Source organism: Chenopodium album, chromosome 5 (genome assembly GCF_948465745.1).
Source record: "Chenopodium album chromosome 5, dcCheAlbu1.1, whole genome shotgun sequence".
NCBI classification, from domain to species: domain Eukaryota; kingdom Viridiplantae; phylum Streptophyta; class Magnoliopsida; order Caryophyllales; family Amaranthaceae; genus Chenopodium; species Chenopodium album.
In genome coordinates this window covers 62,198,297-62,270,385 of record NC_137838.1, presented here as the reverse complement: position 1 = coordinate 62,270,385, position 72,089 = coordinate 62,198,297, and the positions used below count along the sequence as shown (strand labels likewise).

The window sequence follows — 72,089 nt, the reverse complement described above, 5'->3', positions numbered from 1 at the left end:
AGTGTGGAAAGGTCTAGTGTTGCGGAAAGTTTTATTTCTTTTCTTTTCTCTTCTCTCTGTTTTTGAAAACTTTATTTTTAAGAAAACAGCCAATCCAGTTTTGGTTGGTCCATGATATGGTTCCAATAGTGGCATAGTTGGATGGGGTTGGCAAAGACCTTTCTAACGATATATTATAAGCCCAATTCCGATGAATATTGAGGAAGTTATGGCCAATTTACTAAACTGGGCCTGGTTTGAGCTTTATGTACGGCCCAATGATCTAGGGGAGGGCCTAATATGATTTATCATTCCTAATGCAATTAGGAATGGTTTTAGTCTTCTAGAACATTCTAGAAGGTTCTTATCATTCTTAATTCAATTAGGATTCTTCAGAGTTTTAACCAGATCAAATAGCATTTTCTACTGAAATTATATTATTTTATCTTCCAGTACGGGAAAATTATCAGAATTTCAAAAACGCGTTGAAATCCAATTTGGCGTCCAACCTCAGGCCTTGGCGCCTGGAACCAGGATTGGCGCCAGACGCCAGTATTGGCGCTTGGCGCTAGCCACTGGTCCTGGCGACAATGAGCCAGGGCTGGCGCCAATGTGTTTTTGTGGTCTTCAGACTCTGTTTTGATAAATTATCTTTTTTGGATGATTTTCTCTATAAATATCGTATCAAAAACTCCGTTTTCATTCATCAACAATCACCAATTACCATTCATTAATTCTCTTCATTCATCATCTACATTATTCATCAATTTTCAATAACATTAATTCTTTAGCATTCTTCCTTTCTTGCTTTTTCATACAAAATTCCGCATTCGCAAGATCTAGAAACATCTAGCCATATTCGAAGTTGCCTTCGCCCTAGACGTGAAAGGTTTAATTTCTGAGGGTTTGGTCCCAAATCTCTCTTTCAATTATTTAATTTGATTGTTTTGATTATTATTTTCCTTGAAGTTACTAATGTGTGTATTTTGTAATTAGAAAGAGGTACGAGGCATCCAAGTAAGTACTTTAATGGTTTAATTGATATTATGATGTAGAAATCATGCTTAGATTGTTATTTTGATTTCTAGTATCATGTTAGGATGTTTTCCTTAATTTGATGTTTAGGGTGACAACAATAAATTCCTAGTATCATGTCTAGGGTAACTTTAATATTAAGTATGATTAAAAGTATGATGTCTTTTATTTTCTTCCTAATATTTATGATTGTTAGTATCATGTTAGGGTTAAAGGTTTGATTTTTATTGCTTAGTGACATGCTAGGGTTTGTTATTAATCTTGTTAGTATCATGCCTAGGATCTTGCTATGCTTTAACATGATTATGATGATGATTATTATTATTATTCACGATGTTGATTATTTATTATGTTTCTTGATGATTTATTTATTTATTGCTTGATCACCTTTATTGCATGTTAAAGGGAATTGGTACTTGCAATCACGCTTAATAAGATAATTAATAATCTTGTTAGGGTTAATTGTGATTATAATTCAAGTGATCGCCAATAATAGTTTATTTGTGCATTAATATTCAACCAACATAGATTAAACAGGTTTAGGGTTAATCCTATTGATTGTATGTTAATCAGAAAGCGCACATGAATACGAGCAGAATAAAGTAGAGGCCTATTATTAGGGCAGGTTCAATCTCTTTTAGGTTGGATTTGTACCATCATCCCCGAACCCTTATTTGGTTCATGACCTTATGGAGTTGACGATCTCTTGGATCGTTAAGGGGTGTAACCTTCACCTCGTGAATGGTTTACAAGTTCCTTAAAAACTTGTTGGCGACTCTTTTGCTTTATCTTCTTCCCTTTTAGACGCCACCGTACTTTAGTGTATGATCATAGTGGGGTTCAAGCTAGTGGGATTTTAAAGGCTTGAAACTATTCCCTACAGTTTTTGGCGACTCCGCTGGGGAGGATTTCTATTTTAATTCCTGAATTTGTTTCGGCAATGATTTAGAATGAGTGGATGAGACTCGAAAAGTTCTAAGTATTTCATGTGCGTAATTTTGATTAACATTGTGTCATATGCATAAAAAGGTTCTCATTGGAAAGACCATCCGTAATGAGTCAAAAACATAGGATTTTACACGTAGGAAATTTGAGAAATGTCTTTCACAACTAGGATTGAAATAACACCGCGCGAAACTGGAAGATTTTATCGAGCACAGAAAGCTGCTGAGGCATGTGGGAAGTAGCGTTAGGGGCCAGAGCTTGGCGCCAAAATTTTAGCCGCAGCACCAGACGCCAGTATTGGCGCCAGGCGCTACAGTTAAAAGTTGGCGCCAATCTCTGTTTGCTGGCGCCAATTTCCCCCATTACCGAGCCAGAAATATGCGTTCTAATTTCGACCGGTTTTTCGTATTGTTTGCTCGATCCTACTTCCTGATTGAATTTTTTCTCACTTTTCTGAAACCCATATGTGTTCTACATATGGACATAACCCTCTAAAAATTCATGCTCTATCTACCTGATTGAACGCTCCTGGCAACAAAGGGTACATCTGAGAGGTTGAATTCACCAAACCATGGAAGTGAGTTTTTTCTAAAAACTCGCGGTGTCCTATCCACACGCGTTAACCCTTCACGGTTAGGCTTCTACGCGGTGCATCTGGACAATTAACCATGGACCCTATTTGACTAAACCATATCCCGAACTTTAGAGAACTAGAGCCATGGTTAGGTTGCGAACTCATTGCATCATGTTGTGCCTACTTGACTAATTGTGCATTATTTGTTGTGCATATATATTCTATGTTTTTCTTAACCGTTTGTTTGACTTGTGTTAAGACTAAATAAACTGATTAATGACTAAAGGACTTTGTTTAATTAATTAATTAATTTGAGCTAATAAATAAACATAAAATCGAGTCATAGTTCCTTTAAGTCAACCCGGAATTTTATTCCCGTATACTGCACAAACGTCAACTTGTTTTGGTCATATCTGGAGTTCTAGAAAGAACTACGAGTCGTAAAACCTATGGATCTGTAGCCCCGAGTTTTATCTTCAATTCGGCGTTGGTTTCATCCCAATCAGAGTCGCAGATAAAAAGTTATGACTAAAATACCACAGTCTGTCCAGTTTAATGCATATACGTGAAGTCTTAACTTAGTCTTTGATTGAGTCTAGTCATATAGTCTAGCCACATGGTCATGACACGAGTCTTAAAGTACCATCTACACTCACTAGTCTTAGCACACACTTTTAGCACATTTCACCATGGCCATGTCTTAGGTTCATGCATGAGTCGGTCTTTTCCGTCATTTGAGTTGGGGGGTACATTCTATTCCTAATTCTTCATATCCCTCCATCTAAATCTTTCTTCACATTCTTCCATTTTTCTTCACCTCCTCCATCCATTGCATGTTGAATAAAGTTTGAGTCAAATAATTAACAATAAGTATCCCCAAATTCCTTTTCCACAGTACTTGGTCGAGGAGAGAAGGGCGATTAATCAAGGACAACTTCTTTATTCAAGTCTCGCTTTTTGATAAACCGATTCGTCAAAAGAGGAAGGCTAAGAAGATAATGGCAACTCAAGAAGAAGTCAATGAGCTTAGGAACCAATTGGTTACCATGACTGAAACACTAAAACTACTCACCCTCAAAGTTGATGATCCCGTGAAGCAACAACGGATGGACCTCATGCAAGAAAGCTTGAGCAAGCTATCTAGTGACTACAAGTTTCAGGGCATGAGTTCGCAAGGGGTCTCGCTGGACAAGGAACTTCTTCCGCATAAGTTCAACGCCACTGACATCCCTAAATTCAAGGCAACAAATAACCCTTACTTCCATCTAAAAGCTTTCGAAACTATAATGACCATTAAGGGTATCGATAAGAAGGTGTTCCCCTCTCTGTTCCCACTATCTCTTGAAACCGTTTGCCAACAATGGTTCTTCTCCCTTGACAAGGAGAAAACCTCTACCTGGGAATCGATAGTAAACGCTTTCGTTGATAGGTACAAGTGCAATATTCAAGTTGAAACCGATCATAGACAACTTGAGATGTTAAGACAAAATGAGAATGAAGGCTTTACTTCTTTCTTTAATAAATGGAAGGAAACTTCCACTAAGATGATTGAAGTCCCCACCAAAAAGGAATCTGTGAGGATGTTTATCAAGAATCTCCAAGAAAAGTATTCGAAGCACCTAAAATATCAACACAATTTGAATACTTTCAAGGTCGTTTATGACATCGGAATTGAAATCGAAGATGACCTCGCAAAGCAAAAAGCTACTAATAATAGCAACCACGGTGGCTGGAAAGGAAAGAAGAACGACAATCCTTCTTCTTCCGAAAACGCCCACTCTAGTAACAATGTTAGTACCTTTGATCTCAGTGAAGTTTTAGCCATAGATAACCAACGATCTAAGAAGAAACTAAGGAAAGACTTCACCCCCATTGGGATGAGCTACGATACTGCCTTCGATCGACTCCATGCCAAAGGAATCATTACTCCCATTGGACCTATTCAAGATCCCGCACCTGAAAAGAGATTGCCTAGTTGGAATCCAGACGAACACTGCAAGTATCATCAAGGTAGGGGTCATACTACTGAGAGCTGTTGGAAGCTAAAGGAGGCTATCCAACATTTGATTGATAATAACAAGCTTCCCATGCCTCCAGTTAACAAGAAGAGCGAGTTATGATAAAGGAAACAACACAGGAAAAGAGGCGAGCTCCAACGAAAAGATTTCATGACCTCTTTTTCTATTTTTCATTTTTTCCTTTCCTCAATAAGTCTAGCATAGGCACCTTTCTTTTCCCTTAGATTAATTTTTGTAGATTCTTTATATATTTTCTTTTAATAAAAATGAGCATTTATTTCCTTGTATATGATCATCACATTGCATTGCAAAAAAAAAAAATAAAAAAAAAAAGAAAAAAATCCATGTCGAATTAAGCACAAGGTATACCAATGATTTGAGGCACCCCTTGTAGCCACATCATATCTCCTTTCACCTTTCAAATTCACAATCCTTTCTTCATAAACCACTTTGAGCCTTGTCTAATGATAGACCTTTCTTTTTTCAACCTACATCTATCTAATCTTGGGATGGGATGGCGTGCAACTTATGCAATTCTAAAGAAAGCTTGAGCAAATTCAAAAGAAAGCAATAGCAAAAAATAAGCAACAATAAAAAACGAAAACAAGTATACAAAAGGGTAAGTGTTCCAATGTCTTTGATATGAAAGTATCTTCGATAAGAACATGTCTCAGATTGCGTCTCTTATCGAGTGCTCGGTACCGTGCCTGAGAAACATGAATGCCAAGTGAGTGATAGACCTCATGATCGGGATTGCTCACACTTATTAAAATAAAATAAATGCTAAAACAAAAGAGCTAAAAAAAGAGTAGAAAACCTCAAGCATAAAAATACAAATATTCAAAAGCAAGGTTGCACACCTTGGGGGCTTATCTAGGGTCTTGAGCCTTTATCCCCTTCTTCTTCTATAACCTTTAGCCTAACCACGTTACAACCCTTAAAAAGACCTTTTTGAGGTATACACACTTGTGCGAGGTTCGGCTAGAGCTACGTTCGGCCTGATTCCTAACGGATACGTAGGCAACCCCACATCGAGGTGCGGCCGTAATAAACATGCATTCATATTCACATTCACACACTTACACCATGATCATATCAAGGGATCTCCAATGCTCATCCCTATTCACTTAGAGCTAGACTTAGGGGCTTGATCCCTACATCATTAGCTTATCTAGACTAAGAGTCACCACCATTTGACTCTTTTCAATAATATATTTTTCCACACACTTAGCTCTTGCGGCCTAACTTTAGTGTCACTATCACACACTACACAGATACATGACCAAATATACTTCCCTTAGGAACCCTTTGTCATGAAATCTTAATACAACGCTGAAGCATGCCTTGTCATATCAAAATCGCTCATCAATCGTAATCATCATTGCATCACGAAGTATGAAGTGCTTAGCCTCCGTGCCTAAGTTACCCAAATACTTTCATCATGGAGTCAACAGTTGAGATAGCCTAGGATGGATTAATCCTTGCACCTTGAGAGATAGTATCAAACAACATTTGACTAAGCTCATTCAACATGCATCTTCAAACTTTTGATTTTCTTTTTCACGTCTTTCCTTTTCGGGAGAAAGTCGGTACCCTCCAAAATTGACGGAAATTTTTTGGTTTTTGCATTTTTCGAGTCGCACGATCACATTACAATGCACACACGAGTCATGTACACATTGAGTCATGTCGTGTCATATCACTTTGATTTGAGTCTAACACATGTCATTTCACTTCGAGTCGAGTCAACCTCGAGTCAGTCAACATATCGAGTCAAGTTTATGCCTTGAGTCGTGTCAAGTCGATGAGTCAAGCAACGTTAAGCCTTAGGTCAACCCTAAGATGATTAAAAAGATTGGCAAAGTTCTATAGTCAAAAATAAACATGGGTGCAGCAGAACAGGGAAGACCCTATCACAGCATTCGGCGACAGAGTCAATTCTTGGCTCCAGAAATATTTCAGCAACGACAGAGCTCGAAGCCTCCCAGAAAGGTGATTTCGACTTTATACAGCAATTTCGGGTTCCTTGGTACGCCAGTTAGCCCGTATAAGCAATTTGACATAATCGTCTTGATTACATAAAGTGATCGACCTGATAAAAAGATCGTCTCACTTAGCTTAAAGCGCCTAAGCATTGGCTCATTAGCAAAAGGCACCGACATATTGGTTTGTTAGCAAAAGGCACCGACATACAGGTTCAAGAGCATAGGGCACCGACATATAGGTTCAAGAGCAAAAGAGCGCCGACGTACAGGCATAGCGAGAGCAAAGTTCAGGCGAACTTTTAAAGATCGACAGGTGTGGATCTTCGGTATTTTCCTTTGGGAAATTATCGCATCAAATGAGGATGACTTCAAGTAAAGTTATTTTCGACAGCGTTCGCTAAGATTGTGGAGGTTGTCACCAAAGATTTGAGAAGATAGCACGAGATGGGCGGTCTTCGACGGCATTCGCTAAGATTGTGGAGGTTGTCACCCAAAGATTTGAGAAGATAGCACGAGATGGGCGGTCTTCGACGGCATTCGCTAAGATTGTGGAGGTTGTCACCCAAGATTTGAGAAGATAGCACGAGATGGGCAGTCTTCGACGACTTTTGCTATGATTGGAAAGGTTGTCACTATGATTCAAGAAAAGGCTCAAGATGTAGCAACATTGATCGACGGCGTTCCCTAGATTGCGGAAGATCGTCAAAACAAACAGCAAGGTGGCGTTCCCTAGATTGTGGAGAGTTGACACAAACAACTGAGGATTGTTTCAAGTGAAGCAATCTTCGATGGTATTCCCTTGGACGTGGAATATTATCAAAGCGGAGGAGGATAGTTTCAGGCGAAGCAATCTTCTAATTTGGAAGCAGTTACGGGCGTAGCGGTTTTCAAGCGGGATGGCATTCTCTAGCTTGCAGAGGTCATCAAAACAGCAGCAACAATCGGTTACTTTCAGAGACGTGTGCTCGACGGTGCAAGATACGCGTTTCTTAACGCTTTTATCTGTTTAACTAATGCTAGTTTTGCAGGTATCGGCGTTATAAGAGTGATTTAGGATCGCAGAACGTTCAGAATCATTCTCCGTCCCTATCGATACTTTGACTTTCGTTTTCGAAACTTGCGTTTCTCCAAACTCAGTCAAAGTGGGGGCTTCTGTAGACACCCATTTGTGTCTCCCCAAAACCAAACCCAGTGATGAGTACCTTTCACGTCGAATCATAATCGAATGAAACGAAAGTGTGGAAAGGTCTAGTGTTGCGGAAAGTTTTATTTCTTTTCTTTTCTCTTCTCTCTGTTTTTGAAAACTTTATTTTTAAGAAAACAGCCAATCCAGTTTTGGTTGGTCCATGATATGGGTCCAATAGTGGTATAGTTGGATGGGGTTGGCAAAGACCTTTCTAACGATATATTATAAGCCCAATTCCGATGAATATTGAGGAAGTTATGGCCAATTTACTAAACTGGGCCTGGTTTGAGCTTTATGTACGGCCCAATGATCTAGGGGAGGGCCTAATATGATTTATCATTCCTAATGCAATTAGGAATGGTTTTAGTCTTCTAGAACATTCTAGAAGGTTCTTATCATTCTTAATTCAATTAGGATTCTTCAGAGTTTTAATCAGATCAAATAGCATTTTCTACTGAAATTATATTATTTTATCTTCCAGTACGGGAAAATTATCAGAATTTCGAAAACGCGTTGAAATCCAATTTGGCGTCCAACCCCAGGCCTTGGCGCCAGACGCCAGCATTGGCGCCTGGCGCTAGCCACTGGTCCTGGCGCCAATGAGCCAGGGCTGGCGCCAATGTGTTTTTGTGGTCTTCAGACTCTGTTTTGATAAATTATCTTTTTTGGATGATTTTCTCTATAAATATCGTATCAAAAACTCCGTTTTCATTCATCAACAATCATCAATTACCATTCATTAATTCTCTTCATTCATCATCTACATTATTCATCAATTTTCAATAACATTAATTCTTTAGCATTCTTCCTTTCTTGCTTTTTCATACAAAATTCCGCATTCGCAAGATCTAGAAACATCTAGCCATATTCGAAGTTGCCTTCGCCCTAGACGTGAAAGGTTTAATTTCTGAGGGTTTGGTCCCAAATCTCTCTTTTAATTATTTAATTTGATTGTTTTGATTATTATTTTCCTTGAAGTTACTAATGTGTGTATTTTGTAATTAGAAAGAGGTACGAGGCATCCAAGTAAGTACTTTAATGGTTTAATGGATATTATGATGTAGAAATCATGCTTAGATTGTTATTTTGATTCCTATTATCATGTTAGGATGTTTTCCTTAATTTGATGTTTAGGGTGACAACAATAAATTCCTAGTATCATGTCTAGGGTAACTTTAATATTAAGTATGATTAAAAGTATGATGTCTTTTATTTTCTTCCTAATATTTATGATTGTTAGTATCATGTTAGGGTTAAAGGTTTGATTTTTATTGCTTAGTGACATGCTAGGGTTTGTTATTAATCTTGTTAGTATCATGCCTAGGATCTTGCTATGCTTTAACATGATTATGATGATGATTATTATTATTATTCACGATGTTGATTATTTATTATGTTTCTTGATGATTTATTTATTTATTGCTTGATCACCTTTATTGCATGTTAAAGGGAATTGGTACTTGCAATCACGCTTAATAAGATAATTAATAATCTTGTTAGGGTTAATTGTGATTATAATTCAAGTGATCGCCAATAATAGTTTATTTGTGCATTAATATTCAACCAACATAGATTAAACAGGTTTAGGGTTAATCCTATTAATTGTATGTTAATCAGAAAGCGCACATGAATACGAGCAGAATAAAGTAGAGGCCTATTATTAGGGCAGGTTCAATCTCTTTTAGGTTGGATTTGTACCATCATCCCCGAACCCTTATTTGGTTCATGACCTTATGGAGTTGACGATCTCTTGGATCGTTAAGGGGTGTAACCTTCACCTCGTGAATGGTTTACAAGTTCCTTAAAAACTTGTTGGCGACTCTTTTGCTCTATCTTCTTCCCTTTTGGACGCCACCGTACTTTAGTGTATGATCACAGTGGGGTTCAAGCTAGTGGGATTTTAAAGGCTTGAAACTATTCCCTACAGATATGAATTGGATTTGTTTATGAAATTGAAATATGGATTTAAGCACTCCAAGATTAAATACTCAACCCGACCAATAATGGCGGTGAAAGGTTGTTCATCATCGGGTTTGGTTTTGGGGAGACATTTTTAGGTGTCTACACATATGTAAAACTTAGCCAAAGAAATATGATTTCATATTGACTAAGAGTTCTAAAATATTTATTTTGGAACATGATGATTATGCAAGTAATAAAGATGATTTGACAAGTGATAACTTTAAGTGGTTTAAAAACCAGGAAATCTGAAATTGATTCTTAGTCTGTAAGCAAGTGTATGACACTTATTAATTTGCCTAATTAGGTGAGACTCAGTATAATCAAAACAGAAAAGAAACAAAAATGTTTTCTAATTAAGCAAAGACTTGTTAAAGGATTCAGATAATTCATAGTATGACTATGACTATGATGAAAACTTTACATTAGTCATGTTGCAAAGATCTATTAAAGATATTTTAGTGAATTCTACCTTATGAGATTTGGTAGATGGATTTCAAAGCGCTTTCTTGAAATGGTTCATGAAAGAATATTTGTATATGATACAATCAAAAGTTTTGAAAATCGAATAATCCTAAGGATTCATAAAAGATCCATTAATGGATTGAAGTAAGCATCATAGAGTTAATGTTCTTAATTTTATGAGTTAATCAAATCGTTTGATGTTCTCGTAAAATGAAGAAAAGATCTTGTGTATACAAGATGTTTAGTGGGAGCTACACAGTCTTCTTGGTCTAGTATAAAGAGCCATTATTCATTGCTTGAAGAGTCAAGTGGTGGGTAATGCATTTTGTATAAAAACCTGGAAGAGGAAGATGAATACAGTTAGGATTCAAGATTTATAGAGATAGGTTTTGAAGTATGTTTGAGCTTGATTAATAAACTTATATTGATTAGATTATTATAAGGTTCAACATTATATTGAAAGGAGTTTCAATCCATGTAACATGATACATTGATTAAAGATTCAATGCTTTAAGAAAGGTTGATGAAATTAATATTTTGAGTGATGATCCTTATGCACTTATTTTGCCAACCTTAGCTAACCTACCACAGTTATGCTGTGGCACAAGAGTCTTGACAGTCAAGGTCCCATTCCCACCTTCAAGTGATGCCCACAAGTACCACTTACAGTCTTTCCCTTTGCACCTAACCCTAATTTTTTTCTGTCATTTTTAGTGTATTGCACATCTCTCCCTATGCTCACACAATAAGAAGTCATAGCTGACCTAAGCACTACAACATCCTCAAATTCCTGACCCAAGTAGAAAGGAGATTGCACTTCTGTGTTGCCTCTTAGTGGTTCATTTAAATTCCACTTAGGTTTCACTATTTTTTTCTTCTTAGGCTCAGGTACAAGAAAGCCACAATCTTCATCATCATCAGACTGTGAGGGTGAATCTAAGTCAGAGTTTGAGTCCTCACCGTCATCACTACTGAGGTATAAGTGAAGTTGACCTGACCTTACTGCAAGCTTATCAAGTGACTCTAGCTCTTGACTGAACTAGAACTCATTCTTTGCATCATCCCTAATTCTTGCCCTTGCATCTTTAACCTCTGCATCATCATCATCACTGCCATCCTCATCCCAATCAATATTATCCTCTAAGTTCAAGTAAGTTTGTTGAATAGGATCACAGAAATCTGACACACTTACACCCTTCCCCTGGTCTCCTAGGTCCATCACATCTTCATCCACAACAATTTCCTTATTCCTACAAATAGGACCCTTACCAGAACCTATATTAAACCCTCTAACATCCTCATCATGCTCAGTAAACACATCAATGATCTTATACTCAAACAACAAACTTTTGAATTTAGTAAAAGTGCAATCATCATAAGATAAGAACCTTACACCATTAACCACATTCTTTAAAGGATCACAATAATGAAGCTTTATTACATTAGAATATCCTAAAGAGTTGATTAATGACTTCAGAAATGTACCATCAAAATCACCTCCCAAATCATTGAACACCTTCACTTGCCCACCAGCATATGTTAGATTTTGTTCCTCATTAATCCACTTTCCACCATGATGTAGTATTATGCATGGTGAAATTTCCATATCCATACCTAACAAAGAGCAAAAAAACAACAACATTCACTACAATGTACATCATGCTTAACAATATCAAGGAAAGTAAAGTAACAAAAAACTAATCAACACAATTTCATTCAAAATAATCCACATTTCCATTCATTACCAAAAAAAAATTCATGGTTACAATCATTCCCTACCACTACATTAGTAGCCTAAACTAAGTTGTCAAAGATTTGACAAAGTGTTACAAAATACAACCTCACAATGTCACCCTATCCTTTGACAACAACATTAGCACTTAATGGTTATAAGCAAAAACTGATACAACCCACAATGTCAGCATTAAATACATCCAAATCAACCCCAAAATATACATACTACCCTACATCTTCACATCCCCAAAAAACAACCGTATCCAACTTACAACTTACTTCTCCCCAAACAACACAGGGAATCCATCACAATAAGCAGACCAATTATTAGTAGTATAAGACCATAAATCCTTCCCATCATTGTCCACAATGTCATCCATCACTCATGTCTCATAGCTGTGTGTTCTGTTGTAATGATGAAAAGGGATAAATGCACACTCTACAATCATCCTTCTCCAATTTTGACACACCACGGATGCTCTTACTGACTCCTTCCAGTTCAGTTTAGAGAACACATGGAGCACCATTATCTCCTCCATGTTCAAAACAGGATGGGTTTCCCGCAGCCCGAACCGTATCATGCCCCTCCATCCCCTACACACATTAGCTGTCGAAAATCTATCTTTGGGACTAAGTCTGGAAAAAAAATTGACACTCATAACATCCCTCAGCATCCTCAAGACCGTCCATTTTCTTCTACAAACACCAAACACATACAATTTTTAGGGTCTTACACTCACACTCTGTTTTTGTGTCAAAACCCTAACCAACAACACCATTTCAAACAAATACACTATAATGAATCAGGTACAAATCAAATAAACATCATCCAGACATAAAAACACACATTAAACAACCACATCCAAACAATCAAACCATAATTCTAAAAAACTAAAAAAAAAAATATCAAACCCTAAAACCTAATTATCATCACTTCAAAATTCAAACAAAATCATCGGAAAAAACAACCACAATGTAAGCTAAAGATAGTTACCTCAGTTTTGTTGAAGAATCGAGTGAGAATTATTCCCTTGATTAACTCAGATTGCAAAGAAAATTCAGGAGAACAAGGGTTTGTTGAAGAAGAACAAAGTAAGAAAAGAAAGGGCGGGAATAAGCTTTCACTCTCTCTCCTGCCTCATAAAAAAGATTCTCACATACGCCTCCAATACCCAGGCAAACACGTGTCCTTATTTGGAAGGCCGCCAATCCAATCGACCTGGCAAATTCTTTTAGGGGTCTAAGTTATTACAGGGGTCTATGTTTTTTAATTTACCAACTTTCTAACTGACTAAGGTCTTAACTAAGGGACTAAGTTATTTAACCCAGCAAAGCTAAAAGTACACCAGAAAGTGCACTTGAGGTCCTAAACGGTGAAAAAAAATAACTTAGGTCCCAAAAGGTGAAAAAATGAAAAACTTAGACCCTACAATTGTGGTGTTATTTTTTTTAATATAAATTATTTTATTATATTAATTAAACATTGTATTATTTTGTCAAAAACTTGTGTTATTTTGTTTAAACTAATTATTTTACATGATGTAGCTAAAAAAATCAATAATAACTATATACTAAAAGACACACCAGTAATGACACGTGTCATCTCCTGGTGTGTCCTTTTTTTTTTTTGAAAAAATTTATTTAAGAATCAAATCCTTTACATATATAAAGTATAATAGAAGATTTGATGCGTCTTTCCAAAAAAAATATTGACAACTATGACTTAAATTAAGCAAAAAATAAATTAAATAATAACTATATACTAAAAGACACACCAACAATGACACGTGTCATCTCCTGGTGTGTCCTTATTTTTTTATAATTTTTTTTTAAAAAAAATTATTTAATAATAAAATCCTTTACATATATAAAGTATAATAGAAGATTTGATGCGTCTTTCCAAACAAAAAATATTGACAACTATGACTTAAATTAAGCAAAAAATAAATTAAAAAATAATATTCTTATCATATTTGTGACATATAGAGTATTTGTTTTAGGAAAGACATACATTATATATGTACGTATTATATATGTATATATTATGTATGTCGTATGTAGTACGCACTAAGTTTATTACAATAAGATTATATATTTTCTTAATAGAAGCTAAGCTACAAGCTTCAGCAATGAAATGCCCATATCAAATCAACTAATGAAACTTTTTCTATTTCCTTGAATTATTTATGACTAGAATATTAATCAATTAATACTATACTATAATTAACTACGGATACTTCAATAAAAGTTTCTAAGATCGACACATGTTGATTATTATAAGACCGACACATGTTGATTATTATTAGTGTGATTTTTTTTTTTTGCCAAATTTTATTGTTCTATTCAATTGATATGAATATAACATATGAAAGTAATTTTTTTTTTTTTTTAATATAGTGTTAATTTTAAAAATAGTTATTGGAAATTACAATATAGTGTTAATTTTAAAAATATTAATTGAAAATTACCGTGCAAGGAACAGGAGCTAACCTAGTAGAAAATATATAAATAGATAAAAGATGAATATATATAGTAAACATAAAATATAATATTATGTAAAAAAAACAAAAATTTATCAAATAACATAGGGTTATATTGTACTAAATATTATAATGCACTAAATAAAATAACATTCGTCCATAATATGATATACATACAATGATCAAATTGAGGTTATAACATTGTTGTATAGTAAAATAACATGACATACATCATTGCATAACATAATACACACTTTGAAATAACATGAAACAATTAAAATTTGTATTTCATGAGTACAAAAGAATGCACATACAGAACAACATATAATTAATTTAAAATAATATATATACAAATTGAAATAATAAGAAGTTTATATCGGAATAACATAAAATGTACACAATATGGAGTACCTTGTGTATGGTACTCCAGGAGTACAAAAGAAGTTGCCTGTATGATATTGCTTTCTTCTATTTTTAACATTGATGGTATTTTTTTTTTTATTCAAATATGATAAATTTTCATTCACCAACTATGTTAAGTTGAAAAATAAATATTCATTTTTTTAATTAATAATTATACATAAAAAAAACTAATTACTAATATAGGAATTTATACAAAAGATATGGTTAGATATTTAAGTTTAAAAATATATTACTCTACGATTTATTTCCCCAAATTTTGGAAGTAAATATTTTGCGTATTTTCTATCAATTTAAAAAAGTTTTATTTTTCTAAAAAATATATATATATAAAGGACACACTAGAAGATGACACATGTCATTGTTGGTGTGTCTTTTAGTATATTGTTATTGATTGATAAATTGAACTTTAGGGGGTCTTCTCTTTATCTGCAATCCCTAACCAGTTAACGAAAGTTAATGAACTACTAAATCAGGTCACTTGAAACGTGTCAAACCCTAATTGGTCTAAAAAAATTTTAAAAACAAAAAAAAAACCAAAAAAAATCAAAATACCCAACCAACCTCCCCTCCCCCACTGTCCCTTACTGTAGACACCCATTTGTGTCTCCCCAAAACCAAACCCGGTGATGAGTACGTTTCACGTCGAATCATAATCGAATGAAGTGAAAGTGTGGAAAGTCTAGTGTTGCGGATAGTTTTAATTTCTTTTCTTTTCTCTTTGTTTTTGAAAACCTATTTTTAGAAAACAGTCAATCCAGTTTGGTTGGTCCATGATATGGGTCCAATAGTGGTGTAGTTGGATAGGGTTTGAAAAGAGCTTTCCAACGATATATTATAAGCCCAATTCCGATGAATATTGAGGAAGTTATGGCCAAATTACTAAACTGGGCCCGGTTTGAACCTTATATGTGGCCCAATGATCTAGGGGAGGACCTAATATGGATTTATCAAGCCTAATGCAATTAGGAATAGTTTTAGTCTTCTAGATTCTTCTAGAAGGTTCTTTTCATTCCTAATTCAATTAGCATTGATAAATTGACTTTTATTGACTTTTTAGAGTTTTAATCAGAATAAAAGAGTGTTTTTGAGGAAAATAAGATTTTATCCTCCGGTACGGTTAATTTCTATCTGATTTTAGAAAACGCGTCAAAAACTAGATTAGCGCCTAACGCCAGCATTAGCGCCTGGCGCTAAGCTTGGTGCTTGGCGCTAATGTCAGCGTCTGGTGCTAATTCCGTTTTTTCACGTTAGAACTCTGGTTCGATTTTCTATCTTTTTGGCTGATTTTCTCTATAAATAGTCTCCTAAAAACTCCATTTCTAATAATCAATTCTCAACAATAATCAATTCTCATCAATTCTTAATCTTTCTTATTCTCTCTAACACCAACTCTCATCAAGAAATTCTTGATTCTCTCTCTCTTTCTAAGGCTAGCTTTTTACAAACACAATTCCTCATACATTAGCACTAGACACACCTAGCCAAGTTCAAAGTTGTCTTCTCCCTAGACATGAAAGGTTTTAATTTCTGAGGGTTTGGTCCCAAATCTCTCTTTCAATTATTTAATTTAATTGTTTTGTTTATTATTTTCCTTGAAGTTACTGACGTGTGTATTTTGTTATTAGAAAGAGATACGAGGCATCCAAGTAAGTTCTTTAATTGTTTGCATTGTTATTATGATATAGAAATCATGTCTAGGTATTATTATAATTCCTAATGTCATGTTAGGGCGTTTTGATCTTCCTAGTATCATGTTTAGGGAAAAGGTTATAATATCAAATATGCTTATTATGATTCCTGCGATGCTTTCTTTTATTGTCTTTCTTAATATCATGTTAGAATCATGTTAGGGTTAAAGCTTTGATTTTTATTGTTTAGTGACATGCTAGGGTTTGTTATTAATCTTGTTAGTATCATGCCTAGGATCTTGCTATTATTATGCTTTAACATGATTATGCTTATAATTATTATTATGAATATTTTAATTATGGTTATTATTTTGATGAATATAATTATGATTATTGATTATTATAATGTTGCTTGGTATTGATATAAATTGTTATTGCTTGATCACGCCTTTTATGCATGTTTAAAGGGAATTGGTATTTGTAATCATGCTTAATAAGATAATTAATAATCTTGTTTATGGTTAATTTGATTATAATTCAAGTGATCGCTAATAATAGATTTATTTGTGCATTAATATTCAACAAACATAGATTAAATAGGTGTAGGGTTAAACCTATTGATTGCATGTTAGTCAGAAAGCGCACATGAATACGATCAGAATAAAGTAGTGCATTATTAGGGCAGGTTCAATCTCTTTTAGGTTGGATTTGTACCTTCATCCCCGAACTACCAGTCATGGTTTCATACCTATTGGAGTTAACGATCTCCTGGATCGTTAAGGGGTGTAACCTTCACCCTGTGAACGGTTTACAAGTTCCTAAAACTTGTTGGCGACTCTTTTGCTCTAGCTTCTTTCTCTTTGGACGCCACCATACTTTAGTGTATGATCACAGTGGGGTTCAAGCTAGGGATAACGCTTGAAATATTCCCTACACTTACCCTTCCCCAACGTTCACCTTTACCTCCACCACTACACCTAGACCGCCATCTCTCCCATCCTCGGACCGCCGCCTATCCACTACCCCTTGCATTGCAGTAACCCACGCAACCACCAAAACCCCAAAATGCAGCCACCGAAACCCCAAAATCGCAGCCACTAATACCCCAAATCGCAAATCAAGGGACTTTCGCAAATTCATGGGTAGGTTAGGTGTTTTCGGGATTAGAGGAGGGAATTCAAGTGAGTTTCGTGACCGGTATGTCGGTCGGCGTTCGTGGTTGGGGGAATTGAGAGGAGGGAGAAAATGAAAAGGGGCGGGGTTACATTTGGCAAGATTTTATGGTTGGGGCCTGATTTCGTGCGTGGTGGCCGGATCTCGTGGTTGGTGGTTAGGTTTCTTGGCTGGTCGGATTTCATGGATGGTGGTTAGCGTCCGTGGTTGGTGGCCGGATTCAAGGGTTTTCTTTTTTTTTTGAAAAAAATAAAATTAAACCAATTAATTTGTAACATGTGTCACCTTCACCCAAAAAAAATCAAAATATTCAACCGGTAATCGATATATGGGATTGAAGAAAATGAAGACCCCATAAAGTGCAGATTATTCTAATATAATCCAAAGTTGGGATTATTCTACCAAAATTAATGAAAGTAAGGATTATTATTTTTAATTTTTCCTATTTTATATTGTACTCCATAGTATAAGTTCATAGTTGTACTAGAATGACAACTAATTGTGGATGGGTAATGGTAATTTTTTTGTAGACAACGAGTTATGGTAAGAAAATTTTGCAAAAAACCACCTTTTATAAGCAATTTATTGCAAGAAACCACCTTATAGATTTTTTTTTTTTTTTTTTTTTTGTAATGACACACTTGTAGACACCCATTTGTGTCTCCCCAAAACCAAACCCAGTGATGAGTACCTTTCGTGTCGAATCATAATCGAATGAAGTGAAAGTGTGGAAAGTCTAGTGTTGCGGATAATTTTAATTTCTTTTCTCTTCTCTCTGTTTTTGAAAACTTATTTTAAGAAAACAGTCAATCTAGTTTGGTTGATCCATGATATGGGTCCAATAGTAGTGTAGTTGGATGAGGCTTGACAAGAGCTTTCCAACGATATATTATAATCCCAATTCCGATGAATATTGAGGAAGTTATGGCCAATTTACAGAATTGGGCCCGGTTTGAGCCTTATATGCGGCCCAATGATCTAAGAGAGGGCCTAATATGGATTTATCATTCCTAATGCAATTAGGAATGGTTTTATTCTTCCAGATTCTTCTAGAAGGTTCTTTTCATTCCTAATTCAATTAGCATTGATAAATTGACTTTTGTTGACTTTTTAGAGTTTTAATTAGAATCAAAGAACTTTTTTTGAGGAAAATACGATTTTATCCTCCTGTACGGCAATTTTTATCTGATTTTAAGAAAACGCGTAGATTTCAGAGTCAGCACCAAACGCTAGTTGTAGCGCCTGACGCTACGATTGGCGCCTGGCGCCAACGTTAGCGTCTGGCGCTAAGGTCAGCGTCTGGCGCCAACTCGGTTTTTTGCGTCAGAACTCTGTTTTGATATTTTATCTTTTTGGCTAATTTTCTTTATAAATAATCTCGTAAAAACTCCGTTTTCATTCATCAATTCTCATCAATTCTTATTCTTACCAATTCTCACCAACTCTCATCAAGTTTTCGTGATTACTCTCTCTCTCTCTCTCTTTTTTCTAAACTAGCCTTTTCTCAAATACAAAATTCCGCATTCATTAGATCTAGATACACCTAGCCATATTCGAAGTTGCCTTCACCCTAGACGTGAAAGGTTTAATTTTTGAGGGTTTGGTCCCAAATCTCTATTTCAATTATTTAATTTAATTTTTTGTTTATTATTTTCCTTGAAGTTACTAACATGTGTATTTTGTTATTAGAAAGAGATACGAGGCATCCAAGTAAGTGGTTTAGGTTGTTATTATGATTCCTAGTATCATGTCTAGGGAAAATGTTATAATATCAAATATGCTTATTATGATTCCTGCGATGCTTCCTATTTTCTTTCCTAATATTCATGTTAGTATCATGTTATGGTTAAAGTTTTGATCTTTATTGCTTAGTGACATGCTAGGGTTTGTTATTAATCTTGTTAGTATCATGCCTAGGATCTTGCTATTATTATGATTTAACATGATTTATGATTATTAATTATGATTATGATTATTTTTATGATTCATGATTATGGTTATGAACATTATTATTATAATTATTATTATTATTATTATTATTATTATTATTATTATTATTATTATTATTATTATTATTATTATTATTATTATTATTATTATTATTATTATTATTATTATTATGTTGCTTGATATGATATTTATTGTTATTGCTTGATCACACCTTTTATGCATGTTTAAAGGGAATTGGTACTTGTAATCACGCTTATATAAGATAATTAATAATCTTATTTAGGGTTAATTTGATTATAATTCAAGTGATCGCCAATAATAGTTTTATTTGTGCATTAATATTCAACCAACATAGATAAACAAGTTTAGGGTAAACCTATTGATTGCATGTTAGTCAGAAAGCGCACATGAATACGATCAGAATAAAGTAGAGGCCTTTTACTAGGGCAGGTTCAATCTCTTTTAGGTTGGATTTGTACCTTCATCCCCGAACCCTATTTGGTTCAAGACCTTATGGAGTTGACGATCTCTTGAATCGTTAAGGGGTTTAACCTTCACCTCGTGAACGGTTTACAAGTTCCTTAAAAAACTTGCTGGCGACTCTTTTGCTCTATCTTCTTTCCCTTTGGACGCCACCGTACTTTAGTGTATGATCACAGTGGGGTTCAAGCTAGGAGTTAACGCTTGAAATATTCCCTACAGTTTTTGGCGACTCTGCTGGGAATGATTTCTATTTTAATTCCTGAATTTGTTTCGGCAATGATTTAGAATGAGTGGATGAGACTCGAAACGTTCTAAGTATTTCATGTGCGTAATTTTGATTAACATTATTGTCATATGAATAGAAAAGATCTCATTGGAAAGACCATCCGTAATGCGTTAAAAACATAGGATTTTACACGTAGGAAATTTGAGAAATATCTTTTACAACTAGGACCGAAATAACACTGCGCGAAACTGGAAAATTTTATCGAGCACAGAAAGCTGCTGAGGCATGTAGGAATTAGCGTCAGCGAACAGAAGCTGGCACCAGACATTTAACTGTAGCGTCAGACGACAGCTCTATCGCCAGGCGCTACAGCTAAATCTTGGCGCCAACCTCTGTTTGCTGGCGCCAAATTCTTCCAATACCGAGCCAGAAATATGCGTTCTAATTTCGACCAGTTTTTCGCATTGTTTGCTCGATCCTACTTCCTGACTGAGTTTTTCTCACTTTTCTGAAACACATATGTGTTCTACATATAGACATAACCCTCTGGGAATTCATGCTCCATCTACCTGATTGAACGCTTTGAGCAACAAAGGGTAAATCCGAGAATGTTGAATTCACCAAACCATGGAAGCGAGTTTTTCTAAAACTCGCGGTGTCCCATCCACTCGCACTAACCCTTCACGGTTAGGCTTCCCCGTGGTGCATCCGGACAATTAACCATGGAGCCTCTATTGACTAAACCATATCCCGAACTTTAGAGAACTACAGCCATGGTTAGGTTGCAAACTCATTGCATCATATTGTGTCTACTTGACTAATTGTGCATTATTTGTTGTGCATACTTTATGTGACTAAGCTAACCGTTTGTTTGACTTGTGTTGAGATTTAATAAATTAATGACTTAAAGAACTTTGCCTAATTAATTAATTGATTGATTAATTTGAGTAAATAAAGTCTAATATTTTAATCAAAATTGACTTAGTACGACTTTAGGCATACCCCTGTTGATTAATAACACCGAAAACAGTCTCAGATTGAAGCTCCAGTAATGGGGCCAAAGTCTGGACTGTAGCGCCACTCTGTGGAGTGTGGCGCCTGGCGACAGCTCTGTCGTCTGGCGCTACACTACAAAGAGAGGCGCCAGTCCTGTCGTTTTGACGACAGTTCGGATTATTGATCGAGTCATCACTTTGTGTCTAATTAACCAGTTACTAATTAATTAGGCTAAATATTACTGTTAATAATACCTTGTTAAGTCATTAATTGAGTCTAGGCACTAAGTCCTATGGTCTTACACAAGAGTCTTAACATGTCACCTATACTCACTAGTCTTAGCACACACTTTGAATACATATCACCGTGACCATGTCTTAGGTTCATGCATGAGTCAGTTTTTTTCCATCATTTAAGTTAGGGGTACATTATATTCCTAATTCTTCATATCCCTCCATCTACATCATTATTCTTCACATTCTATTCCAATCTTTCTTCACTTCCTCCATCCATTGCATGTTGAATAAAATCCGAGTCAAATAATTAACAATGAATATCCCCAAATTCCTTTTCCACAGTACTTGGTCGAGGAGAGAAGGGTGATTAATCAAGGACAACCTCTTTATTCAAGTCTCACTTTTTGATAAACCAATTCGTCAAAAGAGGAAGGCTAAAAAGATAATGGCAAGTCATGAAGAGATCAATGAACTTAGGAATCAATTGAATGACGTGACTGAGGTGTTAAAGGCTTTAACCCTCAAAATTGATGACCCTGTGAAGCAACAACAAATGACCCTCATGCAAGAAAGTTTGAGCAAGCTATCTAGTCACTATAAATTTCAGGGCATTAGTTCACAAGGGGTCTCGCTGGACAAGGAACTTCTTCAGCATAAGTTCAACGCCACTGACATCCCTAAATTCAAGGCAACAGATAACCCTTACTTTCATCTAAGAGCTTTTGAAACCATAATGAGTATTAAGGGTATTAATAAGAAAGTGTTCCCCTCTATATTTTCTCTATCTCTTGAGACCGTTTGTCAACAATGGCTCTTTTCCCTTGACAAAGAGAAAACCTCTTCTTGGGAGTCAATAACAAATGCTTTCATAGATAGATTTAAATGTAACATTCAAGACGAAACAGACCATATACAACTCGAGATGTTAAAACAAAAAGAAAACGAAAGGTTCACTTAGCTTCTTTCTTCAACAAATGGAAGGAAACTTCCGCTAATATGGTCAAGGCTCCTATCGAAAAACAATCTGTGAGGATGTTTATCAAGAACCTCCAAGGGAAGAATTCAAGGCACTTAAAGTATCAACACAACTTGAATACTTTCAAGGCTGTCTATAACATAGGAATTGACATTGAAGATGACCTTCTGAAAGATAATAGTGCGAGAGGAAAGAAGAACGACCTTCCTTCTTCTTCCTCTCCCATTAACGAGGTACATACCACGAACGCCTCTAAATCACGAATCCAAAGGTCAAAAAGGGTGTTCACTCCACTTGGTATGAGTTATGAAACAGCTTTCGAGAAGTTACACCACAAAGGACTAGTCATGCCCATAGGGCCTATCAAAGATTCAGTTCCAGAAGCCAGGACACCCAAGTGGGACCCTAATAAGCACTGCAAATATCACCAAGGAAAGGGTCACAACACTGAGGAGTGTTGGAAACTCAAAGAAGCTATTCAAGATCTGATCGATAACAATGAAACTTCTGAAATTCTAGCCATTGAAGAAGATCAAGCATCCTTAGATCCATCACTTCTTATCACACCTGTAGGAGAGCCCATGATCGAGACAGCTTATATAACCTCTCTCGATGAAGTGGCCATGATTGGGGAGGATGAAAGTCTTTTCTTAGATAATACCAGGGAAGACTCGTCAAGTCTAAAAGAGGATGTTCGAAAATTGTAAGATGTCGTTGCCATACTCTTGAACGTGGTAGAAGGATTAGCAAATCGGGTGATGGTCATCGAACAAAATCCTCGCCAAGGGTTTAATGAAGAACTCAATGCTCCTAAGCCATAAGCAAAACGAACCATTGAAGAATACACACCAATAGGAATGACTTACAATGAAGCTTTCGACTGTCTTCATGATCAAGGTCATATTCACTCCATTGGTCCCAGTCAAGACCCTCCGTCTGAAAAATGTTTTCCCAATTGGGATCCAAATTCCTATTGTCGATACCATAAAGGTCGCGGCCACACTACTGAAAAGTGTCTCGCCCTCAAGGATCGTGTTCAAGACTTCATTGATTCAAATCTCCTTCATGTTTCTCCGCGCGACAAGAAGGCCAAGATCAGTAACAATAACAACAGTGCTTGTAAAGGGAAGAAGAACGACTATCCTTCTTCTTCCGAAAACACCTACTCAAGTAATAGTGTTGGTACTTTCGACCTTATTGAGATCTTAGCCATGGATAATCGAGGATTTAGAAAGAAACAAAAAAAGGATTTTACCCCTATTGGAATTAGCTACGATGACGCTTTCAATCGACTCCATGCCAAGGGACTCATTACTCCTATTGGACCTCTTCAATATCCCCCGCTTGAGAAGAGGTTGCCTAGTTGGAATCCAAATGTGCGTTGCAAGTACCATCAAGGTAGGGGTCATGCTACTAGGGCTGTTGGAAGCTAAAGGAGTCTATCAAACACTTGATTGATAATAACAAGCTTCCCATACCTCCAGTTAACAAGAAGAGCGAGTGATGATAAAGCAAACAACACCAGACAAGAGGCGAGCTTCAACGACGAGATTTCATGACATCTTTTTTCTTTTTCTTTATTTACCCTTTCCCCAATAAGTCTAGCATAGGCACCTTTATTTTCCCTTAGATTAATTTTGTATATTCTTTCTTTTCTCCTTTTTAATCAAATGAGCATTTATTTCCTTGCATATGATCATTTCATTACATTACAAAAAAAAAATAAAAAAAAAATCCATGTCGAATTAAGCACAAGGTATACCAATGATTTGAGGCACCTCTTGTAGCCACATCATATTACCTTTCACCCTTCAAATATGCAATCTTTTTTTGATAAACCACTTTGAGCCTTGTCTAATGACAGACCTTTCATTTTTCAACCCATATCTACCTAATCTTGGGATGGGATGGTGTGCAACTTATGCAATTTTCAATATCATAAAAAGCTTGAATGACTTCAAAAGATTAAAATAGCAAAAAAATAAGCAAAAAAAAAAATAAAAGTGTACAAAAGGGCAAGTGTTCCAATGTCTTTGACATGAACATGTCTTTGATACAAATACGTCTCAGATTGCGTCTCTTATCGAGTGCTCGGTACCGTGCCTAAGAAACATGAATGTCAAGTGAGTGATAGACCGCATGATCGAGATTTCCCACACTTATAAAAATAAGATAAATTCTAAAGAAAAAGAAAAGGCAAAAAAAAAAGAGTAGAAACTCAAGCATAAAAATAAAGATTCAAAAGCAAGGTTGCACACCTTGGGGGCTTATCTAGGGTCTTGAGCCTTTTCTCCCCTTATTCTTCAACCTTTAGCCTAACCACGTTACAACCCTTAAAAAGGCCTTTTTGAGGTATACACACACTTGTGCGAGGTTCGGCTAAAGCTACGTTCGACCTGATTCCTAACGGATACGTAGGCAACCTCACATCGAGGTGCGGCCATAATAAAAATGCATTCACACATCATGGTCATATCAAAGGATTTCCAATGCTCATCCCTATTTACTTAGAGCTAGACTTGGGGGCTTGATCCCTACATCATTAGCTTACCTAGCTTAAGAGTCACAACCATTTGACTCTTTTCAATATATTTTCCTACACACTTAGCCCTTGCGGCCTAACTTTAGTATCACTTTCACACACTGCACAGATACATGACCAAATATACTTCCCTTAGGAACCCTTTGTCATGAAATCTTAACATAACACTGAAGCATGTCTTGTCATGTCAAAATGCCCAACATCACTCATAATCATCATTGCATATCGAAGTATGAAGTGCTTAGCCTCCGTGCCTAAGTTACCTAAATACTTTCATTATCGAGTCAACTAGGATAGTCTAAGATGTTACAATCCTTGTACTGTGAGAAACAACATTTGACTAAGCTCATTCAACATGCACCTTCAAAACCTTCGATTCTTTTTTCGCGTCTTTCTTTTTTGGGAGAAGGTCGGTACCCTCCAAAAAAATGACGGAAAGTTTTTGTTTTTTTTTGCATTTTCGTGTCGCACAATCATAATACAATGCACACACGGGTCATGAGTCACACGTGTCATTTCACTTCGAGTCGAGTCAACCTCGAGTCAATCACAGAGAGTCAAGTTTAGACCTTGAGTCGTGTCAAGTCAATGAGTCAAGCGACGTTAAACCTTAGGTCAACCCTAAGATAATTAAAGAGATTAGCAAAGTTCTATAGTCAAAAATAAATACAGGTGCAACAGAATAGGGAAGACCCTACTCCAGCGCCAGATGACAACATCTAGCATCTGGCAGCAGGTTTTAGCGCCTGCCGCTAGATCCCAACGTCTGGCGACAGAGCCAATTCTTGGCACCAGAGATGTTTCAGCAGCGACAGAGCTCGAAGCCTCTCAGAAAGGTAATTTCGACCTCATACAACAATTTCGGGTTCCTTGGTACGCCAGTTAGCCCCTATGAGCAATTTGGCATGATTAAGTAGTCGATTTGATTACAATCTCAATAAGTGATCGACCTGACGAAAGATCGTCTCACTTAGCTTAAAGCGCCTAAGCGTTGGCTCATCACGGAGACACCGACATAATGGTTCGCAAGCAGCAAATCGCCGACGTACTGGCATAACGGAAGCAAAGTTCAAGCAGGCTTTAGAGATCGGCAAGCGTTGGTCTTCAAAATTTTTTCTTCGGAATATTATCGCAACAAACGTTCAAGCATCGAAGCTCTTTGTTCAGAGACGCGTGGATATTTTCATCAAAGCTCTTTTTTTCAGAGACGTATGGACATATCATTCAAAGATCTTTTGTTCAGAGACGCGTGGACATATCATCAAAGCTCTTTTGTTCAGAGACGCGTGGACATATAATTCAAGAGCTCTTTTGTTCAGAGATGCGTGGGCATATCATCAAAGCTCTTTTGTTCAGTGACGCGTGGACATTTCTTTCAAGCTCTTTTGCTCAGAGACGCGTGGGCATCCTATTATCGAGCTCTTTTGTTCAGAGACGCGTGGACAATCCTTTCAAGCTCTATTGTTCAGAGGCGCGTGAACATATCCAAAAAAAAAGAAGCTCTTTGTTCAGAGGCGCGTGAATATATCCCAAAAAAAGAAGCTCTTTGTTCAGAGACGAGTGAACATCGAAACAGCAAGATGGCGTTCCCTAGATTGTGGAGAGTTGTCACAAACAACTGAAGGTGATTTCAAGCGAAGTTTTCTTCGATCATGTTCCCTTAGACGTGGAGGATGGTCACAGAGCGGAAGAGGATGGTTTCAAGCGAAGCAATCTTCGATAGTGTTCCCTTAGACGTGGAATATTATCAAGGCGGAAGAGGATCGTTTCAAGCGAAGCAATCTTCAAAACTGGAAGCAGTTACAAGCGTAGCGGTTTTCAAGCGGGATGGCATTCTTTTGGCAGGAGGTCATCAAAACAACAAAAGCAGCAGCAAATCGGTTGCTTTCAGAGACGTGTGCTCGACGGTGCAAGATACGCGTTTCTTAAATCTTTTATCTGTTTAACTAACGCTAGTTTATAGGTATCGGCGTTACAAGATTGATTTAGGATCGCATAAATTTCTGAATCATTCTTCGTCCCTATCGATACTTTGACTTTTGTTTTCGAAACTTGCGTTTCTCCAAACTCAGTCAAAGTGAGGGCTTCAGTAGACACCCATTTGTGTCTCCCCAAAACCAAACCCAGTGATGAGTACCTTTCGCGTAGAATCATAATCAAATGAAGTGAAAGTGTGGAAAGTCTAGTGTTGCGGATAGTTTTAATTTCTTTTCTCTTCTCTCTGTTTTTGAAAACTTATTTTAAGAAAAAAGCCAATCTAGTTTGGTTGGTCCATGATATGGGTCCAATAGTAGTGTAGTTGGATGGGGCTTGACAAAAGCTTTCCAACGATATATTATAAGCCCAATTCCGATGAATATTGAGGAAGTTATGGCCAATTTACAAAATTGGGTCCGGTTTGAGCCTTATATGCGGCCCAATGATCTAGGGGAGGGCCTAATATGGATTTATCATTCCTAATGCAATTAGGAATGGTTTTAGTCTTCTAGGTTCTTCTAGAAGGTTCTTTTCATTCCTAATTCAATTAGCATTGATAAATTGACTTCTGTTGACTTTTTAGAGTTTTAATTAGAATCAAAGAACATTTTTTGAGGAAAATACGATTTTATCCTCCTGTACGGTAATTTTTATCTGATTTTAAGAAAACGCGTGGATTTCTGAGTCAGCGCCAAACGCCAACTGTAGCGCCTGACGCTAGGATTGGCGCCTGACGCCAACCTTAGCGTCTGGCGCTAAGGTCAGCGTCTGGCGCCAACTCGGTTTTTTGCGTCAAAACTCTGTTTTGATATTTTATCTTTTTGGCTGATTTTCTTTATAAATAATCTCGTAAAAACTCCATTTTCATTCATCAATTCTCATCAATTCTTATTCTTACCAATTCTCACCAACTCTCATCAAGTTTTCTTGATTACTCTCTCTATCTCTTTTTTTTAAACTAGCCTTTTCTCAAATACAAAATTTCGCATTCATTAGATCTAGATACACCTATCCATATTCGAAGTTGCCTTCGCCCTAGACGTGAAAGGTTTAATTTCTGAGGGTTTGGTCCCAAATCTCTATTTCAATTATTTAATTTAATTGTTTGTTTATTATTTTCCTTGAAGTTACTAACGTGTGTATTTTTTATTAGAAAGAGATACGAGGCATCCAAGTAAGTGCTTTAATTGATTTATTGATATTATGATATAGAAATTATGTCTAGGTTGTTATTATGATTCCTAGTATCATGTCTAGGGAAAATGTTATAATATCAAATATGCTTATTATGATTCCTGCGATGCTTCCTATTTTCTTTCCTAATATTCATGTTAGTATCATGTTAGGGTTAAAGTTTTGATCTTTATTGCTTAGTGACATGCTAGTGTTTGTTATTAATCTTGTTAGTATCATACCTAGGATCTTGCTATTATTATGCTTTAACATTTATGATTATTAATTATGATTATGATTATTTTTATGATTCATGATTATGGTTATGAACATTATTATTATTATAATAATAATAATAATAATAATAATAATAATAATAATAATAATTATTATTATTATTATTATTATTATTATTATTATTATTATTATTATTATTATTATTATTATTATTATTATTATTATTATTATTATGTTGCTTGATATGATATTTATTGTTATTGTTTGATCACACCTTTTATGCATGTTTAAAGGGAATTGGTACTTGTAATCACGCTTATATAAGATAATTAATAATCTTATTTAGGGTTAATTTGATTATAATTCAAGTGATTGCCAATAATAGTTTTATTTGTGCATTAATATTCAACCAACATAGATAAACAAGTTTAGGGTAAACCTATTGATTGCATGTTAGTCAGAAAGCGCACATGAATACGATCAGAATAAAGTAGAGGCCTATTACTAGGGCAGGTTCAATCTCTTTTAGGTTGGATTTGTACCTTCATCCCCGAACTCTATTTGGTTCAAGACCTTATGGAGTTGACGATCTCTTGGATCGTTAAGGGGTGTAACCTTCACCTCGCGAACGGTTTACAAGTTCCTTAAAAAACTTGCTGGCGACTCTTTTGCTCTATCTTCTTTCCCTTTGGACGCCACCGTACTTTAGTGTATGATCACAGTGGGGTTCAAGCTAGGGGTTAACGCTTGAAATATTCCCTACAACACCTTAATTATTATTTTTTTTTTAATGACACACCTTAATCATTTTTTTTTTTTTTTTTTTTTTTTGCAATGAGACATTTTTGGCCAAAAAAGAGGGCTTGACCCTATTTTTTGGCATTGACCAGACCACGTGCAAGACATGTGACTTCTTAAAAACCACTCTCCAATTACGCCAACCACCAGAACGACACCGAAACCGACTTAACCACCCATCAAAACCGCCTTACCCACCCCACCACCACCGAAACCACTCTATTTGGTGGCGTTTTGGTGGGTGCCGTAGTTGGAGAGTGGCTTTAAAAAGTCATGTGCCTCGCACGTGGTTGAGTCAACTTTTAGAAATAGGGTCAAACCCTCTTTTCCGGCCAAAGGTATTAAGTATCAAGTTCTAACCTAATACCACCTTAACCCCATTATTCTTGATTCCAAACACATGCCACTCTGCGAACCAAACACCCCCTAAATGATCCATTTAATTAAACCCATAACAACGTACATGTTAATTTGTTTATTGGGGTATTATTAATAGAGATAGATATACCAACAATAAGTAAACTCATACCAATTAAAAGAATTTTTTAAGTAAAGCCATATCAACGTACATATTAATATATTAATTGTTATTATTAACAGAGATAGATATACTCACAATTCTATCCCCCTTTTTGTTTTAACATTTCTTTTTTCTAAAAAACTTTTTAATTGTTGCCTGTTGTTAGAGGTGGGCAACGCGTCGTGCTGGGCCACCACGGGACGTACTTGGTGATGGTTTGTGTCGTGTCGTGCTTGCATCTTGGCGTGTCGTGCCGAGCCGAGCCACCATTTAGCACACCCCAACCACGGCATGCTAGGTCGTGCCGTGCCGTGCCGCGCCATGTCGGACAGCGGGCCACCTTTAAATTTTTTTTAAAATGTTTAAATGGATATACTATTTAAATAATTTTATTAACTTATGTTTATGTTTTTTTTACTATTATATTATTATTGTATTTTTTTATCATTTTTTTTATTTTTAGTGTATTATTATTTATGTTATTTTATAGTCGTGCCTGGCGTACCGTGCTGTCAGGCCAAACTACCGTGTCGCCGCGGGTTCGTGTCGTGCTCGTGCCAGATTCTTGAAATCATGTTCACGGCACGGCCCACTCCTCAATCACCGTGTCGTATCGGGCCCGTGTCGCCCGCGGGCTGACCCGACCCATGGCCACCTCTTATTGCTGCACAGTGCATAACAAGTGAGGCTCACATTTTTCTAGAGTCCCTTGGGACTAAAGTTGAGTGAGTATGGGCGAGCTATATAAATAGGAGGGTAAGGAAGTAATTTTCGGTGATTCAATTTTTGCTTCTAGAAAAAGCTGACTCACTAGTGATACATTATAATATACCATTATGTACCATTATGCATGTATAATGTACCACTAAAGTATAAATTGTCTAAATAGTACTTTTTGTGGACTATTATGAGTGTAGTGGTACTTTTTACCATCATGTAAGTTTCAACTTCTGAAAAAAGTTGACTCTCTAGTGGTTCATTATAATGTACCATTATGTACCATTATACATATATATTGAGTCCGGTCCAGCACAATACCCTAATTCACACATCACACCCCTATATCGAATCGAATGAACTGGGTAATCGTTACCTTATACAGAAATTTTTCTCTTTGGCTTTGTGATTAGGGTTTGTTTTCGGGAGAGAGAGAAAGAAAGAATGAAGATCAAAATCCAGGGGTTAGGAAGACCTCGAATGGAGATTGAAGTCGACCCTGACGATAAGGTATGTCTTTATGGTGTTTTATTGTGGAATTAATTTTCATGTTTATTTGTTTGTGGATGAAATTAGTGTTTTTTGTTTGATGAATCTGAGCAAAATTGTGTGTTAGTTGTTTTTAATGCAAATTGGCGCAACTTTGAATTTGATGAATGGATAGTTTATTTGAATTTGGAATTTGTAGTAGTTGTAGAATCTAAACCCAATAAACAAAATACGTAGTAGAATCTTATTCTTTATCTGATCTCAAGGACTTCTTGAGTTATATGATAATCCTAATCACAATCCTATTCAATTTAGAATAATAAAACCATCTAATTCTAATCACAATCCTATTAGAATTTATATGAATGTAAAAGGCATGGTCGAACATAATCATATATTGTTTGTTTCTGCATCGATGCATATTGCTTAATTGGAATATGGTGCTTTCAATCTCTGTCAAGTTTAATTGTGATTCTGACCTGGCCATAACTTGTTTCAGATTCGCGATCTCAAGAAAAAAATTGAAGATGTTTTTGGAGCAGATGACTTCCCTGCTGGAACTCAAATTCTTGTTAACCGGGGACGGTATTTAAAGGGTGACCATAACACTTTGCGGGAACTAAATGTCGTGGAAGATGGAAAAATTGGTGTTTTTGCCACTCCGATAATGGTGGGTATTCACCAATTAATCTGATATAGTAGTAACGTTTAATTGGTAGTAATTGCAGAAATTTTATGGTTTCTATGTCTGTGCTTTGCTTGTTATAGGGAACTATCTTAGTCCATGCCTGATTTATACTATGAAATATGCATAGGCCATAATGCAGCAATTGTTATTGTAAAACATTCTCATTTTGAATAAGTTAGAATGAAATAGTGAAATGGCAATGTTTGATACAGCCTTGATGCAGTTGTCCTTTAAACCTTGAGCACACTTCAAATAGACTGCCCGAGATATGTAATGACAATCAACCTCACGTCCCTCTTTCCCATAGGTTACTGATACAATGTTGATGTTGTTAGTTCACCTCATAAAAACTGGATTATGTTTGTATTGGCAGCAATTTCTTTTGTTTGTGTTTGCTGCTAATGTCTGATAGCTTTTGATGTGCTTCTTGATCTTTCATTTCGGGTTCCTCACAACATAATTTTTATATTTTGCTGTTTTTTTAACACGGTTGTATGTTTTGGCTTGTAGCGCATTTCAATGCCCAGACAAGTATGGGCGTGTGCAACAGGGTGAGTTATACTCTTGTATGTTGGCTAGTTGTTTGAAAATATGCATGTTATGTAAAAGCTTGCTTATGGCTGTGTGTGATTTTTTAATTTGCAGTTCTTCTTCTCCAGCTCCAGTTGCTCCGGTCATCTCGTCTGCTGTGTGAGTGTTTGTCTACCCTTTTGTTTTTTCTATTCCAGTTTCGAAGACATTTTTATCATTGACTTGTATCATGTGAAATTCTTGTAAGTACTTAACTAGGGTTGGATTGGTGGAATTCTGTAATTGTGCAGGCCAAAACCGCCAAAACTAAATGCTAGGAAGGCTGATTTGAATTTTGTTGCAAGAACTAGTCTTTCTATGTGCAAGGACCCAAGACTTGGCATTAAAGTATACACTCGGAAGAAGAATTTGAATGGGAGGCTTGTGAATACGAAATCCATTGTTAAGTAAAGAGATTTTTTGTTTTAGGAGAATATGCTGGTTTTTGCTTATGATCTTGCTTATAGGACAGCCGGGTTACGTGGATTGGGTTGGTACAAACTAAGGGCAACTCTGAATGTGGATGCTGAGCTTTTTGTAAATGAATGCTGTATAGACTTGGTTTTTTGCTTGGCCTAAGTCATTTTGGGTACTGATTACTGAAGACGATTAAGTTTGCTCTTACTATTTTCTCTATCTGGGCAGCTTATCTTGGTCACTCACTCTAGGACTGGTAATTTTGGATAATCACTGATGTATATTTACAACTTGTATGCTGTCAAAAATGAAAAATCCACTTCGTGCTCCTATTGATTTAATTGTACGTAGTACATTTTATATACTTCGTTCATGACATAATAATATTGTACTACGTATATGCTTTTCCAACACCTTTTTAATGACCAGTCACCCTTGAATAATTTGTCCACTTTCTGATTATATAAACTTGTTTGATGACTTCCCTTCCCCTATGATTTTATTTTTAAGACATCATTTACGTCATTTATTTCATGTTCATATATCAGTTAAGTGTTCAAACTTGTTGAGCCGCTCAAGGAGGAGGGACTTCCTGTCTCATTAACTACGATTGAATCTGAAAATTTGGAACATACAAATTGGCAGTCACAATTATCTATTAGTCTTGGGCGATTTGGATTTCTCGTAATCAACTGAGGTTTAGGAATGTTGTCAGTTATTGTATTTTCTGTTTTAGTTGTTTGTTGACATTTGTTTTTAGTTTTCTTTTTATTTGATAGCTCTTTTGTCAAAATAAATAAATAAATTATCTATTAATCGTTTCATCTACTACTAATAGCTTAGGGAATGAGATCCTTCTAAGTCCTATGTGGTTTAGGTTGGTATTTCTCTCATTCATTCTGAAGCGATTTGTGTTGAGTTGTGTTGTGTTTCACTGTCACTTTAGTAACACATGTGTTGCCTTTCTGCCTTTCGGGGTTGTTTATTCTAGGGAATGTCTCAGCATTTAGCAACTAGAGACAAGAATGTCTCTAGCAAGGACTAATAAATAAATTAAAATAGATGTAAAAAAAATAAAAGAAAAATAAAATTGCAAAAAAAAAAAAAAAAGTCATGTGACTCCAAGAGAGAGAGGGAAAGAAAGTAAAAAAAAAAACAAAGGTCAGTTCTTCATTATCAATTGAATCACCAAAAAGGAGGAAAAAATAGCCAAAAAAATTTCCAAATTTTTGGTAGTGGAAGGATCTATACATGCGTATCAAAATTTTGGGATCTTTTGATATTGCTATTGCGGAGGAATTAGCAGCGAGGCATGCCCTCAATGTTGCCTTGGAGGTTGGGCTTCTTCACCTGATTTTGGAAGTGGATAAGTTATCTGAATAGTATTTTTTAATTGCAAAATTATCATTCTATATACGCTAAAATCAATAAATGCTATGCGCCGAGACTTAACCAGTTCCTAGACCTTGAGAAATTCTCTCTACATAATAGTTCACTCTTTGACCGTAAAACAAAGCCACTTCACACCGAAGAAAACTAGTCTGGTCTCTAATTTTTGAGAAATTTAAATTTCCGATTCTCAATTAGATTCGATCTAGGGCCTGTTCATATTTACTTATTTTTAGTTCAGTTCAGTTCAGTTCAGTTCAGTTCAGTTCAGTTCAGCTCCAATCAGTTCAGTTCAGTTCAGCTCCAATCAGTTCAGTTCAGTTCAGTTCAGCTCTTAATTTCCCTCTCATAAAATATTCAGTTCAGTTCAGTTCAGCTCCAATCAGTTCAGTTCCAATCAGTTCAGTTCAGTTCAGCTCCAATCAGTTCAGTTCAGTTCAATTCAGTAAATATGAATAGGTCCTAGTCAAAAAATTAATTAAATCAAAAGACCTTAATTACCATTAATCTTTGTTCATTGGTCTTATTTTTGTAGTTCACCTATCACCACGTACATTCTCTTCTTTTCTTTTGTTTTCTTTTCTTTCCTCTTAAGTCACCCCTTCACATCTGCCTCTCTCCTGAACCTTCCCTCTCTTTCCTAAACTACCGTTTCAAATCGCCAATTTTCCAATTTTAATCTGAATTTAATCAAATTACTTAATTCCATTATTTGGGCTATAAGAATGGGGGAAAAGGGAAAGGAAATGGGAATGATGATGAAGTGTTTACTTGGAATGGGATACTGGGTTCAAGGATTCCGGTGTTTTCCATGGTTAGCCATTATTTTCTTCCTTAAAGATGGTCTTCAAATTGACCCTTCTACCCTTCAGATTCTTCTCAATTCTGCTAATCTTCCTATGGTTGGTAAACCCCTTTACGGCGTCGTTTCTGATTCTGTCTATTTCTATGGCCAACATCGTCTTCCTTACATTTCCCTTGGAGGTTACCCTTTCTTCCTCCCTCTTTTTATTTTTTATATATTAATTAGTGATGTAGTCGGTATTTGATCCGAGGTGATTTAAACCACCCGAGGACTTTACCGACTGAACTAGCTAGCTACTATATGCAATTTTTAGTTTTTATATGGAATATTGGTTTGTGCTACAGTGCAAGTAAAGTTATGTTGAGCACTTTGTCACTTTACTCACTTAGTCAATTTATTGTAGTATGACTTTATTTTTTTGGGTTTTCTAATGTCATTTGTATGGCCTTGGCATTAATTTTCTTTCAAATTATTAGTACTTGCACTTGATTATTTAAGGTTGTGATTTGTGAATATTGAATTTTGAATAATTTAGCTAGAAAGTGATAGGGGTGGAAGATTTGTATATGTCACTAGAAAAGTCAAATTGTGAAAGTTAAGTTGAAATAGAAAGACTGCAATTTGATGTGATAAAAATACCATATTTGGTACAGTACCTTTATAATGCTTCGCTCTTTTCACTTGAAGGAGTCGTACTTATTTGTGCTTATTTGAACTTTATGTGTAAAATTCATCCTTAGCTTATTGAACCAGAAAAGGCTGAATTGAGAATTTAATAGATCTTATTTGAACTTGTTGGAGCTATTTTGGAGTTATGAAGTTGTATTTCCTCTGTTTTTGAAAATTCTTAACATTTCCAAATTGCACACAAATTGAAGCAATTGGAGTTTATGTGTTGATTAATGAGTGAGGGTAGAAAAAGGTGGATTAAGTTAGAGAAATTGTAACAAGGTGGGTGAGTGTAAGAAAGACGTGAATAAGATATGAGAGAGTAAGTGAAATTTTTTTAATTATTGTGTCGTAAGGTAGTAAAAGGGATTTGCGAAAAATTGAATAAGGTGACAGTGTTGAGAAGAAGAGGTAGAATTTAGTCAAACTTGTGTAGTCCATATATGAAATATGGACTTATTGTAACACATCAAGACTTATTGGAATTTAAAACTTATTGGAGCTTGTTTAATTTGAATTTTTTCAACTAGTTTTTCCTAAGCTTATATTTGTAAGCTGAAGAATTTAGAGTCTAAGTTTCAAATTGTAGAAGTTGTAGCTAATTTGGTGTTCTGCGGTTGAACTGAAATTGAGCTTAGGCTCCTTTGAAAATGGTTCTATCTCTCGTTTCAGTATTGGATTGTGGCTTTTATTATCTAGTGCTAGTTCTTAATTCTCATATTGTTGGTACAATAGATTTCTTATTTGTTCATGTTTATGGATGTAGCTATTCTGCAAGCTGTTTCATGGATAGCAGTAGCAATGTTTTCTTCATCAAGCATCTCAATCTCTACCATTACTTTCTATCTCCTTCTGAGCAACTTAGGTGCCTCTATTGCTGAGGTTGCTAATGATGCTATGGTAGCTGAGATTAGCAAACAGCCCGGTTCAGCAAAGAAAGGGAAACCATCTTCTTCAGGGGAGCTTCAATCATTTGTTTGGATGGCTTCTTCAGTCGGGGGAGTTCTTGGGAATTTAGTAGGAGGGATTGCCATTGAAAAGTTAAGCCCACGATTTATGTTCCTAACTTATGGTGCAATACTTATCATTCAGTTCTTAATAACTATATTGGTTAATGAGAGATCTCTTAATCTTCCCAAAAATAAATCTGCTGGTGGGATAAAAGACAAGCTTGCTGAGCTTGCAAGTGCACTGCGCAAGCCTGAAATTGCTTACTCCATAGGTTGGCTTGTGGCCTCTTATGCCATGACCCCTGCCCTTGTTGGAACTATGTTCTACTATCAAACTCAGGCTTTAGGTATTGATTCATCAGTGTTGGGGATTTCCAAGGTGTTTGGCCAAGTAGGAATGCTTTTGTGGAGTTTTTTTTACAACAAGAGCCTGAAATCAGCTTCCCCGAGGAGAGTAATGTGTGCTATTCAAGTGACACTTGCTGTTTTCATGGTTTCAGATTCGTTTTTTGTTACCAAATTTTACCAGAACATGGGGCTTCCAGATTCCGTGTATGTTGTAATTTTTTCTGGTCTACAGGAGGTTCTTTTTTTCTTCAAGATACTACCCTTTAGTGTTTTGATTGCACAGCTCTGTCCACCTGGGTGTGAGGGGTCTCTGATGGCATTTGTGATGTCTGCCATTGCCCTTGCAATGATTGTTGGTGGGTATCTTGGTGTTGCACTTGCATCTTTTGTTGGTGTTACTGGGACCAATTTCTCTGGATTACCGCTTGGACTTTTGATACAAGCAGCATGCACAATACTACCCCTCTTTTTGTCGTCCTGGATACCTGATCATGTAAAGGCCAATGTTGCAAAGAAGAAAGAATAATTCAGTATGTACATCATTATGCTGTAGAGCTGTGAAATAGCTTGTTCAACAATCTCAGATTCTCAGTAAAGGTAGATGCATCTCCTTTTATATCTTTACAAGTTGATTGATTTTAGTGATGAATATGTCTTTGTCTTTCTGAGAGCAATAGAGTTATACATCGTCTATATTTTGTTGTTATGAAGCTCTCAAATAGGAAAACCACTGCAGTAGCTTGAAACCCTAGGCCGAACTCAATGTATCTGTGCATGGGTTATTTTACCTTTTGTTGACTGTCACCATAAGGGGGCAACTGGTATGAATTTGGAAATGAAGTGAAAAGGAAACAAATAAGAGGGAGAAAAGGATTCATTTAACTCTTACCTTTTCATTTGTTTGGTTTGATCATGAAAAGGAATCATTTAACTCTTACCTTTTCAATTATTACCTTAGGTTTTAGAGAGGAAACAAATATATGGAAACCATTACCCCTAGGTTACGCAAACCTTCTAACCAAACAGTTGGTAGCGGTAATGGTTTAATTGAATCCATTCCCAACCCAAAAATCACTCTTACCAAACATGCTCGAAATGTTAATTATCTGTTATTTTTGTGTCATCAAGATAATCTGTGATTTTTTATTTTTTATTTATTTATTTATTTTGATGGGATCTGTGATTTATACTTCCATCAATGCCCCATTTTCTCTTTATAATAAATAAGGTTTAGCTCAGGTCATTTCGTCATAGGGTCAAAGGTATGATTTATAAACCCAAAAGTTTGTAGTTGGTTCCAGCCTTCTAATGACAGACCTGCTAGCCAGCTTTTAAGCCAGTTTGGGTTGTGCCTATTGTAATTGGTTGATTTGAATTCAAGGTAGTAGTATTTCGAGTTTGTATCAAATTTTCAATAGCTCTACAAATGGCAATAAACAGATTGTGAACATCTTTATTTGGCAATTGTTCATGATTCAATAGTGTGAGTACTATGATAAAACAGAGTATAATTTGTTAGGATCCTCAAGCAGGAAACCTCATCATCTACACAAAACATGTCAGATCAAGAAGCCATCCCATGCTCTATATTATACAAATCCACCATTGGCTCGAATGATCTGGCCGTTGACCCACTCACCACCGTCACTAGCCAAGAATCCTACAAGCGGTGCAACATCCTTTGGCTCACCAAGACGTTCCATTGGTGAAGCATTGATTGCTGCCTGGATTTTCTCCTCTGTGGCACCAGCAAAGAATAGCTCCGTAGCAATGGGACCTGGTGCAACACAGTTAGCTGTAATACTGGTTCCCTTGAGCTCCTTCGCCAAAATCTTGGTAATTGCCTCAACTGCCGCCTTGGATGCCGTGTATGCTCCATACCCTGGCCTGTAAACTGCTGCCAGTGAAGATGAGAATGTAATTATCCGTCCTCCACCTCCGCGCTTCACCCTCCTGGCTGCTTCCTTACAGCACAAAAATGTTCCCTTGGTATTTACACCAAATGCTTTGTCGAAATCTTCTATAGAGGTTTCAGCAATGGAAGGATACTTTGGGTCAAGGATGCCTGCTGTGGTCACAACAATATGGGGTTGGGCCTGGAAGGCTTCTTCTGCTGCATTGAACAAGGCCTCGACTTGAGCTGGATCAGACACATCTGCTTGGACTGCGACAGACCTGGTTTCAGACCCATGAGAGTTAATCTGGGATACCACCTCTTGTGCTAGTGTTGGATTTGAAGTGTAGTTGACTACCACTTTAGCCCCAAGGGATGCGAGGTGGAGAGCGATCTCTTTACCAATGCCGCGGGAGGCTCCAGTGACGATAGCTACTCTGTCTTGTAGAGGAAGGGTGCTGGAAGATGATGCATTTGAGTCTGCTGCCATTTTAACAGCTTTGGAGAGTAGGTGTGCGTGTGTTTTGGTGGGTGAATTACTGAATTGTTGAAGTAGTGATTTGTCTGAGATTGGAGAGCTTGTGTTGTGTTCGCCATATATAAGAGATTATGAAGTAATATTATAAACTAGTGTTGATTATTTTATATTTGGAGTAGACGGCAACAAATATAAATTATGCTTCTTATAGCTCTTGATGTCAGTGCTAACGTCTGTTGATCATATGAGGTATATTAATAGCTGACCTTATCTATGTGGAAGCTGGGTTAACTCTTTTTTTTATTTATTTATTTTTTTTTTTTAAATATACCACGTTGTTCCTCTGTTCTTATAAGAAATACTGGCTATTTGTGGTTTTTAGTTTGAAAGTATGATGTATAATGATTTGATATCTTGTTAAATTTCTTTTAATGTGTATATTCACATTTGTTTTTATTTATAATGATTGTTTAGGACAAATCTTAGAAAAGGGTTTCTAGGAATTCGTTAAAGGTTTTACGGGGTATTAGTAATCAAATCTGCCAAAAGAAAATAAACACAACCTCCAAATGAATTAGTTAAGAGCAATAAAATGATAGAATTATAATGATAATTATGAATCAAAGAACAAAGATCAAGATAAGAGAGGCATTTCTGAGTAAGGACGAACTGGTGTCAGTAAGGACGACATAAATCAGAGATTTTAATATAAAAGTGTAGTAAATTGTATTAGACAATGTATGAATAAATTCTTTAACAAGGAGCCTCCTATTTATAATGATTTATAAGTCTAATAAAGGTAAATATTGAAGAATTATCCTTGCTATTATGGTAATGTTGACAATATTGATTGGAATCTTCATATCTTAGGAAATGTTGACTTGGTGATTGATATTTCCTTGATTCGCTCCTTCAATCATGGGACTTGATTGTGCTTGTTGCCCAAGTATTCATTACGTATCTTCAAATGGTCCGAGCTTTGAAGGGAAGCTGCCTTACTCAGAAAGGTGCACTTGAGTCTGTATTGTCCGTACTTAGTAGGGACCACTGCGCGGATAATATTCTATCAATCAAGTTATTCATTTCCCGATTTAGCTTTATTTGATTGATTTCATAGTCTTCATAAGATCTTTGATTGATTGTTGACTTTTTGATTGGAAATCCTTGATTAATATTTTTTGATATCTTTGACCATGCATGCTTCCATTTTCACCTCGTTTCCATATTAAGTGTAATTGATTATTTTATTATTAACCTTTTCCTAATTTGTAACTTGCTTGGAATCCACTCCCAACAATAGCCCCCAGTTTTTCTCTCTAGATATCTATCTAGAGAGGAAAATTGTAAAGTTGTCAATTGCTGTCGTACTCAACACGTAACTTGTAAAATTGATGGTAGTGACAAATGTAGATGAATTTTCTTGTGTGGTAACTTGTAAAATTTATAGCCCCCGATGTTTCCTTGTGTGTTTTATGAGCATCGTGTCTCACGCTATGCCTCTCTCAGTTTTGTAGATGTATGTTTACTATGTTGTGTAGAGATTTGGCGAATGTATCGTTTGTAAATAATGTATGTGTATCCCTTGTATTTCGTATATGTATTGTATTATTGTATGCATCTCATATGTATGTGTTTCAGTTGTATTACGGTATGTATTTCAGTTGTATTATAGTATGTATTTCAGTTGTGTCTTTCTGTACTGACCGGTCAGATTTGCTGAGATATCCGTACTCGGTTTTTCTGTTTGAAACCTGCTTAACATGTTGGAACTCAAAAAGGCATATGACATGTGAATAAATTATTGTCTTCACCTATTGTTTTACAACCACTTTGAAAAAGAAAACGATAAAAGGTCGTAAATCAACAAAGTGTAATAATTTCAACGTTCAAGAGGTGAATAATTTCAAGGGTAAGTATAAACAGAGACGGATTGATTCATTTCTATACCAAACTGAGTTCGGATGTAGTAACTAAGTTCAAAAATCAGAAAAGACAAACTAATTTGGTTTGGTATGGTTCCTAACTGAGTACGGATAAGAGAATTGAGTTTAAATTTCAAAAAGACAAATCAATTTTATTCGGTTCCGGACTAAGTATGGACGGAAGGATTGAGTTCAAAATTAAAAAAGGACAAAGAAATAAATTTACTTCTGTTCCATCCTGAGTATGGACGGAAGAACTGCGTTCAAAATTCAAAAAGGACAAAGAAATGAATTTACTTCTGTTCCGTACTGAGTATGGACGGAAGAACTGCGTTCGAAATTCAAAAAGGACAAAGAAATGAATTTACTTCTGTTCCATACTGAGTATGGACGGAAGAACTGTGTTCGAAATTCAAAAAGAATAAATAAATTTATTTGCTTTCGAGCCGAGTTCGGAAGTCAGAAATGCAACCAAAATAAAGAGAAACATCTAAAGCACCCAATGACGGGATGAGAATCTAGAGTACATAAAAATAAACAAGCTAAACATGCATTGAAAGAAAGCAAGGAAAAAGTAGGTAAAATGGTACTTGAAACGAGTAATGCTTACAATTCTCCGAATGTCATTAGACCAACTCAGTTTGTAACAATCCGTCCATATTGGTCCTCCTCAAATCGCACTTGGGCCATAGCTTTAGCTTGCACATCTTTGAATGTTGCACAAGGGTACTTAGTTAGCTCCTTGTATAGCCCATCTTCTTCAAAAAGGCCTTGACATAATGCTTCAATTGCAGTGGGGATGTCACACTTACATATTTTTACTTTCTCCTTGTTAAAGCGATTTAAATAACTCCGAAGTGTTTCTTCACTTAGTTGTCTAATGTGGTATAGATCGCTTGATTGTTTCTCAAGTGGGCGACTAGTTGCAAATTCTACTTTGAACATGTTGATCATGTCTGCAAAAGACCTAATAGAATAAATAGGTAAATTAATGAACCAAGTAAGGGCCGGACCTGATAAAGTGGCTCCAAAACTTTTGCACATGATCGCCTCTCGAATATTTTGTGGTACAAAGCTAGTCATCATCTTTTGTTTGTAGAGCGCAACATGTTCATCGGGATTTCCAGTACCATCGTATGTTGGCATGTTTGGAATGACAAACCGCTTTGGAATTTCCACTAGCTCAATGGATTCGACAAAAGGTGAGTCGGCATAACTGTTGTCAGCTTCTTCCTTGATTGGCCGAGGAACACCGGGGATCTTGTTGATCTTTTCTTCTACTCACTTGACATGAAAATCTACTATCTTTTTCAAAACTGACTCCTCCCTACTCAGAACGGACTGTGATTTCCCAACTTTTTGATGAAACAAAGCACGAGGCGGGGTACGATCTCGAGATCTGAAAATTTCTTCGTTTTTATGTCTCGAATTGACATTTGTTGCTGCTATTGAGTGAACTTGATTCCTTAAGGATTCGTTCTCAAGAGTTAGTTGGGCTAGTTTGGCTTTTGTTTGGATTTTTCCTTCCAACAATGTTTCTATTTGGATTTTTTGTGAGTCTAGGGTTTTCCTCAAGGAATTCATTTCCTCATGGATGTCAGCCATGGTAATCCATCCTTGGTTTCCGGACATGGCTTGGATTTAGGTTTTGTGTTTAAAGGTTTTAGCAAATTTTTGACTACAAGCCCCAAGGTGGGCGTCAACTTGTTTAGGACAAATCTTAGAAAAGGGTTTCTACGAATTCGTTAAAGGTTTTATGGGGTATTAGTAATCAAATCTGCCAAAAGAAAATAAACACAACCTCCAAATGAATTATTTAAGAGCAATAAAATGATAGAACTATAATGATAATTATGAATCAAAGAACAAAGATCAAGATAAGAGAGGCATTTCTGAGTAAGGACGAACTGGTGTTAGTAAGGACGACATAAATCAGAGATTTTAATATAAAAGTGTAGTAAATTGTATTAGACAATGTATGAATAAATTCTTTAACAAGGAGCCTCCTATTTATAATGATTTATAAGTCTAATAAAGGTAAATATTGAAGAATTATCCTTGCTATTATGGTAATGTTGACAATATTGATTGGAATCTTCATATCTTAGGAAATGTTGACTTAGTGATTGATATTTCCTTGATTCGCTCCTTCAATCATGGGACTTGATTGTGCTTGTTGTCCAAGTATTCATTACGTATCTTCAAATGGTCCGAGCTTTGAAGGGAGGCTGCGTTACTCAGAAAGGTGCACTTGAGTCTGTATTGTCCGTACTTAGTAGGGACCACTGCGCCGATAATATTCTATCAATCAAGTTATCCATTTCCCGATTTAGCTTTATTTGATTGATTCCATAGTCTTCATAAGATCTTTGATTGATTGTTGACTTCTTGATTGGAAATCCTTGATTAATATTCTTTGATATCTTTGACCATGCATGCTTCCTTTTTCACCTCGTTTCCATATTAAGTGTAATTGATTATTTTATTATTAACCTTTTCCTAATTTGTAGCTTGATTGGAATCCACTCCCAACAATGATATAATTTAGAAATATACATCTCCATTTTGCAACACAAACCAAATTTAGGGTTTATTTTATGAGTAATGCTATGTGCAGTTCTTAGGGCTGCATATAAGCATTTAATATACTTTCTTTTTTAGTATTAAGTTGAGAATTTATCGACAATTCACAAGTAAAACGGTGTAATAAATGTTTATTTATTGTCTTGTTCTTTCCATTTTTAGCTTCTTATATGCAGCCCTAAGGGTTGTATATATCTTTTTCTTTATTTTCCTTATTTTATTTATGTATTTATTTTTATTATTTGCATTATTCACTTTCGCTATTAGAACTTAATTTATTTATTATTTTTTCTATCCTAAATTTATATTTGCATACCTTACCTTCCCTTCCATTTCTTCATTCTGTAACTAGCTTTTTGGCCTGTTCAATGCACGGGTTGTTACTTGGGTTAATTATTTTCATATGTAGGAAGATTGTTTCAATTCTAAACTTAAAAGAAAAAAAGAGAGAGGTAAAACCGTGAAAGAAGATGAATGAATTTAGTTAGATATATACACGTGAAGATTGTGGGATATAAAATGACATATTATTTTAAATTATATTTAAAGTCTAGGAGATGAAAATACAATTTTTATTATAATTTGTATGTTTATGTAATGTGTATTAATTAAAACATTATTTTATTATGGTGGAAATGAAACACTTTATTTTATTACTTGAATTTGCAAGTTGTATAATGCATAAAGAGTTAAACATAAATATTAAAGGAGATGACATGTGGCATATGAGGTGAATAGTGACTTGTGAATTGTGATGTCATGTATGTGTCATATGAAAAATTTGTGGTTTGTGTTGAGTAATTAGTTTTTGATGATTGTAAACTAATGATGATTATCTATCTAACGTGTTTGTTAAGTTATGCATAGAAAGAACAAGTTATTCTTGGAACAGGATACAAGGAAGCTCAGCAATGTCACACACACACACACACACACACACACACACACACACACACACACACACACACACACATATATATATATATATATATAAGGAACCTAAGCAATATATGATAAGCAATAGAGAAACAAGAACAATGATGAGTGTTGTGGTTGATAAACATGATGATGGCTAAAGAACCATGAAGGTAACTATGTAAATAGGTGTTTGCATATGTTAGCTTCATAAGGTAAGTACACTATGCATATATGAGTTGTATATGTGTAGGGGTATTTACATAAACTTTAAGTTTAATTAGTTCTCTCACTTGAAGTTTGTTTATGACAAACAAACTTCAATCTAATGTTTCTCTTAAGTGTTTATGTGAAGACAGGAACTGACTTAGGTGAAGTCAGTGGGTTGGAACATAGAAGACTTCAAGAGGAACAAGAGAGAATGAATGAACCTAAAGCGGGTTCTCCCACAAGAACCAAACCACGAAGGAACCAGAAGATATTCTCTAACGAGATGCAGAAGGAACCTTTGGCAGGCTTTCCCACGAGAGCCGGAGCATGTTCCCTAACAGGTACATGAAGAGTTCCATGTTCCCTAACAGGAACTTAGTTCTCTAACAAGAACTATCTAAGTTCCCTAACAGGAACTTAACGTTACCCCGAGATCTAGAAAACATCAATACTACAAGATTCTAGAACAAGAGTTTCAAAGAAACAACATGAAGACGGAGAAATCGAAGTATATCGCTCTAGGATTCATGTAAGTATGTTGGACATAAAAGTCCGTCTAGAACAAGTCTAAAGAACCAAGGTGAACTCATGATAGTCAATGAAATTAGAGTTACTGACTTGTCAGGAACTCAGAGACTGTCAGAGTTCCGAAACCTAATCGGAACTTAGGTCTGCACGTCGTTAAAGGTCGCAGGTTGAATTTAATGATATAAATATTTACCTAATACGTGCATATCTTTTAGGGATTTGGTTTTACAGAATAAAAATATTTATTTTCTAATAAATCCCTTTTGGAAAAAGATTATTTATTTTTGGAAAATATTTTCAGTAAAATAAGTTTTAAATAAATAAAATCTAATTTTATGGCAAGTATATCTTTTGTAAAAAGATATGGCAAGTATATCTTTTGTAAAAAGATATGGTAAGTATATCTTTTATAAAAAGATATGGAAAGTATATCTTTTGTAAAAAGATATAGTAAGTATATCTTTTGTTAAAAGATATATTAGTATATTTGGAAAATATAAGATTTAGATTAAATCTGATTTTATGGTAAATATCTTATTATTATTGATAGAATATATTCTTAACAAAAGATATATTTTTGGAAAACTCATTTTTGAAAAATATCTTTAATTGATTTGGGTGTACTATAAATATGCTCATATGTATTCATTCAAAGTTGAGGCTGATGAAGCTTAGTGGTCGTGCTTAATGGTTTCATCCTTCACCACGAAGCTAAGTCAAACCTCCAGATCGAAGTTCCAGTCAGGTTCCGGCTACAGTTCGTCCAGTAAGTTCCAGACAGATCTCGAGTGTCCAGCGTATTAGTTTTATCTCTTTGTTCATTGGTATGTATTTAGAGTTATTCTTTGAGATCTTGTAATTGGGAAAAAAGGGTGTTGAGTGTTTTATGTATTGGGGTGTGAGAGTTCGTGAGGATTCTCGTTATAATTGTATAGTAAGAGTAGTTTGTGTAAGCTTCTAGGTGAAGCTGTGGTTTTGTACTTAGGTGGTACAAGTATTTAGTACTTTGGCAGTACGTGTAGTGCTTTGGTGGTACGAGTGAATTTAAGTGTGGTGCTTAGATTGGGTAGGATAGGGTCCTATCAAGTAGCAAGTCCAGTGAGGAACTTGTGAAATAAAGGTCCGTGTCTAATAGGTTGTAACTTGGTGTTTGCCCTATTATAGTGAAGTGGTTTGTGTTTGAAATCCATAAGGTAGGGTCGAGGTTTTACTTCCAGTTGGGTCTTGGATGGTTTCCTCGTAAAATCCGCTTTGCATTGTCTAAGTTTCTAACAACAATCAGTTTTATATTCCGCGAAAAGTAGGCACTAGGAACATACTACAATTCACCCCCCTCTTGTAGTATATCATCCGAAATATCAGTTTGTGTTTTCAAATACTAAGTATAGATATAGATATCCTAATTAATAGAATTATTTGTATTGCACATAAAATGCGCGGGGAATTGACTGTTAGCTTGGTGTAATTGTATCCTTAGGTTAAAAGATAGTTCTAGTTCTTGGATTTTGATCCCTCCGCTATTTGGTTCATGATTTTGAAATTTTATTCTTCCTTGTACTAGTCCCCAAACTCTTGCTTCCTTTCTCTCTCAAATACCCCCAGATTAGTTGCATCTTTCTTCCTTCTTTGCAGGGTAATGAAAGGGTTAGATGAGACTTTTTTCTCCTCTGAAAATTAAGGAGGCCATGTTCAACATAGATGATGGTAAAGAGGGCTGCCTAGTTAATATAGCATATTAACGAAATATGTCAATATAGTGGTAAAGTTGTAATTATGATAGGTTGCTGCTATTATTTTATTGTTATTCTATCTATTTGCTAAGCTGGCAGATAACTTCACTGTAGGAACAAAAGTTAACGTTTATTTTGAATTCCGTTAGGCCTCATATTTCGTATTGTCAAACTCTATCGAACCCCGTACTGTAAAACTCTTTCTTCTTCCTCTCTCCAGTGTCAGCTCTCGTATTTGGTCTTCAGCGTATTGGAGCAATTCAATTAACCCATCTAATACAAATAAACATGCAATTAAAGTTTAATCGTTGCAACAATAGTATCACCAACTAATTAAAGTACAATCACCAACTATTACACATTCCTTTGAAGCCGCAAACGGCACAGTGCTTAGTCGCTGCGCAACCACATTGTGAAAACCCTAACTTGACAATTTGCAGTCGCCACTGCACAACTGAGTTAAGTATACCAAAGGTCCTTTATGTTTGGGGTTTATTTGATTTTAGTCCCTAATGTTTGAAATGGCTGAATTTAGTCCTTCAACCACCACTAAGGATGGTCAAATTGCTGACTTGGACAAACGCGAGGGAAATGTTTGGTGATTATGATGTAAAACATCAAACATGAGGAACCTGCAATAGATGACAATAAGGAGGAGTTAACGTCAGTTAAGTGGAAGTTAAAGGTCCTGACCCTTTTTACAATTGTTCCCTTACTAAAGACGCGGAAAAGTCTTTCTTCAAAAAAAAAAAGACGCGGAAAAGTCAGTAATACCCCCATGCATATAAACGGTCCCTGTTAATATTAACAGGGATTTTCTCTGATGGTAAATCCTCTGGTCCTGATGGCCTATCTTCAGCGTTCTTGTAAGACCTTCTAGCTAGTTGGGGAGCACGTGATTTATGCAGTTCAGTATTTCTTTGCTTATCGTCCAACCCATTTATATAATTGTGTTATGCCTGTTGGTTTCGGGGTGAAATTTTCAACCTAAACCTTGCCCGTTAAATTTCGTGTCGGAATTGTGTAGACCCAATTATATTAATGGGTAGAGAATTTTTAACCCAATCCCGCTTAATTTGTATTGAGTTTGTGTTGGGTTATTGTGTCGTGCCTGTTTAAAACTAACCTTTTTAATTTTCACTAACTTGTTGATTAAATTAAAGCTTAATTAACTAAATTTAGTGAACAAAATGAGAATTATGGAAAAGGACATTGATTTTGAAATTCAGAGAACCGCAAAGAAGATATTTGCTGCAAGAAAACAGAACGTGTGGCAACGGCTTCTTCCGTGAAGAACTTCACCCAATTTTCTCTCTCTTCTTCCCCCGCTTAAAATTCAACTCTTTCTTCAAAATTTTCAACCAAATTCAGCTTTAATCAATGGCACAGTTCATTCTACAAGGCCGATTGAAGCTGCTATTGAACAGTGATAACCCAGCTCAATGTAAGCTTATTGGGGTAAATAGAAGTTGTGGGGTGTTTGGTTTTGGTGATTTTTGCTCGATTTTTCCACTTAATTTCAACGAAAACATTGTTAGAAGAAATGGGTTGTCGAAAAAAGTGACAATAATTGCTTCTGCTTCAAAGGGTAGTTCAAAAAATTCTGTAAATGGGACTGTTAATGGAGTTTTTAATGGTGATAGTAGTGATGATTATGAAGATGAAGATGGTGATGATGATCTTTCTTGTTTCAGGGGTTTAGTTCTTGACATTTCTTATAGGTCAGTTTTACTCCCTTTGTTTTTTAATGAATTTGTCAATAATTGTTTCAAAAGCATGTGGTTTGTGTTGCTTGGGATTGCATTAGAATGAAATAATGATCTTAAAAATATTTATTTATGTGTTTAATTAAGGTATTATAATGCTTGTTTATTGAACTGTATGGTATGTAGCTTATGTTTTGAAAATTAGTGTGTAGCCGTGTAGGTTATGTAGGGTATGTGCAAGTCAATTTTCTTTGTTAAGGAAAGTTCTGTACTGATGCAAAATGATTTGATAATAAGTTTATATTGATTTTGTAATGATATGCTAAAATACATTGAGTTGAGATGAGCACAATATGAGAAATCACAAGGGACAATTATGGAGGACCTTACCCTAGGTACGTGCTCATTAGTGTATGGCTTTAAATGCAAGAAGTATGGACTTTTTTGCATGAGAATAATCAACCAAATATTTTTGAAAATCGGATAGATGTTAGATTGATTAAATGCTACACCTTGTTCCCCAGGAAAGATGAAATGAGGTAAATTGAGAAGGAACTACCCATTAAGTTGTTAGCCTAGTGGTCGAGGCCAAGTTGGCAGTATAATATGTTTCATGTCTGATATTTACTTTGTCTTGATTTGTGGAAATCTTTCGTGTTAGTGTTGTTCTATTCGCCTTCCTTAGACCAAGCTGAAGAAGAAAACATTGAGAGGTTAGCCTACTTCTTAGGAGTTAATATCTGTCTTACAACATGGAGGTCCTCAACATAGACTTTTGCACTTGGATGGGTTTGGTGAATCTAGTTGTTAGTGTTGTAATTAGTTGATTTACCCACTATCTAAACCACTGATCTTTACAGCAAAACTAAATTTCACTATAGAAGTTAGTGGTGTAAGTTGGAGACCTAGGTGACAATCACTCAATTTGCGATGTCTTGCAGACCACTGGTGTTGAGGTGGTTTGCATTGTTGGAGAGCTGTACTTCGTGGCTTCTCCATAAAATCTCACTTACCTCCCAATGACAAAAAGAATTATCCAAAGAGAATTGACAAATTTAGGGTGTAGAAAAATTACTATGGTTTCCAACTGGGTGAATGAATAATTGGGGTCCGAGAATCTAATTGCCACCATTTCACTTCTTGTTGGTGATATGATACAACTCTATGAAGTACAGAAACCTTGCATTTGTCTTGTTGCCATTAAAGTATCAACTAAAACCTGGCCAGATCCCCAACCTGCATTGAAATAAAGTGTTTATTTTTTTCATGAATATAGGGAGTATGTATCTGAGGACCCTTCACCAATTGCCATTTGATTACTCTGAACATTAGTCAAGTCATGGTCCAGGAACATGCTTATAGTTTTCCTATCCAACTTGTTATTTTATGTCTGTGTAAATTGATAAGCCATTATTGAATAAAATAGATTTGAGTAAGTTGATGGAACACAATAATAAGGCCTGACTTGATCATACTTCTTAGTAGTTTATTTGATAGAAAATTATCAATACAGTTCAGTTTCTGTTATGGATGAAAGCACGTTAAGGTTGCAGACTTGCTGCAATGCTGCACATACTGTTTCTTGTCTACATTGGCCATATCTTAGTCTTACATTTGATTAACAAGAATTACTCAATTACTTTTGAGCTATGAATTAGTTTCTAAGATAATATTGTTAACCAAAGCTTACTTTAAAGAAGCTCTGCTTGTCCTTGCCAGACCTGTCAATGTTGTCTGCTGGAAGCGTGCTATTTGTCTGGAGTTCACAGAGAAGGTTAGACTTATGTGGGCTGCTTCTTCTGCTGATGCACTCTTATTTGGGCTACAACATCTTTTCCTAAATATAAAGCTGGCAATAAGTATAGAAACTTGAAATTTGCATATAGAACTTTAAAAAACATGGACTTTGACCCTCTATTTGATATAAACGACTTTTTTTTGAAACCTGATATAAACAACTTTATATTTTTATTATTTGTAATGTCCCAATATAATCTTTCTATATCCTTGTAAATTAATGGTACTAGTATTTTTTTTTATTTTTTTTTTCTCGAAAAGCAAAATTCTCTCTTTTTACTTACAATTGTTTATTTATGGAAGTATAAAATAACTTCAACTATTCTTGATGCCAAAATCTGATGGGAAGTTTATATTGGAATATTAGTATTATGCTGTTATTGTTAACTTAAATCTCAAGTGGAAGTTGAAAATTTACTGAATGCCTGAAACTTAATACAGAAGGTTTGTTGATGAGGCTGAAGCAAAAAAATTGATTGTAGTGTATGGTATTTATGTTGATCCAGGAGTTTGGCTTCAAGCGTAGCTATGATTTTTTTCCATTAATTTTGTGTGGGGAGGGGTGCGTTGGGGCGGGGGGGGGGGGGGGATTGGAGGGAAAGGAGGTACAAGGAGGGTTAATGAAGAAGGATTTATGTACAGGAAATCACTTCGCGCACTCAGTACTAGGATAGCCCTATTATATAATTTAAATTATTATTATAATTTTGCAATTTTTCTGTCAAGGGTATCTCATTTTGGGTAGGAAAGTAATTGATAGGGTCCATTTCCGCCATGATTTCGATTCTTTTGGAGCAATTTGAGTGATACACTGATCTGCATTTGATGGAGAACTCTAGCCATAGAGTGTGCTACAGAGTTTCATACTCTCTTTCCATAAACAATTCAGAATGATGAGCATAGTAACTAAGATATCCAATATCCCACTAAGATGAAATTCATCGGAGCATAAAACACGTTATGTTGGTTTTTTGCACAAAATATCCTGCAAACAGAGGCAGTTTCTTCCATGGGCATACTCCATCACACCTTGGACCTCGCCACAGATGCAGCAACAACACACTCATCATCATCACTGGACACTGCACCAAGACCCACCAGGCCACCACTCCTGTGTCTATGATGGCAGTTTTAGTATGTACTTTAATTGCTCCACCAGAGGGGGTCATCTAGTGTCAGTATTTACTTCGATGCATACTCGCAGTAGTCATTTTACCAGCTTCAAAAAACTGAATGTGACAGAAAGCAAACTCAGATTCCCATGTTGAGTTTGTTATCATTTCTTCCACACCACACACCCTAGTTCCATATAATCAAAACACTAAACTCCTCTGTATCACATCTATGCCTTGGCCAATCAATTTTATACCTAAAACAAATCGCAGTCTAATGCAATTTTTCTGTAAAACCATTCTAATTCCAGAAACCTTTGACCCAATTACACTCAAACAAAGCATGAGAAGCGGTCTCCTCTTCTCTCCTCCTCCCTATTATGTATATTACTTAATCTATCTGGATTAATATGACAATAACTCATGGAACTTTATGTTCACATATTGGATCTTTTGTTTGTGGCATATTATTGTCTTTAGTTGAAATACTTTTCCTAATTGATCTGATCTTCATAGAAGGGTTGTTCATGCTCGTAACTTTCTATAGATTTCCCTGACTTCATCCTTTTAAATTTTTAACTTCTTCTGCAGGCTGATGTTCTGGAATATTACGATCAGACAGTAAACTCACCTAATGGTTCTTTTAATATACCAGCTGTATTAAGGGTATATATGGTCTACGTTTTCTGCTTGCTTTATATTCCAATTTGTCAAATTATCTAAGCAGAAGTGTTTTTTTGTCCAGGTTCCACATCTACTTCAGGTAATGAAGAGAAAAAAAGTCAGAAACGTCCTAAGCCGCAAAAATATCTTCTATCGAGATGATTACATGTGTCAGTAAGTTGACATGAAGTAAAGCTACTTTATATGCTTATTGCTGCTCTTGTATGCTTTCCATTTCTCCAATATTCCACTTCAACGTAACTATATAAACTTAAAAAATGCACAATAGATCTGCTTTCCTACTTTAATTTGAATGAAATATCTTGGTTTTTGAGCTTGTACTTCCATTTTTGGCATATGCTAGTGAAATTCTTGTCTTTGTAAGCTCCCCCATATATAGCAGCCTGCAGCACAGTAGGAAAATATACAAATTGCAATTTTTGAACATTTTGCACTGCACTGCATTTAATCGCTTATGAGCTTTTCTTAATTGTGTTCTATTGTGCTCCAAACGACTTACCAATGGACTTTTAAATCTCTCTAGGTACTGTAAAGTGACAAATAATTTGACTATAGATCACGTGGTTCCAATTGCACGAGGTGGAAAATGGGAATGGGAAAACCTGGTAAGTGCACCTCCTGGAGAGTGGTACTTCATTGATGAATTTATTCATCTTTGCTATGTTTTCGATGAGATAAAACTAACCTAAAAGTACAAAGCCTTGTATGTTGTCAATTTGATCATATCAAGTTGGAATTTATGGGCTTGTACTTGGTTTCTGTGCATGCACAGTCTAACTTTATTATGACATAAACTTTATTACTGTAAGAGCATGTGAAGATAACAAAGCCGAATTTGATTATTAAACTTTTCTTTATTGCTATCAAAGATCTCGGATTCATGCAGCCAGCCACTTCTACTGGCTTGTAAAGCTGATTATCCTAGAATTCTAGAAACTCTTAAATTTCTCCCATGTTAGTTCTAACTTCTAAATAAGATATTCGTTTCTTGTACCGTCCTGCTAGTAATTGTCACTTTCATGGTTATCTTCTTATCTAACCGGTTAAGTTCTGACAACTATGATCTATAGATTTAAACCATAGGGTAGTAATTATCATTAGAAAACCTTGTATTTTGACAATATACCAATGTATTGTACCTGTGTAATCAAATTTGAAGTCATATTATTGTGCTTTCTTCTGATCTGGTGGTGCTGAAGTAGTTTCAGCTGAGGCCTGATTATTACTGTGCTGACTACAGGTTCTTGCTGTTGAAATTAAATTGCTGATTCTTTTTCCGGTAACCTATATATTCAAAACAGGTGACAGCTTGCATTAGATGTAACTCGAAGAAGGGCCACAAAACTTTAGAAGAAGCAAACATGAGTCTTGTTAAAGCCCCAAAGGTACATCTTTTCCTTTAAATGATTGGTAAATAACTCGAGCAGAAATTATATGCCTTGGAAGTTAACTTGTTCAATTTTGCTTCACTTGGATTACCTAGAGGCTGTACATTCACACCAATCCAACTCCTAATATTTTCATTCTTTAATTTTTTATTTTTTTTTATTTTTTTTTATTTTATTTATTTATTTTTTTCCGGTATAGAGAGAGTCACAAAGGGCTGTCATTTAAGGTTATGCACTCAAAAAATTGAATTGTTGTTATAGCATATGTATTCAATACTCACTGTAAAATTTTCACTTGAATGTTGAGTGATTTGAACGTCGAGTGATTTGAACGTCACAAAGTGAATGTTAATATGCTTTGAAAATATGCTTAATATGTTTGTACATGCTCTCAAGCAGACTTTAGGTGTATGAAGTGAAAGTATATTACAAGTGTTATATTTTCTTTCACAGAAAATCTGACCTGCTAATCTGTTCAAGACTATATTGTTTTGCAGGCACCAAAAGATTATGACATACTTGCTATACCGCTGACAAGTGCAACTGTAAGGATGCTGAAAATAAAAAAGGGAACACCTCAGGAGTGGCGTCAATACCTTCCAAAATGACGGCTACAACTGATTAGTGGCACTGCCTGAACATGTAAGGTGGTTGTATATAATTATCGGTCCTTCATGTACCCTTATGCCTTATGGTATCCTAGTTACGCGTCAACTGTCTCTAATGTTACAGGGCATCTGATGTATCCGTGGCCATGAGAAGAGATTGGTAGCTCTGTAAATTGTAAATTTAGGAAACGATCTCTTCGGGTTTTCATGGCTGACACAACTAATCAATTAATTCTCTCTAATATAAGCAAGGAACTGCCCTTTTCTTTACCTTATTTTTTATTATATAGGAATGCTTCTATGAATGATAATTCTGTTATAAACTTCTCTTATATTTGTGTTTTGCATGAATATCCTTGTTCTGGAACTTGTAACTTAATTCAGTTGGATTTCTATTGGAAATCTAAGTAATGCAATTGCACATTTCTCTATCTGCCCAACAGAGGAAGCCGATTTGTGTGGAAGTATATAAGTACTGTACTTTTATACCTTCGCACACGGCTCACCTAATAGGGAGGAAGTAGTAATGGAGTGTTGTTATGTATATGTGAAAAACTGAAAATGCAGAGAGTGAGGGATAGCTCAATTGGTTAGAGCTTCTCTCCCGTTTCAGGAGATCTTGGGATCGGTTCTCACCCCCGCCCTTGTGGCTCTCTAAACACCAAAGAAAAAAAAAAAAAACTGAAAATGCATGACAATACAACGGGGCCAGTTTGGAGGGAAAAAAAAACGGGATGGGGCTTACTGTATAGTAAGAAAGCAAAACATGGGTCAGAAATACAAGGAAAAAAAAAAAGGAGAATGCATGTATAAAGTGAAAACGTACAATACATGATGTACATATAATACTTACAGTTTTCAAAATTATTATGATTTTAATAAGTTTAAATAATTTTTGATTCATTATGGGGCATATATCATGTACTTTTTAAAAAACAAAAAATCAAAAAACAGAAAACCACATCAATGTCAAATGAACCATAAATAATTAAAATTAATTAATATATATAGAAAATCACCACCCCTCCCCTTCTTCTTCCTTCCTCCTTCCTCCTTCCTCCCATGGCATCAACCCCCCTGAAGGAAGTATTTTCCGTAGCTTCCTCATTGCTATTCACTGTCAATATATACACATTACAAGGCTTATCACAAGCCACTAATTATACTATAAACTAGGAGAAGATATTCACACAAAATACGTGAGCTACAAATTAGGAAACATAATATTTACATAGTCAAAGATATATTATGCTAAAATATCTTCACACACACCCATAGCCGAAGTGGGAGGAGGACGGAGCTTAAAATATCCCGAAAATCTTCAAATAACACTCGTGGTAGTCCTTTAGTAAAGACGTCCGCAATTTGGTGTTGAGATGGAACATGGAGGACCCGAACTTCACCCCTAGCCACCTTCTCACGAACAAAAAGAATGTCCATCTCAATATGCTTGGTACGTTAATGATGTACCGGATTACCCGAAAGGTAAATAGCACTCACATTATCACAATATACCAAGATAGCCTTCATAATCGGACAATGTAACTCCAATAACAAATTACGAAGCCAACATGACTCAGAAACCACATTGGCGACACCCATGTCTCTACCTCAGTACTAGACTTGGAAAGAGTAGGTTGGCGTTTTGATGACCAAGAGATCAAGTTATCACCCAAAAATACACAATATCCGGACGTGGAACGTCTCGTATCGGGACAACCACCCCAATTAGCATCTGTATAGGATATAAGTGTAGAAGTAGATTATGGATAAAGATGCAAACCATGCTCAAGGGTACCTTGTATGTAACGAATGATCCGTTTAAGATCAGCCATATGAGTGTCCTTCGGATGATGCATATGTAAGCATACCTGTTGCACGACATAAGAGATATCCGACCTTGTAAAAGTAAGATATTGCAGCGCCCCAGCAAGGCTGCGGTACAAAGGTCGTATCTGCAAAAGTTGAACTCGAAGCACTGACCTTTGGCTTTGCTTCAACCGGAGTGGCCTCCCTACTCTATCAATGATCTCCTCAGCATATTTCCGTTCTGACAAAAACAAATTACTGTAGGCAATATTTCAAGCATTACCCAAACTTGAACCCCACTGTGATCATACACTTAAGCATGGTGGCGTCCAAAGGGAAAGAAGATAGAGCAAAAGAGTCTCCAACAAGTTTTAGGAACTTGTAAACCGTTCACGAGGTGAAGGTTACACCCCTTAACGATCCAGGAGATCGTCAACTCCAATAGGTCTGGAACCATAACTGGTAGTTCGGGGATGAAGGTACAAATCCAATCTAAAAGAGATTGAACCTGCCCTAATAATAGGCCTCTACTTTATTTTGATCGTATTCATGTGCGCTTTCTGACTAACGTGCAATCAATAGGATTACCCTAAACCTGTTTATCTATGTTGGTTGAATATTAATGCACAAATAAACTATTATTGGTGATCACTTGAATTATAATCAAATTAACCCTAAACAAGATTATTAATTATCTTATTAAGCGTGATTACAAGTACCAATTTCCTTTAAACATGCATAAAAGGTGTGATCAAGCAATAACAATAAATATCAAGCAACATAATCATAATCATAAATAATAAAATTAATCATAACAATCATAATTAAAAATAATCATCATAACAATAATTATAACAATTATAATCATAAATCATAAAAATAATCATAATAATGTTAAAGCATAATAATAGCAAGATCCTAGGCATGATACTAACAAGATTAATAACAAACCCTAGCATGTCACTAAACATTAAAAATCAAAGTTTTAACCCTAACATGATATTAACATGAACATTAGGAAAGAACATAGGAAGCATCATACTTTTTATCATACTTGACATTTGGAATTTTTAGTTGTTACCTAAACATGATACTAGGAAGATCAAAACACCCTAACATGACATTAGGAATCATAATAACAACCTAAGCATGATTTCTACATTATAATATTAATAAAAACCTTTAAAGCACTTACTTGGATGCCTCGTATCTCTTTCTAATAACAAAATACACGCGTTAGTAACTTCAAGGAAAATATAAAACAATTAAATTAAATAATTGAAATAGAGATTAAGAAATTTTAGACTAGATTTGGGACCAAACCCTCATAAATTAGAACCTTTCACGTCTAGGGCGAAGGCAACTTTGAACAATGTTAGGTATTTCTTGGTCTTGTGAATGCGGAATTTTGTTTGTAAAAAGGTTGGTTTAGAAAAGAAAGAGAAAGAATAAGAATAAGCTTTAGCTTCGAGAGAGAAGAGAATTAGAGAGTTGTTGATCTTTGATGAGAATTGGTGATGAAAAATGGAGATTTTAGGAGGCTATTTATAGAGAAAATTAGCCAAAAGGATAGAAAAACAAATCAGAGTTTCGACGAGAAAAAAAGAAGTTAGCGCCAGGCGCTAATTAATTTTTTCACGCATTTTCTAAATTCAGATAAAATTTAGCCGTACAGAAGGGCAAAATTGCATTTTCCTTAAAAACACTCTTTTATTCTGATTAAAACTCTAAAAAGTCAACAAAAGTCAATTTATCAATGCTAATTGAATTAGGAATGAAAAGAACCTTCTAGAAGAATCTAAAAGACTAAAACCAATCCTAATTTCATTAGGAATGATAAATCCATATTAGGCCCTCCTCTAGATCATTGGGCCGCATATAAGGATCAAACCGGGCCCAGTTTAGTAATTTGGCCATAACTTCCTCATTATTCATCGGAATTGGGCTTATAATATATTGTTGGAAAAGTATTTTCAAACCCCATCCAACTACACCATTATTGGAACCATACTATGGACCAAACAAACTGTATTGGCTGTTTTCTTAAAATAGGTTTTCAAAAACAGAGAGAAAAGAAAAGAAATTAAAACTATCCGCAACACTAGACTTTCCACACTTTCACCTCATTCGATTAGGATTTGACGTGAAAGGTACTCATCACCGGGTTTGGTTTTGGGGAGACACAAATGGGTGTCTACAGTTACCCTTATGCCTTGTCACAAAAATGCCAAGAAAATAATTCAAAGGACCCAAGTCCTTCATAGCAAACTCTGCACTAAGACGGGACATAATAGTACGGCAGAGAGAATTAGAAGAGGTGGTGAGAATAAAGTCATCAACATATAGTAATAAGTAAGCCACATTCGATCCATCACGATAAATAAAAAGAGAATTGTCACTCCTGCTATTAGTAAAACCAATAGAAGCAACAAAATTAGCAAATCACTAATACCAAGCTCTGGGTGCCTTGTGCCTATTTAAGACCATATAAAGATTTCCGCAGCAAACAGACATTATCAGGATGAGTCCGATCACGGAAACCAAGAGGTTGATGCATATAGACTGTCTCATTTAGCTCACCGTGTAGAAATGCATTCTTAACATCAAGCTGATGAATTTACCAACCTTTGGACAACGCTACGCTAAGCACAGTATGAATGGTAGTCGGTTTTACCACTGGACTAAAAGTCTCCCCACAATCAATGCCAACCTGCTATGTTTTGCCATCACCTACAAGACGGGCTTTAAGCCTCTCAAAAGAACCATTAGATTTCACCTTATGAGTAAAATCCACATAGAATGAATGACATTAACATTAGGCGGACGAGGCACCAACTCCCACGTCTTATTTTTAATAAGAGCATTAAATTCATCATCCATAGCCATTTTTCAATTCGGGTCACGAAGAGTAGAAATGGGGTTACGAGGGAGAGGAGACTTCGTAACATTAGAAACCATAGTATTGAAATTTTTTATATTTCGGGTTAGGCTTACTAATACCATTTTTACTTCTCGTGATAATAGTAGAAGAAGGAAGGGGTTGTGGAATTGGAATCAGTGGGCTAGGGGTAGAAGATGGCGCACTTGGGCTTTCTGTATGTGTAGACCGCAAGTGGGCCGTGGGTGATTGAAAAGGCCCATGGTCCACATGTAGTCTATTCTACCCAACAGGAGCTTGCGTGCTATGGGGTTGGGTAGGAGAGGCTGAGCGTGGGTCTGGGCTGGAGCGAGGAGATGTGGGTCGTGTCCTAGGTGAGAGAGGAGAATCCGGGTGTGGGCTGTGAGGGGAAGCCGCTATGTATCTAAATTTTTGGCCATGGCAGGAGGTCCACTAGGTAGTTGCAAATGTTGAATAACAGAAGGGTGCATTCCCTCATCCAAAAGATCATAAGTGTGATTAGTTGGGGTGTAACTTAGCAGAAGAAAAGATCAACTCATCAAACACAACATGTCGACTTATGAAAATCTTATGAGATGATAAATCATAACATTTGTAACCCCTATAATTCGGTGGATACCCCAAAAAAACACAAGGTGTAGATCGAGGTTGAAGCTTATTAATAGTAGTGGAAGGGAATAAAGGGTAACACAAACAACCAAAGACACTTAGGTGAGAATAAGACGGTTTCCTTTAATAGAGAATTTCCAAAGGAGACTTGGACTCTAATAACTTACTTGGAAGAATGTTATGAAGATAAGTTGCCATTTGTAATGCATGGTGCCAAAAAGGAGGCAATGATGCATGAGCAAGAAGAGTGCAAATTATATTATTCAAGGATCTAATTTTTCTCTCGGCCTTTCCATTTTGTATGAGGACATGAAAGACAAAAATACATGCCATTAGATTGACATAAAGCCCAAAAAGGTCCGTTATCATATTCCCTCCCATTATCACATTGAAAAGTTTTAATAGGTCGCTCAAATTGGGTTTGAATAAATGCTTGAAATGCTAACACCTTATCAAACACATCAGATTTTTTAGCTAAAGGAAAAGTCCACAAAAACTTTGAAAAATCATCCAAAATAAGCATATAATAACGATGACCCGATGAACTCAAAACGGGAGATGTCTAAAGATCAAAAGTGAACAATATCAAAAGGCATAGTAGTATTCGAAATAGAAGAAAGAAATGGCAACTTAACATGTTTTCCATGTACACATTAATGACAAACACTAGAGCTAGAGGAGTGAGTACATTCAATGTTTTTATTATTACTAAGAGTCCTTAAAATAAAGGCACCCGGATGTCCCAATATAATCGATCATGCCAAATAGATGAAGCTAAAGTTGTGAAGGTTGATGGAGAAGTGCGAGTGAAAGTGGTAGTGAGTGGATAAAGGTCCCCTTGGCTACCACATCTCATTATTGGCATCTCCGTCTGATAATTCTTCACAGAAAAACCATAAGGGTCAAACTCAATAGACTATCAGTTGTAAACTTACGAACAAAAATTAGATTCTTAATGAGTTTGGGGGCATGTAGGACATTAGAAAGGGACAAAGGTGGGCTAGGGGATGGAAAAATAGTGTTACCACAACCACGAATCGGAATAGTATGACAACTACCAATAATAATTCCATTATGATGATTGCTCAAATTAAAATAAGACGAGAGATTACCGTTGGTGGATGTCATATGAGAAGTGGCACCGGTGTCCATGTACCACAAGGGATCGGGCTGCTGTAGGGATATAATATGCATAGCCGCTTCAATGTCCGTCGGGCATATGAATTGGAATAGTGAGAAGTGGCATACGCCCGTTGGGGTCTTGGACTTAGTAACCCAGACAGTTGTCCCTGCCGAAATGGGCCTTGAGGCTTGGCCCATCCTTGGGTTGGGAAAGGGCATGAGGGAACAACCCATTGTGGCACCCAAATCCCCCACCTTCGGTGACCTCCTCCACCGCCAGACAACCCTCCCTTTACCCCTAATCACCGCCCGACAACCACCTCCTTGATTTTGAAAACCCTAGAAAATTGATTTGGGGGTTTTTATTTTGTGCATCTTGCTTGCATTTGATGCTTGTTTTGGGTTTGATTACGTATGTATGTGGGTTTTATTACGTATGTATGTGATGGTAGGGTGATTTAGAATCAAATTGCAATCAATTTGGACTTAATTTGAGCATGTTTGATTAAATAAGAGCCAAAAATTCAAAGGGGGTGGTGGTCGCCAACGGGGATTAGCGGGAAAGGGAGGGTCAACCGATGGAGGTAGGTCGCCGAAGGTGCCGGGATTTGGGCGGCGGTTCGGTGTGTGAGGGGGTTGCTTCCAAGGGAGGAAGAAGGGGAAGGGGTGGTTGGTTGGTGGTTGGGGTGGTGGTTTATTTTAAGTAATCTAATTATTAAGTAATTGGGTGGGTTAGAGGTTAATTAGAAGAAATGGGAGGAAATTAGAATCTAATTAAGTTAATTAGAGGATAATTATGGAAATGGGTTTCCTCTCGTAAAAATAATGAACGTGGTGGTTTTTTTTAACCCAAAAGTTTTAAAAAGGGTTTTTTTATTTTATTTTATTTATTTATTTTTATTTTATTTTTTTTTTATTTTTGCAAAATGGTGCTTTTAAAAGGTTTTTTTGACAATTATTTATTTATTTATTTATTTATTTATTATTATTATTATTATTATTATTATTATTATTATTATTATTATTATTATTATTATTATTATTATTATTATTATTATTATTATTATTATTATTATTATTATTATTATTAGGAGAATTTGTCAGAAAAAACCTTTTAAATGCCTCATTTTGCAAGAAAAAACCTTTTAAAAGGATTTTTGTTTTATAAAAAAACTTCCACGATCAATTTTTTTGTTAGAAGAAACATGTCCTCCCTTTTCCGGCATTGACAGGGTTTCAAGCATTGACCCTTATTTTCTCTACTTGTACCCAAATTTAGGGTAATTTTTCCTCTTTTTTGGCTCTTCAATTTCCTCTCTATCTTTTTAGAGTATATATGCTACATTGAAAGGTGAATTAGGGCAAAACTACCCAACTCATTCAATTTGAAAAGGTAAATTAGGGTTTCAATTCTCTTTCTACCACCATTGTAGTGACCAATACTCTATCTTCCACCATTGTAGTGGTCAAATTAATCTCTTTCTTCATCTCTCTGATTCCTTAATTTTTGTCTAATTTTGAATAATTAATGGTGAATTGTGGGTGTGAGATTTAAGGAGAACTTTATGGGCTCATGAAAATCCAAAAAGAAAGTGGCTTGCAAATTCTACAACCAGGTTTCGACCCTCTTCTTCCTCCTTAAAGTAGAAAGGTGAGTTAATGAAATGTAATAAAAAAAAACCCAATTTTGATACTATTTACAACAATAATTTAATGAATTTACACTTACTATAGATTATTGTTGCTTGTACACCATAAGAGAGAGAGAAAGCCCAAATATGATTGAAGTGCAAAGCCTTCATGGAAGCAAAGGAGAGAGAAGATATGGAACTTACTTTGGAGGAAATAAGGGGGAAGATAGAAGAAAAGTGTACAAATATAAACTTACTTGGGTGTAAGTGGATAAAATAAGGGGTCAACACTTGAAACCCTCAGTCAATGCCGGAAAAGCAAAAGGAGGTTTCATCTAACAAAAAAAGTGACCGTGGAGGTTTTTTAAACAAAAATCCTTTTAAAAGGTTTTTTCTTGCAAAATGAGGCATTTAAAAGGTTTTATTTAACAAATTTTCATTATTATTATTATTATTATTATTATTATTATTATTATTATTATTATTATTATTATTATTATTATTATTATTATTATTATTATTATTATTGTTATTATTATTATTATTATATCTCAAAACCATACAAAGTTATACAACCTATAGAAAATTAGTGAGAAGCCGAGATACAATATTATTATTATTATTATTATTATTATTATTATTATTATTATTATTATTATTATTATTATTATTATTATTATTATTATTATTATTATTATTATTATTATTATTATTATTATTATTATTATATCTCAAAAACAAAAGTCATACAACCTACAATAAATTAGTGGGAAGCCGAGATACAATCTGGGCCCCCACTCCTCTAGCTATTGCAAATCCTACCCTAGTGAAGATATGAGCTGCAGCACGAGCCTCAATGTCTTGCGTCGTCGAGAACCTCTGAATCCGCTTCAGAAACGCAACAACCTCTTTCTCTAATTCCCCAAGCGAAGAAAAGGAGAAGGGAATGAAACCATATCCAATCGCCTGACATCGAGCTTCATCCTTAACCCGCTTCCGATGAGCTGCATCAGCCACAACCTGCCCAGGAATGAAGTCAGATAGCCCTGACTGTGTCAAAGGAGAAGACCCTGTCAAATCAACACAGGAATCGCGACCACGATCCCATGAATAAAGTAACACATCTGCGGGTCTGAGGGCCTCGTCGTTCCCTCCGGCCAACCCAATGTCAACCTCTTTTCTCGCTGAAATCCCAGAACGATAGCAAACATAACCAAGGGTATCCCGAACAACATTATGCCGATGTTTAATACCCACAATACTAGCACAAGACACCGCGTGATCACCAAAAATATCTCCAGCAAAAACCCTCGAACAAGAAGAGCACAACGTCGAGATAGAGAACAATGGAACACCCAATCGATAGGACAACACACAACGATAAGTCTTGTGCTATTGTTATTATTATTATTATTATTATTATTATTATTATTATTATTATTATTATTATTATTATTATTATTATTATTATTATTATTATTATTATTATTATTATTATTATTATTATTATTATTATTATTATTATTATTAGTATTAGTATTATTAGTATTATTAGTATTATTAGTATTATTAGTATTATTATTATTTTTATTATTAGTATTATTAGTATTATTGTTATTATTATATTTATTATTATTATTATTATTATTATTATTATTATTATTATTGTTATTATTATTATTATTATTATTATTATTATTATTATTATTATTATTATTATTATTATTATTGTTGTTATTATTATTGTTATTATTATTGTTATTATTGTTATTATTGTTATTATTATTATTATTATTATTATTATTATTATTATTATTATTATTATTAGTATTATTTTTTTTTAATATTATTATTATTATTATTATTATTAGTATTATTATTATTATTAGTATTATTATTAGTATTATTATTTTTATTATTATTATTAGTATTAGTATTTTTATTAGTATTACTATTATTAGTATTAGCTATAGTATTATTATTATTATTATTATTATTATTATTATTATTATTATTATTATTATTATTATTATTATTATTATTATTATTATTATTATTATTATTATTATTATTATTATTATTATTATTATTATTACTTCCTTCGTTTTTCTTTTATTGTACCATAAGGACTTTTACACTATTCACTTAATCTACTTTGACCATCTTTTGCGATTTATCTATTAGGAAAAACATAGTCATGTGAGATCTAGTTAGATTCTTCTTGAAATCTACTTTTTAAATATTAATTTTTTTATAATTTTTACAAAAGTATAATTAAAGATATTAATAGTCAAAGTAATGCATTGAGAAGCGTGAAACCCCTTATGGCGCAATAAAAAAATAATGGAGGAAGTATTATTATTATTATTATTATTATTATTATTATTATTATTATTATTATTATTATTATTATTATTATTATTATTATTATACTCTCTCTATCTATAATTGTCGTTTCTAATTTGATTATTTTTGTAAGATGATTACCTTCAAAGTAAGAACAATATTTAGTGATGGAAGCATTACCCCAAACTTGAACCCCACTGTGATCATACACTTAAACATGGTGGCGTCCAAAGGGAAGGAAGCCAGAGCAAAAGAGTCGCCAACAAGTTTTAGAAACTTGTAAATCGTTCACTGGGTGAAGGTTACACCCCGATCCATGAGATCGTTAACTCCAGTAGGTCTGGAACCAAGACTGGAAGTTCGAGGATGAATGTACAAATTCAATCTAAAAGAGAAAGAACCTGCTCTAATAATATGCCTCTACTTTATTCTTCTCGTATTCATGTGCGCTTTCTGACTAACATGCAATCAATAGATTTACCCTAAACCTATTTATTCTATGTTGGTTGAATATTAATGCACAAACAAAACTTTTATTGGCGATCACTTGAATTATAATCATATTAACCCTAAACAAGATTATTAATTATCTTATTAAGCGTGATTACAAGTACAAATTCCCTTTAAACATGCATAAAAGGTGTGATCAAGCAATAACAATAATATGATCAAGCAACATAATAATCATAATAATAATTATAACAAAAATAATTATGATAACCATCATAACAATCATATTAAAGCATAATAATAGCAAGATCCTAGGCATGATACTAACAAGCACTACTAGAATCCGGGCAAATAGCGACAAATTTTCTACGACAGCTAGCAAAACTGTCGCAATTTTTTAATTTTACGACGGTTTTTGTTTTTGTCGTAATATTACGACGGTTTTTGAATCTGTCGTTGATTTACGACAATTTTTATCTAATTAAACTGTCGTAATAGACATTAAAAATAATTATAATTTTTTTTAATTTTTACGACAGCTATAAACTGTCGCAAATTACGACGTTTTTAAAAAATGTCGTAAATTGCGACAGATAATGGCTGTCGTAGAATTAAATTTTATTATTTTGATTATGGGTATTTAAAAACCCAACAAGCCCACACCAAACCCTATTCTTGTTTTCATCCGCCGTTTCACCTCCTCTCTTAGTTTTCTCTCTCCTCTCTCTCTCTCTCTTAGTTCATCTATCCTCCTCCTTTCTCCTCATCTCAATTTCTCTCTCCTCTTCTCAATTTCCTTAGTCACAAATTCATCATATGCACAACTCTGTTCTATTTCTTTCTCATGCGAAAAAAAAAACATCATGGTTGAACTTCTTTGGGCTAATTCTTTCGTGGTTGCGGTTGTGGAGCACGAAACATCATGTTTGGAGGTCTGATTTCGTGATGTTGGAGTTTACTTGGTCACATTCGACCATAAAAATTCCAGATCTGTTGTTTTTATGGTCGAATTTGACCATGAAAACCCAAAGGACAGAAAATTTTCGAAGGTATGTTAATTTTTTTATATATATATATTTTTTTGTATTATTTTTGTGGCTTATGTTTAATTTTTGGTTTAAATTCATAATTTTCTATTCAATTACCGGTTTATTTTGTTATTTTTCGTTTATTTTCGTGTAACTTAGTTATTTGTGTTATCATTTTTTATATGTTAACTTTTATTTACTTTTGTTCGATTTATTTGATGGATATTTTTTTTTTTTTACATGTGGCTTTTTTGTATGAATTTGCATAGTATTTTTTTTTCAAGAAATTTCTGGTTTTTAATTAATTTTTTGTTCGATTTTATTGTGGTTTTTCTTATTTGTTGATGTATATTTGTATTTCATGTTTTGTTATTTATATTTTTTTTTGTTTTATATTTACATTTTTCTTTATTTATTGTGTACTTTTGGTTTTTTCGTTTAATTTATGTGTTTGATTGTTAGATCTAAAACTTGTACTTTTGTAATTTTTGGTGCAATGTGTGAGGGTTGTCTGTGGTGGTGGGAAGGGCGAGTTGGGGTGGGTGGGTGGGTGGGAATGAAAGGGGGCAGGGAGGCCTGAGTAAAGTGGGCAGGGGTAATGCCGTAATGGGGAAAGCGTTGATTTTCTTTTTTTTTTAATTTTTTGCGACGGCCAGCCGTCGGTAAATCCGTGATTTACGACAGTTTTATTTTCTGTCGTAATTTTACGACGGTTTTAAACTGTCGTAAAGTTATTGTAGCGACAAAATACAAAACTGTCGTTGAAATTAATAAAACCGTCGTAATAGTTTTTTACGACAGTCAAACTGTCGTAAAAATGAAAATTTGCGACAATGCTGATTACGACAAGCCCATTACGACAGTTGGCTGTCGTAACTAATTTTAGCGACGGTTTTTGTTATTTTTGCGACAGATTTTGGCTGTCGCAAAATCGCTTATTTCTTGTAGTGAAGATTAATAACAAATAAACCCTACCATGTCACTAAGCTTTAAAAATCAAATCTTTAACCCTAACATGATACCAACATGATATTAAGTAAGAAATAGGAAGCATCATAAAAATCATAACTGATATAAGAAACTTATTATTTACTCTAAACATCATACTAAGAAAAGAATCCTAACATGATACTAGGAAGCAAAATAATAATCTAAGCATGATTTCTACATCATAATATCAATAAAACAATTAAAGCACTTACTTGGATGCCTCGTATCTCTTTCTAATAACAAAATACACACGTAAGTAACTTTAAGAAAAATAATAAAATTAAAGAACAATTAAATTAAATAATTGAAATAGAGATTTGGGACCAAACCCTCAGAAATACCAAAACTTTCACGTCTAGGGCGAAGGCAACTTCGAACTATGCTAGGTGTGTCTAGATCTTGTAAATGCGGAATTTTGTTTGTGAAAAGGTGGTTTAGAATAAGAGAGAGAGAGAGAGAGAGAGAGAGAGAGAGAGAGTATCAAGATGTTCTTGATGAGAGTTTATGATTTGAAAAAGGGGAGATATGACCTCTATTTATAGAGAAAAAAGAGGGTCGAAGAATAATAAAAGAATCCGAATTCAAATCGAAATAAAACTCGATGGACAGCAGTTTTTGCGGATTTTGTTTTTATCATATCTTTTGATCCAGAAGTCGATTGCGACCTTTGCTCTCATTATGCTATGAGGTCTACCATCTAGGGAGGGTTGATCAAACCTTATAATTCTACCCATTCTTTCCGGAATCTTTCTAGAACTCGTTGTTGACACTCTATCGTGGGTATAACTTCCACTTTTACCCATATAGATGATTTCGAGAAGTCCATTTCCATAAGATTGGATCCCATTAGCCATCCTTTGAAAATTATTAAAGCTCCTTTGTACGAGGCTGAACGCATGGACATTAAGTTATCTCTGTCCTCCCATGAGGTTCAAAAGAAGAAGAAAAGATTATTCTCATGGATTGTTTTCTGCACTATGATCGCTCTATCAGTTCTCCAGAAGTTATCTACCCAAGTTTTGAGTTGAATTTCACTACAAACTCTATCATCTATAAATTTGGCTACTACTGCTAGAAGGTATTTGTCCACATCTTCTGGAGTATCATATCTTTCTTTAGGGATGTCGTTTCCCATTTTGTTCTGCACTAGTCAGTTACAATGAGAGGTCATATTTGGGAAACAAACTGATAGAGAAAACCGGAAATAGAAGCGCTTCTCTATTAAATTTTAGAGAGAAGAAAAACAACTATCGGTTTAGAGAGAGAAAAACGTTGCTAATTTTATTTTTTATTGAAGTTTACTAACGTGTGTATTGTTTAGATAGAAAGAGATACAAGACATCAAAGTAAGTAATTCGATTACTTAATTATTTCTTTTGTTATAGAAATCATGCTTAGGATAATTTGTTAATTCCCAATATCATGATAAGATAATTTGTTAATTTGCTAATTCCTAATATCATGATTCCTAGTATCATTTCTAAGGTGTTAACTAATATTTCTAGCTAATATCATGTGTCTAGTATCATGTTTAGAATAAAACTTTTGATCTTTATTATTAGTGACACGGAAATGATTTTAGCACACCAAAATTGATTTTGGCACACCTCTATGTGAGAGCACAGTTTTCTATACATTTCTCACATAAGGGTGTGTCAAAATCAATTAAGGGTGTGCCAAAATCAATTTCCTTATTAGTGACATGCTAGGATTTGTTATTAATCATGTTAGTATTATGCCTAAAATCTTGCTAATATTATTATGCTTTAATGATGATATTTATTATAATGATGATGATTATTGTGTCAATATTATTATTTTTCTTGATATTATTGTTATTGCTTGATCACGCTAGGTTTAAAGGGAATTTGATAAGTCGTGTATAATACGTGTTTTTAGAGTTTATTTAGGCAGTTTTTGAGTCTAGATTAGTTGTTCATAGCTTATTTTGGCTTGATTTGGTTTAGTTGTGATCATACGATGCTTTTATGGGTAGATTTGTTGTTTTTGACGTATTTCAGGATTTAACGAAGATTTTTGGAAGTTTTACAGAGTTGCGGGTCGTGATCATAGCTTGCAATTCACCTAGAAAGCCAAAGTTTGAAGTTGAATTCACTTAAGGGTAATTTTCAACCAAACACGCCCATGTCACTCAGAGACATGGGCATGTCAGTGTGTTTTGAGAAGGCAGAAATTTGGAAGTTGAAGTTTCATATGAGGCACGCCCATGTTCATTTGAGGCACGCCCATGTCGAGTCGAGTGTTTCGAGCTAGCAACTACGTGCTAAGGGAAGCATGTCCATGTTGAATGTGGGCATGCCCATGCCTCGTCGAGTGAAGTTGGCCCAGCGAGACACTCCCATGTCAGAATTTGACATGCCCATGTCTCGCTGGAGATTGAAGAAAAATTGATTTTGACTTTAGGCACGGGCATGTCTTGTGTGACATGCCCATGCCTGGACGAATTTAGTCGGTTTTAATCCGATTTCTTTCCTTATTCTATCCTATCTTTTAGCCTTCTTATAAATACTCTTTAGCATTATAATTTCATTATCTATCATCTTAGAACACTAGTTTTTTCTCTAGACTTTATTTTCATTGTAATTCAAGATTATGCACTCAAGTTTCTTCATTTATCTCTCATAATTCAAGATTTGGTATTATCTTATTATTTTTAATTCCTTTTATTATCAATTATGTTTTCTTTAATTCTTGTTATTTTTTTCATTAATATGTGCGAGTAGTTTCCCTATTCCAAGATCTAGCGGAACCCGAATATGATTGATGCAAGATTTAATTCTTTAAGTTCTCTAATGATAATTGCAATTGATATGATTAATTGATTATGCTCATGCCAATACTATATTAGGGATGATTGATATTGTTATTAATCCATTGTTTTAATCGTAACGGGAGTTTGGTTTTGACGGATTTTAATAAATCAATTAAGGGTTTGAAGTTCATCACGGGAGTAGTTGAATGGATGATTAGGAAGTTAGATTAATGTGCTTAAGGTCTTTAATTTACATGATTCCACGGAAGTAGGCTTGATTGTGATTAGAGAAGCCATTGATAACTCGGGAGATACCATTGGTACTATTTAGGGATTACTTTTCCTCTTTAATCAATTGAATTATGTGTTAGGGATAGAACGACTATTGCATTAATTGTATTCGTGGTGATGCTTGATCTTGGATGTTTTTAGCATTGATTTGTCATATTTTTTAGATTTAATCGTTTTAATTAGTTCTTTAGATATTGATTCTTAATTATTTGAATTGGTTACTTGCTTAGTAATTGCTTGAGTCGATTTAATTAGTTGAACCATAGTCTCTTGGGATCCGACCCTTGCTTGCCTGTCTACATAGTAGTGGTATAGTTAGGTTTATTTTTGTTAGGCACGCGACACACTTATCGAATTTTGGCGCCGTTGCCGGGGACTAACGGTTTCATTCTAGTTATTTGTGTTTCGTTTTTACTAAGCATATATTTTGTTTCTTCGACTATTGTTCCTTGTGTCTTTTATATCCCGTTTTAGTTTATTTGTTGCATGCAAACTTGAAGTTCAATTTCAGATGATTTAACACCTTTTAATTCTAAGATCGAAGCTACTGCAAGAAGACGAAGAGGTAGAATAAGGAGAAATCAAAATACAAGAAACATGGTTGATCCAGGAATAAAATATCTTTTGGAGTATGGTATTCTGTATACAACAATCGGATTCCTCTCCAGTATTGTTAGACCACCTGTCACTGCTCAGAGTTTCGAGTTGAAGCCCCAATTCATACACGGGCTCGCCGAATGATTGCCCTGTGACTCATATTGATAGTTTCTTGGAGAAGTGTGATACCATGAAGCTCAATGGTGTCAATGATGATGCTATTAGACTACGCCTTTTCCCCTTTTCACTACGTGATAAAGCAAGGGAGTAGTTACGAGATGAAGGTATTGGTTCCTTTGATACGTGGGACAAGCTTGCTAAGGCCTTCCTAGTTAAATTCTTGGGGCAAGAGAAACCGCAAAATTAAGGAACGAGCTATCTACCTTCCATCAATCTAATGACGAATCCCTATATGAGGCATAGAGAAGGTTTAAGCGATTGCAGAGACAATGCCCTCACCATGGTATTCCAGAGAGGATGTTGATCCAAAAGTTCTATAATGGTTTGACCCATGAGTTTTGCATATACATTGATGCTGCGTCTAGAGGTTCCATCATGACAAAGAACCTAACCGATGCGAAGGATTTGATTGAGAAGATGGCGGCTAATGATAATTACCATCCAAGGGGACGAAATGCTGTCAACATAGGTAATAAACATGATGTTGATGCTCTAACCATGTTGACTAGTTCTGTGCAGGCACTAACTCAAAAAGTCAATCAACTCCAAGTTGAGTCCCCTCGACCCTCGATGGAAACTGTCAGATGTGTGGATTGCAAGGCCATAATGCGCGGGAGTGTCAACCCAATTATGATGGAATGACAATTGAGAAAACTAATGCTTTCTATACCAGGACCTCCACAAGGCCATTTGATGAAGGGTGGAGAAATCATCTAGGGCTCTCATACAAGAACACTCAAGCTATAGCAAATCCTCCACCACCACTAGCTTTTCAAGCAAGGGCACCTTTCAATCATCATCCCATGCACCAACCACCACCTCAATCTTCAAATCTTGAATCCATTATGGAGACTTTTGCTACTTCCCAACATCAACAATAAGAGCTTATATCAAAACAATTTGAGTTGCAAGCAAAGCAGAATGAATATTTTGAAAACTCGATCCAGCTGCTTGTTGCTCAAAATAAGAGGACAGAAACTCATCTTTCTCACTATCATAGTAAGTGATTCATCTATCAACTCTTCAAGATCAAGCAAAAGTCCAAACGAAACAATGTAATGCAATTTTC

At 35.3% G+C, this 72,089-nt stretch overlaps 3 protein-coding genes, 1 long non-coding RNA gene, 1 other non-coding gene and 1 pseudogene across 6 annotated transcripts; 3 read left to right on the top strand and 3 right to left on the bottom strand.

Moving 5' to 3' along the window:
- The first annotated feature begins 30,758 nt into the window (after positions 1 to 30,758).
- On the top strand, positions 30,759 to 32,925 carry LOC145630833 (uncharacterized). Its single transcript, XR_014112267.1, has 3 exons — positions 30,759 to 30,925; positions 31,404 to 32,282; positions 32,414 to 32,925. It is a non-coding gene; the product is annotated as an uncharacterized LOC145630833 (long non-coding RNA).
- Positions 32,926 to 34,534: 1,609 nt separating this feature from the next.
- Positions 34,535 to 38,045, top strand: LOC145632154 (putative folate-biopterin transporter 7). The gene is made up of 2 exons (XM_081684455.1): positions 34,535 to 34,952; positions 36,209 to 38,045. Exons 1-2 carry the CDS (start codon positions 34,694 to 34,696, stop codon positions 37,264 to 37,266), a joined length of 1,317 nt encoding a protein of 438 aa, XP_081540581.1. The 5' UTR covers positions 34,535 to 34,693; the 3' UTR covers positions 37,267 to 38,045.
- Positions 38,046 to 38,167: 122 nt separating this feature from the next.
- LOC145632155 (NADPH-dependent aldehyde reductase-like protein, chloroplastic pseudogene) lies at positions 38,168 to 39,124 on the bottom strand (annotated as a pseudogene).
- Positions 39,125 to 41,670: 2,546 nt separating this feature from the next.
- LOC145632986 (uncharacterized) lies at positions 41,671 to 42,180 on the bottom strand. Its single transcript, XM_081685303.1, has one exon. It carries the CDS (start codon positions 42,178 to 42,180, stop codon positions 41,671 to 41,673), a length of 510 nt encoding a protein of 169 aa, XP_081541429.1.
- Positions 42,181 to 48,224: 6,044 nt separating this feature from the next.
- On the top strand, positions 48,225 to 54,642 carry LOC145632153 (uncharacterized). Of its 2 annotated transcripts, none has more exons than XM_081684454.1 (7): positions 48,225 to 48,721; positions 50,426 to 50,480; positions 52,207 to 52,281; positions 52,361 to 52,452; positions 52,823 to 52,904; positions 53,601 to 53,684; positions 54,168 to 54,642. In XM_081684454.1, exons 1-7 carry the CDS (start codon positions 48,381 to 48,383, stop codon positions 54,219 to 54,221), a joined length of 783 nt encoding a protein of 260 aa, XP_081540580.1. In that variant the 5' UTR covers positions 48,225 to 48,380; the 3' UTR covers positions 54,222 to 54,642. The 2 variants fall into 2 exon arrangements, with proteins under 2 accessions (XP_081540580.1, XP_081540579.1); XM_081684453.1 differs by having other exon boundaries at positions 48,226 to 48,721; positions 54,185 to 54,642.
- Positions 54,643 to 71,200: 16,558 nt separating this feature from the next.
- Positions 71,201 to 71,307, bottom strand: LOC145633330 (small nucleolar RNA R71). The gene has a single exon (XR_014112662.1). It is a non-coding gene; the product is annotated as a small nucleolar RNA R71 (small nucleolar RNA).
- Between the last annotated feature and the right edge of the window lie 782 nt (positions 71,308 to 72,089).

Bases quoted from the DNA above. Each gene is read 5' to 3' on its own strand.
- LOC145632154 (XM_081684455.1), top strand. From the start codon at position 34,694: ATGGGGGAAAAGGGAAAGGAAATGGGAATGATGATGAAGTGTTTACTT. The intron at 34,953-36,208 runs GTTACCCTTTCT...TTATGGATGTAG, and splicing joins TCCTTACATTTCCCTTGGAG to CTATTCTGCAAGCTGTTTCA.
- LOC145632986 (XM_081685303.1), bottom strand. From the start codon at position 42,180: ATGCCAACATACGATGGTACTGGAAATCCCGATGAACATGTTGCGCTC.
- LOC145632153 (XM_081684453.1), top strand. From the start codon at position 48,381: ATGGCACAGTTCATTCTACAAGGCCGATTGAAGCTGCTATTGAACAGT. The intron at 48,722-50,425 runs GTCAGTTTTACT...TGTCCTTGCCAG, and splicing joins GTTCTTGACATTTCTTATAG to ACCTGTCAATGTTGTCTGCT. The intron at 52,453-52,822 runs GTAAGTTGACAT...AAATCTCTCTAG, and splicing joins CGAGATGATTACATGTGTCA to GTACTGTAAAGTGACAAATA.